General features: G+C 51.8%; 3 protein-coding genes across 6 annotated transcripts in view; 1 reads left to right on the forward strand and 2 right to left on the reverse strand.

Annotated features, from left to right (window-relative positions):
- Positions 1-20,873: 20,873 nt before the first annotated feature.
- On the reverse strand, positions 20,874-45,214 carry LOC128322013 (forkhead activin signal transducer 3-like). Of its 2 annotated transcripts, none has more exons than XM_053242677.1 (3): positions 44,779-45,214; positions 24,706-24,771; positions 20,874-22,861 (listed from the first exon to the last, which is right to left on the reverse strand). In XM_053242677.1, the coding sequence occupies exons 1-3, from the start codon at positions 45,157-45,159 to the stop codon at positions 21,905-21,907; spliced, it is 1,404 nt and encodes a 467-aa protein (XP_053098652.1). In that variant the 5' UTR covers positions 45,160-45,214; the 3' UTR covers positions 20,874-21,904. The 2 variants fall into 2 exon arrangements, with proteins under 2 accessions (XP_053098652.1, XP_053098651.1); XM_053242676.1 differs by having other exon boundaries at positions 24,706-24,810.
- A 5,886-nt stretch (positions 45,215-51,100) lies between these two features.
- On the reverse strand, positions 51,101-60,416 carry LOC128322012 (uncharacterized). Its single transcript, XM_053242675.1, has 3 exons — positions 59,945-60,416; positions 57,767-58,809; positions 51,101-52,268 (listed from the first exon to the last, which is right to left on the reverse strand). Exons 1-3 carry the CDS (start codon positions 60,156-60,158, stop codon positions 51,768-51,770), a joined length of 1,758 nt encoding a protein of 585 aa, XP_053098650.1. The 5' UTR covers positions 60,159-60,416; the 3' UTR covers positions 51,101-51,767.
- Positions 60,417-63,170: 2,754 nt separating this feature from the next.
- PPP1R16A (protein phosphatase 1 regulatory subunit 16A) overlaps positions 63,171-67,765 on the forward strand; it is a 58,378-nt gene continuing 53,783 nt past the window's right edge. For 2 of the 3 annotated variants that reach the window (XM_053248516.1, XM_053248519.1), the window contains exon 1: positions 63,171-63,326. The gene's annotated coding sequence lies outside the window, so the exon portion shown is untranslated. Of the gene's footprint in view, positions 63,430-67,765 lie in introns of all 3 variants that reach the window. The other variant, XM_053248517.1, reaches the window with a different exon arrangement.

Raw genomic sequence — 67,765 nt, forward strand, 5'->3', positions numbered from 1 at the left:
TGTTCTTCTAGGTGCTTTACAATTTTATCCTTGAGGATGCTTTCCATCAATTTGCCTGGAACGGATGTTAAGCTAACCGGCCTGTAATTTCCCGGATCGCCCCTGGATCCCTTTTTGAAAACTGGTGTTACATTGGCTACTTTCCAGTCCTCCGGTCCAGAGCCTGATTGCAGGGATAAATTATATATTTTAGCAAGGAGGTCGGCAATTTGACATTTGAGTTCTTTGAGGACTCTTGAATGGATGCTGTCCAGCCCTGGCGATTTGCTGATAAAATAGAGGAGGGGTGGAGAGACCATGTTGACTGCATTGAGCTTCTTGGAGGAAGGACAGGATGCAAATGGGATGAAATATAAGCAAAACCTGAGGCGGAGCCCCACTTGGTAACCAGCTAGATCATCATTTTCGGTTGCATGCCTCCCAGACCCACAGCCTGCTGTTTCTTTCTGTGCATGAAGCACTTCCCCTTCCAAGAGTTCTTGGGTGACCCGCCAGGACCCTGAGACCCCCACTACCCCCCAGCTTACCTTTCCAAGAGGCCTCTAAAAAACCCCACCCCTGCAACACCTGCCCATTTCTTTACATACATAAGTTTCCTAAAGCACTTTTCAGCTGCTGCCCCCAAAGGGTGGGAGAAACAATCAAATGACATGACTGATGAGACCTATTCACACGCTGTGTTCAACACTCGTACAATGAGTGCATAGTGTAGTGTACACAGCAACAGATCTGTACACAGGTACAGTCATTCACATGTTATGTTGAATGCAGGTACAGCAGTACACTTCCTAGCTGACCCATGCATTTGAAGGGCCTGGCTGGATCCCGGTTCAGTCACACAGGTACAGTCATTCACACAAACACATGTGTGAGTGTACAGACGTCTGCACACTTGTACAGCATAATGTCTGAAATGGACTAGAGTCACTATAAAGAATCAGATTGTAGTACAGAGAAAAACATGCACCCCTCAGCAAAACGGTTACTTTACTGCTCTGAATAGTTATATACTGCTTGACAGGCAAAGTTCTCAAAGCAGTTTGCATAGAAAAGTAATGAATAAATAAGATGCCCCCCCTCCCCAGAGGGCTCACCCCAGAACAAGGTTGCCTGCGCAACAGCCAGTGGCGAGGGCTGGAGAGGGCCAGTCGCTCTCCCCGGCTAGCTCAAGAGAAGGGGAGGAGGATGGCCACTTGAAAAGGTGCCTCTTTGCTCCGGCTTCCCAAACGCGAGAAGGGGCGGCATCTGGTGGGCCACTGTGCGAAACAGGATGCTGGACTAGATAAGCCTCCTTGGGCCTGATCCAGCAGGGCTGTTCTGATGTAAAGCCCCACCCTGCCCCACCCCATGGCTTTTTGCGGGGGAAGCAGAGCTCAGATTCGGGGGTGTGTGTGTGTGGCAGAGATGGGGCGCCCAGCCTTCGGGGCAGAACAGAAGTCCACCCGCCCGCACCCCCGGCGCCAAGCTCTCCCGACCCGCGAATGTCCCAGCCCCGGGGGCGATGTGCGGCGCGGCTGCCCGGGCGGGCGCTCCTCCGAGGCTTCCATGCCAGGAGCTGCTGCGGGCGGCGGGCAAGGAGGAGGGGAGCCCCCCCGCCGGCCGGGGCGCAGCAGCAAGCGGCGAGTCCCGTGTCGAGGGAGCCCTGTCGGTGGCGCGGGGAGCGGGTTCTCCGCGTGTTGGGGCCGGGGGCGGGGAGGCTTCTCTGGCGGCGGGGCTGTGGGTGTGTGCCCCCCCCCCACAAAAAAGAGACCTTTCGGTCCAGGCTGCTCCCAGCAATGCCCGAAGTGCCCCGCAGGAGGTGGGCGGTGATCGGGGACGTGTGCGCCGAGGGGCCTCCTCGCTCTTCTTCGCAGCCCACTGAGGAGCGGCGCCCCGGCGGAGGAGGCTGTCCTGCTGTTGCCGGACTCCAGCTGCTCCGTCGCCACCCTCCGCTGACTCCGCCGCTGGAGCGGCTCGCTCGGGTGAGCCTCCCCGGCGGATCCTGCGCTTTAGTTCGCCCAGAAGCCCGCCCGCCCGCCCCGCCAGTGCCGCTGCTGTTCCCGCATAGAGGCCACCACACTGCAAGTCCGACTGCGCTGTTCTCCTGCGGCACCGGTTTAAAAAACTCCTCCTGGGTTTCTTGCTCCTGCAGTTCTCAGAAGAACCCTAGAGCTGGGAGGGGGCTTGGGAGGTCATCTAGTCCAACCCCCTGCTGCTGGGTGCAGGGAATCCAGAGCAGCCCCAATTTCTGTCCGGCGGCCTGTGCTTCGAGCTCTCCAACGAGGAAGAGCCCCCTCCAGGTAACTGATTCCACTGCGGAGCTGCGCTTGCTTTTGAGAATGTTCTCCTAAAACGAACCAGGTAGATTAAGCCAGTTAGGTCTGGCCATGCTTTCTGGGGCAGCAGTGAACACCTCTCTGTTCTCAATCTCTTCTGCCTGACAGCCCTTCAGGTATGGGAAGAGTGTGACGGTCCCTCTCAGTCTTCTTTCTTGATCTTCTATTTTAACACTCTGATTCTTTGCTATTCCCAAGTTACTTATTGGTAACTTATCGTACACTATTTGTACTTCTTTTACAGTATCCAAGCTGGTGCAGTTTCCCCTGCCCGTGTTCCTTGTTTTTCTAGACGGCGAGCAAGAGCAGTCTTTCTGTTCCTGTACAGCACACAGTAGGTGCTTTACAGAGAATAGATTGTGAAGATTTATTCCCTGAGCCGTCTTTACAAGCAGCCCCACGAAGGGTTTGTTAGTGAAGTCTCATTTTGAGGTCAACCAGGCATGGACAGCTGTGACCAGGTTCTCCCCCCCCCCCCCCAGCTGAGGGCGGAGCGGGCACACCAGCCGAAGCCGAAGCTGACACCTGCATGCATCATCCGTTCTTTCGATTTCTAGACCGCCCTTCCAAAAATGGCTCAGGGCGGTTTACACAGAGAAATAATACATAAATAAGGTGGCTCCCTGTCCCCAAAGGGCTCACATTCTAAAAAGAAACACAAGATAGACACCAGCAACAGTCTCTGGAGGGATGCTATCCTGGGGGTGGAGAGGGCCAGTGACTCTCCCCCTGCTCAATAAAGAGAATCACCACCTTAAAAGGTGCCTTTGCCAAGTTAGCAGGGGCATGTCTGTACATGTGCATGTGTGTAGGCACTCACACTGCCGCCACAATCACCTGGGCATTCAGAAGCAAAGCTGATTTCCCCCATACACTGAGCTGCCCCCAGAGAGCAGTCCTCCCATCTAGAAGGAAACTCCCCCCTCCCAGCAAGTCCACAGTCTTCCCTGCTGTTGGGGCTTTAGGCCAGCAGCAGGAGACCCCACCCTCCTTTAACAAGTGCTCCCCACTTCTGCTGCAGACCTTCAGCGCAGGTACCCCTTGGAGATCTGGGGGGCGTGCGGGTGCAAAGGTGATAGAACAGAGTGCGGGTGACCCTGCATCCACTAAGGACTACTCCTTGGTGGATCTCTACTCACCACTCTTCAACAAAAGCGGAGGGAGAGGCGGGCACAGGGCGGAGGCGGCCCTGAAGAGGCAAGGAGCCTCCTTGAAGAGGAGCGGCCACGGCGGCAAGCAGGCATGATGCAGCGCGGGAGAGGAGGCGAGGAGGAAGGGGGGGGGTGGCTGGCAGAGGAGACACGGGCACGAGGAGCAGAGCAAGGAGGCTTGCAGAGAAGCAGCGGCCACCACATGCACGCACCGTAGGCGTAACTATAGGGGGGGCAGGGGGGGCACGCAACCCAGGCGCCACTTGGCAGGGGGCGCCAAAAAGTGCCCCCGCCGATTTGCCGGAAAATATTTTTTTTGATTTTTTTTTTTTTTTTTGCAGAGCAGTCCCCCTCCCCCAGTCCCGGCGCACCCCCCCCCATTGGCATTGCTCATCCAGCACTGGGCGCTGTGGCGTCTTCGTAGTCCAAGTCTCTGACTCTCACTCCCCGGCGCGCCCCGCCACCAGTCGCGCATGCGTCGAGAGGAGGACACGCACCAGAGCAAACTTCCTGAACAACTCCCTCTTCTGAACAACTTCCTGAACGCCCGAACCAGTTCCCCTTTTTGCTCATTCAAGTCCTTCCTCCCCTATAATCTAACCAAGTTTTAACTGAAAAGGTTCAGGGAGGGGGAGATGGGGGTGTGTGGAACCTTGGGTTCCACATCCCCCCATCTCTCCCTTCCTGGACTTTTTCACTATGTAATGCAAGCTAATTTAATTATATGTCATCATCAAAATGGATTAGCTGTTTCAGCCCATCAGGAAAGTCTAAACCTCCACCGATTTAATTAACCAGACTGAAAATCAGATGAACAGAGAATGTTTTAATGAAAGGTGGTATATAAATTTAACAATAAGTAAAACTATCATTAGGAGCAATTAGCGATTACTTAAACATTGGTGCTGCCAAGCAATTTGTAAATAAAACTTGAAGCCCTTTGAAAATAAGCTGGAATTAATTGTAGGTTGGGCAGGGGGTGAAAGTATATACTTCTAAACATTTATTGTTAAATTTATATACCACCTTTCATTAAAAACAACCCCAAAGTGGTTTGGTTTTAGTCATGGATTTTAATTTTAATTGCTCTTTTTGTCAATGTGATGAAGATTAGTTAAATCTGAGTGGTCTTAGGCAACCAATGTTGCATCTGAAATGCCATTTCATTTTTTATTGTCATAAATACTCTCCAACCAATTTAAATAGCAAAGGTGTATATTATCGCTTTATTCAATTGCAGGCAATCTCAAAAAAGCAGGATTTGCAACTAAGGCAGTGCATATCTTCTCTAAAATGGCCCTTTTATAGTTTTTCTAACTTTGAAATCGTAACATAAAACAAAGCATAAATGCATAAATGCTTCTCCCTCCATTTGAAACCTTTTCTGGTGTAAATAGCATGCGGTTTTGGAAAAGGGGAGTCTTTCTTTAACAGCGGGAGAATAAGGAGTCTTTAGCACTATCACCCTAGTCCCTCAAATTACTTTGGAGTCCTTGGTTTTCGTTTTGTTAAAATACAGTCACTCACAAGGGAAAGTCAGGAACAGAACCAGGGCGTGAGGGAGGGGCATCATAATCATAATAATCATCATTGCATCGTAATTCTGATGTTTGAGATACAAGCCAACTTCACAGGGTTGTTGTGAGGAAAAACCTAAGTATGTAGTGCATTTTGAAATTTTTGGTAATTTTTGTAATTTTTTAAATTTTTAAAATAAAAGTTTTCTGAAACATGTGTGTCAGTCAGATGTATGTTGGGGGGGGGCGGCGGGGGGGGCGCAATTTCAGTGCTTGCCCCGGGCGCCGTTTTCCCTAGTTACGCCTCTGGCACGCACGCACAGGTCAGGCACACGTGTGGGATGCTTCAGACCGCCGCCCTGCTCCCCCGCCAGCCTGCCCGCCCGCCCACTGCCCAGCACCCGAGAGCAAGCTGGCTGCGCATGCTGCTGACAAGAGCCTGCTGTTGGCCAAGCTCTGCCAGAAGGATTTGGGAGGACCAGAGGTGGGGGCGGGGTGGGGGCAGGGGGTTCCATCCAGTAAGCTGAGCCCCTGCTGAGTACCACTTGGGACTCTTCTTCAAAGTACCCCCAGTGGTACCCCTACCACTGGATGGGGACCCCTGCTCTAGACAGCAGCTAGCGGTGGTCTGAATCGCTTCTGACTGCAAGGCCCTTCCCAGTCACATGCATGCAGGATATTTTCTGTGCAGTGTGGAGAGGTTCTTTTACAAGGACGCTCTAATCCCTGCTAGGTTTCTTCCAAGTTCTTTGATGTTAGAAACGAGGGCGAGGGAATCATCTTACATTTAGGGTCCTTTACTTTTTGGTTAAATTGTACAATCTATATTTAACCCTTTAAAAAAAAGAGTCCTCTTAAATTCAGAGTCATCTTCTATTCAGGTAAATAGGGTAATTTTCTATAAGTGATCACAAAGGCAACAACAATTATATTGTGAACCGCCCTGAGCCATTTTTGGAAGGGCGGTATATAAATAAAATAAAATAAATAAATAAATAAATAAATAAGCGAATATGTACTTCAGTGTTTTGTATCTCTTAGTCACCTAATGGTGCAGCGGGGAAATGCTTGACTAACAAGCAGAAGGTTGCCGGTTTGAATCCCCGCTGGTAAGTTTCCCAACAGCAATATAGGAAGATGCTGAAAGGCATCATCATCTCATACTGTGCGGGAGGAGGAGGAGGCAATGGTCAACTCCTCCACTATTCTACCAAAGACAACCACAGGGCTCTGTGGGTACCAGGAGTTGACACCAACTTGACGGCACACTTTACACTTTAACACAACCGGGGTTTGCCAAAAAAATTACAGAGGCTTGGTCAGACTCATGTGTCCCAAACTGGGTTTTTTGTTGGTTTGGAGTGTCCTTTTTCTCATGAATGTCCAACCAGAATCTATTTTTGTGGTCCTTCTGGGCTGTTGTTGAGACACCATCATCTGTGGCTGTCCCCTCCCCTTCTGATCTGTCACCTGAAGTCATGAAGTCGAGGCTTTTCAAACCGGGATTCATGGCAGAGACCGTCTCCTTCAGGCCCTCTGGATCCCCTCCATATATCTTCATACACCCATAGTTGTATACATCCAGCGTTCACATAGTTATCAAGTGTATAACTTGGCTTAAATAACAAGCAGGTAGAAACCCCTCAGAGACCTGAAACCATCCAACACCTCCTCTCATGGGAGCTTTCTGGGCCGAGACCTTCTCCTTTCCCCCAAACTCAGCTTTGCAGCCCCTTCCTGGTCAAAGCTATAACACCTGGTATTTTGTGTAAGCCCTTCAGGAGCAGTGGTCACACATGCATCCAGGGGCACATGGTCCCTTCACCTGGATCAGATGAAAAGGAGAAACAAACCTGGGTGTCATCTGCATATGGATGCAACTGCATTCCAGGAGTCTAAATGACCTTTCCCCATAGTTTCACTATGGAGCATGATGGGAGACACCTGCGTCCCTGAGGCACGCTTCAGGATGATGCAAATGGTATTGCCTCCCGAGCCCCAACCGCTGGAGCCAGGCTTCCAAGAAGAGTGGGACCCCGAAGCAGGGCTGAGCGGCTGAGGACCCTAACCCGGAAGGGTGCCACAGTTAATTGTGCCTGTTCTGTCTTGGGACTGAAGCTCTTTCTGAAGTTCGGCTGCTCGGCTTCATTCACGTCTCCAGCAGTTTCTTCCTGACTCTCCAGACCGATCTAGTAGAGAAGATGAGAAATCTTGGATAGTTTTTCTCCTGAGGCAATAGATATGTGTGCGCAATTTCCTCCGCCTCCCCCCAAAAATGTCAAAGGGGAAAGAGCACAGCAGCACCCTGCCCTGCACCGCCTCTAGCTGGGTAAAGGTGCGTAAGCGAGCCAACCACTGCACTCCCAGCTCTGCTCTTGTTGCCAAACTCTTACCTGGATGCTGGCACACGGTATATCCACAGGTATGGCCCCTCACTAGTTATGATATCTATGTTAATAACAATATGGCATAGGGTAGAAAACTACTCCAAAGGGAATGGGCTCCTTATGGTGGGGTGTTTTCTATCCCTTTCCCATTATAAGTCAATTGGGAGAAATTAATGGACTTTTTGTGGTGGGGTGGTAAAGGTAAAGTGTGCCGTCAAGTCGATTCCGACTCCTGGCACCCTCAGAGCCCTGTGGTTGTCTTTGGTAGAATACAGGAGGGGTTGACCATGGCCTCCTCCCATGCAGTATGAGAAGATGCCTTTCAGCATCTTCCTAGATTGCTGCTGCCCAATATAGTAGCAGTGAGGATTTGAACTGGCATGGGGTGGTAGCTATCCCATTTTAAGCTCTTTGGAATGTGTGTGTGTGGGGGGGGGGCAGTCTGTTTCTCTATGGGAAATTCAGTTTTGTTTCCTCAGAGGATGATAGTGTCTCAAAACAAGCCTCAGGCACTGCATAGTTCTGTGCTCCCGATGAAACCACCCCTTCCCACAATGCCAGACCTAGTATTTGCACTAAGCAAAGCATTCAGGAGCATCTGACTTTGCAGAAGCAGGGATTTTAGCTTGCAGAGCAAAGCCAAAAGGATCACAACAGCCACAGCCACAACATGTCAGTGCCAGTAAGCCTGGCATCAGAGATTCAACCATTTGCAGGACATCTCTGGTCTTTCCCCATTTCTCCTACTGGGATACAGCCCGGAGTGGGGGGTGTTCCAGGTCGAGAGAGCAAGAAGATGTCCAGGTGGGATGTGTGGCACTGGGCAGGTTGCTGAACTTCACTCCCCTGCCTGTGAAGGGACCAAGATGATGATGGGGAACTTGATAAACAGACACAGCGAAAGGGGGTCTGCAGCCAGCCGTCGTCTTCTCCCTCTGAGTGCTGAGGTGGGGTCTGCATCCTCCGGTGAGGGGCCAGACCAAGAGAAGTGTAGTCTGGCAGGAGGAGGCAGTGAGTGAAGCAACTCCCTCCACTGCAATCTGGGAGGGAGGGGAGAGGGAGAGAGAGAAAGAAGCCTATCATGAACCCTGAGGGAGGAATCCAAATAATAAGCTGAGCTGATACGCCAGCTGCACCCGTTTCTTGAGATCAATGACCTCAAAACAGTGGTACATTTGTTGGTAACCTCCAGACTTGACTTCTGTAATGCGCTCTACGTGGGGCTGCCTTTGTACGTAGTCCGGAAACTTCAGTTGGTTCAGAATGCGGCAGCCAGGCTGGTCTCTGGGTCATCTCGGAGAGACCATGTTACTCCTTTACTGATGGAGTCACACTGGCTGCCAATAGGTTCCCAGACAAAATACAAAGTGCTAGTTATAACTTTCAAAGCCCTGGGTATCTAAGAGAGCATCTTCTTCATGATGAGCCCCACTGCACATTGAGATCATCTGAGGAGGTCCGTCTCCAGTTGCCACCAACTCACTTGGTGGCTACAGAGAGATGGGCCTTCTCGTCTGCTGCCCTGAGATTGTGGAATGCGCTCCCTGCTGGGATACGAGCCTCCCCATCTCTGGCAATTTTTAAAAAATTTCTGAAAACACACCTCTTTGACCAGGCTTTCTCAGCTTTTTAAAACTTGTTTTTAAATTGTTCTATTTAATTGTTGTTTTATGATGTTTTTAATTGTTAATCATTGTTTTATGCTTTTATAATTTTTGTTTTAATTATGAACTGATTTTAATGGTGTTTTAATGTAAACCACCCTGAGCCTTTTGGAAGGGCGGTATAAAAGTTTTAATAATAAATAAATAAATAAATAAATATTGCTTGGAGGGCCGCTGCCCGTCAGAGCAGACAGTGCTGTACTAGATGGACCAACAGTTTGACTCAGCAAGCAGCAGCTTCCTCTGTTCTGATGGAAGCCCTAACAGAACTGAAAGTGGAGCTTGGCCTGCTAGTCCTAGCTGGTGTGTTTCATGTCAGTCAGTCAGTGCTGCAGGGACTGTGGGCAGCACATTTCGGGCCTTCCTACTTCTGTGCCCCAACACAGCTGAGATGATTTGAGGACATTATGAATACTTTGTAGTGTGTGTGCCCAGGACAACTGATGAGGAACCAAGCAAAAAGTGTGATGATTGTGGGTGACTGGCCTGTAGGATGCACTTGACCAGCTCTCAGATTGCCTTCAGCTCAGTCACAGCCTGTCCTTTCAGCTGATATGCTGAGCTGTGTAAGTATGGACCTGCAGTCAGACAGGGTGTCGTGCTTGGGATGTGGGGGTCACCACTGCACTCCCCTGGAGTGGAATGTTAAATTAGTGTGGGTTCTATGGCCTGAAAAGGTTGGGGAGCATCCAACCTTTGCATGGTGTGGAGAAAGTGGATATAGAGAAATTCTCCCTCTCCCATAACACTAGAACCAGGGGTCATCCCATGAAATTGATTGCCAGAAAATTTAGGACCAGCAACAGAAGTATTTTCCCCACACAACGCATAATCCACTTGTGGAATTCTCTGCCACAGGATGTGGTGACAGCCAACAACCTGGATGGCTTTAAGAGGGGTTTGGATAACTTCATGGAGGAGAAGTCTATCAATGGCTACTAGTCGGAGGGCTGAAGGCCACCTCCAGCCTTAAAGGCAGGATGCCTCTGAGTACCAGTTGCAGAGGAGTAACAGCAGGAAGGAGGGCATGCCCTCAGCTCCTGCCTGTGGGCTTCCAGCGGCATCTGGTGGGCCACTGTGTGAAAAAGGTTGATGGACTAGAATCAGATGGACCTCCATGGGCCTGATCTAGCAGGGCTGTTTTTACAGGTGAAACTCGGAAAATTAGAATATCGTGCAAAAGTCCATTAATTTCAGTAATGCAAATTAAAAGGTGAAACTGATATATGAGACAGATACATTACATGCAAAGCGAGATAAGTCAAGCCTTATTTTGAATAGAACAATATCGGACCTCTGAAAAGTATAAGCATGCATATGTATTCAGTACTTGGTTTGGGCCCCTTTTGCAGCAATTACTGCCTCAGTGCGGCGTGGCATGGATGCTATCAGCCTGTGGCACTGATGAGGTGTTATGGAAGACCAGGATGCTTCATTAGCGGCCTTCAGCAATTCTGCATTGTTTGGTCTCATGTCTCTCCTCCTTCTCTTGGCAATGCCCCATAGATTCTCTATGGGGTCAGGTCAGGCGAGTTTGCTGGCCAATCAAGCACAGTACACTGTATACTTTTCAGAGGTCCGATATTGTTCTATTCTTCAATCCTTGTCTTCTTGGTTCCATGTAATATTCTAATTTTCTGGGATTGTGGATTTGGGGTTTTCATGAGCTGTACACCATGATCATCACAATTATAACAAATTAAGGCTTGACTTATCTCGCTTTGCATGTAATGCGTCTGTCTCATATATCAGTTTCACCTTTTAATTTGCATTACTGAAATTAATGGACTTTTGCACAATATTCTAATTTTCTGAGTTTCACCTGTATGTTCTTAATGTAACCAATGGGACTATTCAGGAATAGGAAGTTCAACTTGTATGTTAAAAATCATAACTCCGGAAGAAGGTTCATTCTGTGGGCTAGTAAAGGGCCATCCAAGCCAGCCCTGGGAGAGCCAGTTTTTTCCAACAAGCACAAAGAGGGTGCACCACCTGGAGTTGAAAAATGGCATCACATCTCCGGAAGGGGGCATGGAAGAGGACTCCTGATTGATTGATGAAGTGCCGTCAGGTCGGTGTCGATTCTTTGCTCTTTGCGACCTCATAGAGAGACTCTCTCCAGGATGATCTGTCTTCAACTTGGCCGTCAACGTCTCTCAGTGGTGAGTCATCGAGTCCATTTGGTTTCCTTCCAGATGGACAGGGAGAGGGCTCCGTCTTCCCAGGAGGGGTTTGGGGAACAATCATTGCCTGCATCAGTCACTCTGGCTGTGTGACCTGGTGAGGAGGGGAAGGACCTGGATCCCTACCACGCCATCATTGGTGCAGGGTGGGGGGCTGACCTCCATGTGGTGTGGCTGTTGGGTTGTCTGTGTGCATGTTTACTGGCCTGCCTCCACCTTGCATGGCCGGGATCTCCTGGAATGAGCAGACCACTGCATCCAAGGGTCCTCCCACATTGAGAGCCAAGTGCTGTGGTCACTGCTGGCCAGGGGGATTTCCTTATCAGGAGCCTGGCTTGGGAGCTGGGGGGTGATGGATCGTGCTTGTGCTGGTGTTAGGAAGCCTGGCCAGGATCAGGGTGCAGGCGCCACCTGTCCCCATTTCCTAGCGAATTCAGAAGTCCAGGTGCTCTCCATGACAGCCCCCATAGCCACACCCACCCTGATAACCATGCCCCGTGGCCACGCCCATCCCAATGCCCCCGCCCCCCCACATCATAGACTCTGGGGAATGTACTAGAATGACTGACAGGGAAGGCCCGCTGACTGGTTCTTTCCAAATGTCCACTCAGAAATTCAGTGCATCCCAAGGTCATTTGGAAGGAACCCGTGCATTTCAGCAGGCATCCCCTGTCATTTGCTTGAGGATGTCCTGCCACTAGTCCACCATAGGACTTGCATGCTGCCAGTCAGTGTAGACAATACTGAGCTAGATGGACCAATGGTCTGACTCAGTATAAGGCAGCTTCCTAGGTTCCTAAGGCAGGAAGAATGGAGATAAGTGGTTGGGATAACAAGAGAAGCACAATATTTCCGAGCAGAGAGCCACACCCGGGGGTGGGGGTGGGGAGTACTGGCACTGCAGCACTGCAGCCGAATGAATGGGTTCTTCCCCCTCCAGTGACTACTGCCGCCGTTGCTGGCGTGACAGGTTCCTATCTCTTGCTGGCTCCAAGCGAGCAAGAGAGAGAGAGAGAAGAGAACCCAGCCCAGCTGGCTAGAAGTGGCAACAGGCAGGAGGGGCAGTGATGCCAGGTGGTGCTGGTGGTGGGGAGCGGGACGCCCTGGGTGGCGTGGGTGCTTGAGCCTAGCCCTGAGTCGAGCTTCCCCTGGAACCCGAGAAGAGGCTTTGCACTTTGCTTTGCAGGGCAGTGACAGAAGGGGAGGTGCTTGCAGGCCGCAAAAAGTCCACAAGGAAAGAAGCCCCCCAAGAATGCCAAGTGTGGGGAAACATTTTTGCACACTGCTCAGCTTTTATAAACCACTAGAGAGTCCACCTAGGAGAAAAGCCTTTTACAATGTATTTGTTTATTGTTACGTATGTACAAGGCCTTTCATAACAAATTCATCTCAAGGCAGTTTATAGCAAATGTATCAAAAACAACCCTAAAACCCATTACAAATTCTTAGTATACCACCAGTAAAACCACAGAATCAGCCTCACCCAGAAAAAAAAGCACCTCTTAAAGGCCTGAGAGAACAGTTGGGTCTTTACCTGCCTCTTAAAGGCAGTGAAGGAAGCCACAGAGCAGGCGTCTGTTGGGAGAGCATCCTAAAGCCTGGGGGCAGTGACTGAGAAGGCCCTGTCCCATGTGCACAACTAGTGAGCCTCTTTCAGTGTTGGCCCACGAAGCAGAGCCCCCTCTGTTGACCTTCTCAAGTGGGCAGAAACATTCAGGAGCAGAGCTGGTCTTGTGGTAGCAAGCATGAATCGTTCCCTTTACTAAGCAGGGTCCACCCTGGTTGCATATGAATGGGAGACTTGATGTGTGAGCACGGTAAGATATTCCCCTCAGGGGATGAAGCCGCTCTGGGAAGAGCAAGAAGGTTTCAATTTCCCTCCCTGGCAGCATCTCCAGGATAGGGATAAGAGAGAGACTCCTGCCTGCAACCTTGGAGAAGCTGCTGCCAGTCTGTGTAGACAACGCTGAGCTAGATGGACCAAGGGTCTGACTCAGTATATGGCAGCTTCCTACATTCCTATGGACTTCCAGGTGATCCTTCAAATACCCAGGGCCTAAACTAACTAATTAATTAAATTTGTATACCACCCCAAACTTATGCCTCTGGGTGGTTTACAACAACATAAAACAAGACAAAAATTAAAACAATTCAATACTACAATGCTAGTTAAAAAGCTTGGGTGAACAAATGCATCTTTATGCATTTGCTCCCAGAGATGGGAGACTTATTTCAGCAGGGAGCGCATTCCAGAGTCTTGGGGCGGCAACAGAGAATGCCTGTCCCCATGTGGCCACCAGAGGAGCCGGTGGTAACTGCAGACAGACCTCTCTGGATGATCTCAATGGGTTATGGGGTTCATGGCAAAGAAGATGTTCTCTAAAATTTAAAGGTTATAGCCAGCACTTTGAATTGGACCGGAAACCAATTAACAGCCAGAGCGGCACGCTTGTTTTGCAACAGCTGCAGTTTCAGAATATTCTTCAAGCTGATACCCACAACATAAAATGGGTAACCGGAGCCAGATCTGCCTTCTCAAAAAAGGGGATTTTGCACACCATTCAAAATCCCTTGCAAGGCACCAAAGGGTATCTACAGGAGAGAAAAATCTATAGATCCTTGGAGCATGCAAACCGAAGAGAAAGCAGTGCATCTTTTAAAAAGAGTGTGGGACCTTTTTTTGTTGACAGCTCCTGAGACCCCAGAGAGAGCAGGCAGGAGAGACGCCACAGAAGTGCTTTGCAGGGGCGGAACCTTTTGCTGAGGAGTCCAGCATCCTGAGCTGCCCAAGAGTCCACACAGGAGAGAAACCCTACAGGCACCACATTGTGCTCCAGTCATGGGATCATGCTGCTGGGGAGAAATAAGAAAGGGCTGGTTAGGATGGGGGTGGGCTGCAATTCAGTGAGAGCATCTGCTTGCATGCAGGAAGTCCTGCTCCAATCCCTGGCAGCATCTCCAAGTAAGGCTGGGAAAGACTCCTGCCTGAATCCTCCGAGAGCTGCTGCCAGTCAGTGTAGACAATACTGAGCTAGATGGACCAAGGGTCTGACTCAGTATAAGGCAGCTTCCTCTGTTCTGACAGTGGTACTTTGGCACCCAAGTCCGCCCCATGTGATAAGGATGTGCATGCTCTCTGTGAGTGCACATGTCTCCGCCACCACCCAGTGGCCTCTCTCCCCCTTATCACCTGGGGTGTATGATTTGTCCAAACCATCCCTCTTACACATGTCAGAAACAGCAGAGCTTGGCCTGGGGGGGAAGGACGTGAGTGTTCACAAAACACAGAAATGCCATTCTTGATTTTGAGGGATTGCTCAAACAGAGAAAACGTAACCTGCATTTGGTTTAGCCATGAATGCTCCTGAGAAAAAGAAAGGGGACAGCTGGTCTTGTGGTAAGGTAAAGTGTGCCTTCAAGTCGATTTTGACTCCTGGCGCCCACAGAGCCCTGTGGTTGTCTTTGGTAGAATACAGGAGGGGCTGACCATGGCCTCCTCCCGCGCAGTATGAGATGATGCCTTTCAGCATCTTCCTAGATCGCTGCTGCCCGATATAGGTGTTTCTCATAGTCTGGGAGACATACCAGTGGGGATATGAACTGGCAACCTTCTGCTTGTTAGTCAAGTATTTCCCCAGTGTGCCACTTAAGGTGGAAGTGGTCTTGTGGTAGCCAGGCATGAATTGGCCCCTTTGCTAAGCTGGGTCCACCCTGGTTTGCATTTGAATGGGAAACAACATCTGTGAGCACTGTGAAATATTCCCCTTAGGGGTGGGGTTGCTCTGGGGAGAGTGTCAGCATGCTTGCATTCAGATGGTTCCAAGTTCCCTCCCTGGAATCTCCAAGATAAGGCTCAGAGAGACTCCTGCCTGCAGCCCTGGAGAAGCCGCTGCCAGTCTGGGTAGACAATACTGAACTAGATGGACCAATGGTCTGACTCGGTATATGGCAGCTTCCTATGTTTCTAAAAAGGGATCATAATCATGACTCCATATCTCGGTGGGATGAACAAAATTCCTCCTGGGTGTGGTCACTTTCGTTGGTGTCTTGGAAACTTTACAGTGGTGGATCCTGGCTTGAAGAAAGAACCTCAGTGGCCCATAATTGTTGCTTTTGCCTTAACTATAGAGTTGATCTATAAGTCGTCATATTGGTAGTGCTTATTTTTAGCCTGGTTTCTGAAGGGAAGTCTTAGGAGATTGCCAGGTCTGTCTGTGTCTCCACCTCTAAAGACTTTTGTGTTTATAATCCAATATAAAACAAATTTACAGCACGTGGGAGGAGGTCCTTGGGGACCCTGACAGGGCTATGTTTGTGCTTATCCGCCCTGTTGGCTCAAGATGGCAGCCATTCAGGGTGTAACGCATGTGCTGACCGTCAGATACAAACCACATCCACAGCACATGGGAGTGGATCCTAGATAGGAATCTGCCTAGTACCAAGTTCAGTGATGCAGCTGGTTTATTCCAGCCTGGACCTCGTGCCTTATGGGGCCTCCAGTACAGAGGTGTGAAGAAGAAGAAAGTGGAAGGAAGTAGAAGGAGGTGGAGGAGCCGGCATTGAGGAGAGCCGGTCTGGTGGTAGCAAGCATGACTTGTCCCCTTAGCTAAGCAGGGTCTGCCCTGGTTGCATTTGAATGGGAGACTAGAAGTGTGATCACCGTAAGATCTTCCCCTTAGGGGATGGAGCCGCTCTGGGAAGAGCATCTCGGTTCCAAGTTCCCTCCCCGGCAGCACCTCCAAGATAGGGCTGAGAGAGACTCCTGCCTGCAACCTTGGAGAAGCTGCTGCCAGTCTGTGTAGACAATCCTGAGCTAGATAGACCAATGGTCTGACTCAGTATATGGCAGCTTCCTCTGTTCCTATGTTCCATTAGCAAACCACCTAAATTAATCTAGGGCAACTTCCTTGCCAAGTATACATACATACATAAGGAAAGAAGGAGAAAGGGGGGGATATGGACAGGTGGAAGAAAAGTGGGTGAGAAAATAAAACAAAGGAGGGAGGGAGAGAAGTGGAAGGAGGAAGAAAGGAAAGGAAAAAGGAAAAAAAGACAAGTGGGAAGGTGGCAGGGAGGGAGCAGGGGCATACCCAGGTAATTTTGGAGCCTGGACCTGAAGGGCTGTGGAGCCCCCCCCCCACCAGTTGAGGGCTTGGGTGGGTTGCGGGCAAGCTACACACACACACACACACACACACACACACCCTTTTTCAGCTGCAGCTGCTGCTGCTGCGTGGTGGGGATGGATGTGTGTGTGCACAGAGAACCCCTAAATGGGCCAAAAATGGCCCAACCTGTCATTTGAGTGGCAGGCGGGCTCAGGGAAGGAGTCCTTGCTGCCATTTCTGCCTCCCGCACCTCAGTCTCCCCTCAAGTGCCTGCACACCTCTCTGTCCACCCCTAATCTCCACTACCATCCCCATAGCGCAACAGGCATGGGGCAGTGGGGGGGCCCTCTGGGGAAGCCCCCCCAACATTTGGAGCCCCCCCTGGAGACAGGCAGCCATGGACCAAATCCCCAAGGTCCGTGGCAAGGTGCCCCTCTGGGAGGGAGAGACAGAGGGGAGGAAGGAAGGAAGGAAGTGAATGAGAGAGAAGGAAAGAAGAGAGGAAGAGGAAATGTGGGAGGGAAAGGAAGAGGGAACGGAAGGAAAAGGAAAGAAGGAAGGGAAAGAGAAAGAAAGAGGGAAGGCAAGAGAAAGAAAGAAGAGGGAGGTAGAAAGGGGGGACGAGAGGAAGAGAGAGAGAATCTGCACATCTCTTGCTTGTATTGGAAGAAAAAGAGAGAGAAGAAAGAGCAAGAAGGGGGGGGAGGAGAGAGTGGAAGGAAGGCAGCAAGAGAGAAAGAAGGAGAAATGAAGAAAAAAAGGAGGGAGGCAGAAAGGAAGTGGAGAGGGAAAGAGAGAGAATCTGCACATGTAGATTGTATTGGAAGAAAGAGAAATGGAGAGTGGAAGGGAGGGAGGGAGAGAGAAAGAGAAATGAAGAAAAGAGGGAGGCAGAAGGAAAACGAAGAGGGAAAGAGAGAGGGCATCTACACACCTAAGGCTTGTATTGAAAGAAAGAACAAAAAGTTCTGGTAAGAACTAATCTGCCTACTTTCCTTTCACTATATTCTTAATTGATGATTTCCATTCTCACAAGTTAGCCCACTTCAGCCTTAAACATTCACAGGTCTGCCACCCTAAATTGGGCTGGATGACATCATCACAAACTATGCCATTGAGCTCTCCCTATGTGTCCCTACACCCATAGCCAATTTGGTTCAAATCAGGCGGTTCACAAGTCAGCCCCCTTGCGCCTCAAACATTAATGTGTCCACCATCTTGAATCAGGGTGTATGACCTCATTACTGACGACACCCTTGATCCATCCCTATGTGCCCCTACACTGGTAGCCAATTTGGTTCAAATCAGTTAGGCAGTCCACAAGCTAGCCCACTTCCGCCTCAAACGTTGATGTGCCTCTCATCTTAGATTGGATGACATTATCACAAACTACGCCATTGAGGTGTCCCTACATGTCACTCACTACAACTGTACCAAACGTGGTTCAACTCTTATTAGACGGTCCAGAGGTTAGTCCACTTGCACCTCAAATGTTTACACATCCACCATCTTGAATTGGGGTGGGTGGGTGACATAATCACAAACTGTGCTGTTTGTGTCCCTATGTGTCACCACAATATATCCAATTTAATTCATATTGGTTCAGGCATTAAGAACATAAGAACAGCCCTGCTGGATCAGGCACAAGGCCCATCTAGTCCAACATCCTGTTTCACACAGTCGCCCATCAGAAGCCTCTGGGAAGCCCACAGGTAGGAGGTATGTGCATGCCCTCTCTCCTGCTGTTGCTCCCCTGCAACTGGTACTCAGAGGCATCATGCCTCTGAGGCTGGAGATGGTCCGCAGTCCTCAGACGAGTAGCCATGGATAGACCTGTCCTCCATGAATCTGTCTAAACCCCTTTTAAAGCCATTCAAGCTCGTGGCCCTCACCACATCCCATGGCAAGGAATTCCATAGATTAATTATGCGCTGTGTGAAAAGTACTTCCTCTTTTCCATCCTTCAGTTTCACGGGGTGATTTGTGGTTCTAGTGCTGTGAGAGAGGGAGAAAATTTTCTCTCTGCCCACCCTCTCCACTCCATGCATAATTTCATACACTTTGATCATGCCTCCCCTTAGTTGCCTCTTTTCCAAGGTAAAGAGCCCCAGATGCTGTAGCCTAGCCTCATAAGGAAGGTGCTCCAGGCCCCTGGTCATCTTGGTTGCCCTCTTCGGCACCTTTCCCAGTTCTACAATATTTTGATACTAACTTAACCCACGCAGAGAATCTGCGTGCTAGTACTTGATTGCTCCGCTCACCCTCTGCCACACCTCAGTGATCTCTCCACCCTCACCTGAGCTGCACCCCTGCTCCTCCTCCTCCTCCATCCCGTTGCTTCCACCCTCCTCACCCCTCTTGGTCGCGGCTGCAGCGTTGCTGCTGCCTATTGGCCAAGCTGCAGCCCCCTGTCCTGAGACCTCCCCACCCTCACCTGAGCCCCGCTCCTGCTCCTCCCCCACAGGATCATCATCAGCAGTGGTTGACTGGGCCCTTCCTCACTGTCCCCACGGCCGCTCAATCCACTCAGGTTGCTAACAGGCCCAGGCCCATCCCTTGCCTGCCTGCCGCCCTCCACCAATGGCCGCGGTAGCCCCAAACTGCAGCCGTGGTTGACTGGGCCCTACCTTGCTGTTGCCGGTGCCGGCATGGCCGCTCGTTCCCCTCAGGCCACTAATAGGCTCGGGCCCATCCCTTGCCCTCCCTTCTTTCTCTCTTCCTTCCTGAGTTAACAGATCTTGTTCATCTTGTTTCCTCATCTAATTCACACAACGGCAGCCTCCTTCTCCTCAAGGGGCTCTTTCCTCCCTCACGACCCCTCTCTTCGCAGACCTCTGCCCATTATCCTTTATAGATTCTTCTTCTCTACAATCAAGATAGAACATCTTCCGACCAGTAATTGTTGCATTCCGACTGACCTTAACCATCACAGGCTCCTCCTCCCTATCTGCATATGGAATCCCCTCTGCCCAATCAGGTGCTTCTGCTTGCAAACTCTCACAAGCTACGCATGGAATTAGCCATGGGTATGCCTTAGAGAATCTATATATTAAGGCATACCCGTGGCTAATCCCGTGTGTGGCAGCTCTCGCGAGACTTCATGAGCAAAACCACCTGATTGGGCAGTGGGGATTCCATATGCAGATAGGGAGGAGGAGCCTGTGATGGTGAAGGTCAGTTGGAATGAATCTGTTAGTGGGCAGGGGTCTGCAAAAAGAGGGGTGGTGAGGGAGGAAAGAGCCCCTTCAGGAGAAGGAGGCTGCTGTTGTGTGAATCAGATGAGGAAACAAAGGTGAACAAGATCTGTTAACTCAGGAAGGGAAAGAGAGAAAGAAAGAAAAAAGAAGGGAGGGGAAGACAGACAGACAGACAGAGGGGGAAAGTGAGTGGAGAGAGAAAGAAAGAGAAAGGGAGGGGAAGAGAGAAAGAAGGAAGGGTGAGGGATGTCAGCGGCCTGAGGGGAACGAGCGGCCATGCGGTGGCAGCAGCGAGGAAGGGCCCAGTCAGCCACTGCTGCTGTTTGGGCCATTGGCAGAGGGAGGCAGACAGGCAAGGGATGGGCCCAGGCCTGTCAGCAGCCTGAGGGGAATGAGTGGCCATGGTGGTGGCGGCAGCGAGGCAGGGCCTGGTCAACTGCTGCTGCTACTCCTATGGGGAGGAGCAGGAGTGGGGCTCAGGTGAGGGTGGGGAGGTCTCTGGAATAGGGGGCTGCTGCTTGGCCAATAGTGCCAGCAACGCTGCAGCAGTGACCAAGAGGGGTGAGGGGGATGGAGGAAGGGGATGGAGTAAGGGGATCGAGGAGGAGGAGGAGGGCGGCTCAGGTGAGGGTGGAGAGATCTCTGAGGTGAGCGGGGCTGTGACGGGGGGTGAGGGGAGCAATCAAGTACTAGCGCACAGATGCTAGTTATATAGATAGATAGAAGATTGTAGACAACATTGCAAAGTTGATCATTGTGGTGGGACATACAGACACACGTCGAGATTTGAGAAGGAGCTGTGTGAAAATGACGAAAAATTAGTTTCCAAAATGTATAAGCTCTTGCTTTTGGAGGAGACAAGAGATGAAGTGGTTAAAACGACTATGGTAAAATGGGCTCAAGATGTGGGCTATAATATAGAAATGGCAGCCTGGGAAAAATTATGGAAAACTGATTTAAAGTTCACTGCATGTTATCTTTTAAAAGAAAATTATTATAAAATGATGTATAGGTGGTATTTGACGCCTAAAAAACTGGCATTAATGTATAAAAATGTTTCAAACAAATGCTGGAAATGTGGACACCCATGGCTAAGGCCTTTTGGGACATGATATATAATGAGTTAAAGAAAATTTTCAAAATGACATTTCCTAAGAAGCCAGAATCCTTCCTGCTGGGAATAACGCAAGGAGTGTTTTCTGCAACCTCTTTATGTATGCTACTACGGCAGCCAGAATAATATATGAACAGAAATGGTAGATCAAAATCGAGTTTGTAAGGTTTAGATATATGTTTTGAATTATTATTATAGCAAGGGTTAATTCTATAGTTGGTGATTCACGAGGAGGTGTGAGCGGGAAGTCAATATTTGTTTAATGTGATGTGAATGTTTAGATACTGTTAAAATCAATAAAAATTTAAACATGAAAAAAAAAGGGAAGTAGGTAAGGTGTTCTGCCGCCCCTTTCTTTCTGCCTCCCTCTTTCCCTTTCTTCCTTTTCCTCTTTCTTCCCCTTTCTCTCTCTCACGCCCCCCCATCTCCCCCAGTCCAGGAGGGGCAGCCTTTCCTCTGGGTCTGCTGCCTCAATGCGGCTGGGCTCAGTTCCGCTTAGAAGTACCTGTTCTCTGTTTGGGCTACTCCTCAGAATCAGGACCAGGCAAAGAGAAGAAGCCAAGAGAGACATATTGGCGTTGACTGTATGTAGCTTGCGTTGGTTTAGCTGCCCCCTGAATGAGGCAGAGGCGTCTCCCATATTAGGTGGAAGCACACCTGCAAGAAAAAGACGCCTTCTTCCCCTCTCCCAAACACTCATGCTTTTCAGAGACCACTGCTGCGTCCCTGGCAAAATACCACCCCTTGGTTGCCCAAATCCATGGCAGGAAAACCTCTGAGCTAAATGGGCCCATTTCCCAAAGCAGGCCATGGCTGGAAGGGGACCGGAAGGGGCTGACCCCATGGGCTCTTTGCTCACCCCATGGGCTTCTCAGAACCCGGCGCTGAGAGATTCCAGCCATGGAGCTGCCACGGGGGATTCTGTCCAGTGGGAAGACAGGTCTGGGCAGGATGGATTCCCTGGGGATATAGACAAGCCGTTGCCTTGGGCATCCCTCCAAGACAGAGTCAAAGGAGGCCGTTTGGGCAGGTTTGCAGCTACAGGAGCCTTGCCTGGTGGGACTTTGGGGAGGCTGAAGGGGGTTCTGGCACCGCATGGAAGGATTTGTGGAGTCAGAGGTTTGGGGGGCTCCTCTCTGGCCCCAAAGCACAGCCCCCACCCCGCTGAGCCTACAGCAAGAGACGGGCTGTTGCCCTGATGGAGACAGCACCTTTAGGACTGGTTGAAGTGGGAGAGCACTGCACTCCTGGGGAAAGTTCTAGGCCTGTCAAAGGCTGGAGGCAGCACCTCTTGAGGGCTGGGGCCACAGAGATGATGCTGTGGCCCTAGAGATGTCGTGCACGGACTTGTTGGGAGGCATGGTTTGGTCCAGGTCTAGGGAGAGCTGCGAGGAGGGGAGGAGGGGCCCCATGGAAGGCCCCGGGAGCAGTTCCCAGTGCATGGGGCTCCCATAGGGGGTGGGGCGATAGAAGGGCAGGCCGGGGACAGCAGGGAGGGGGGAGAAGGCGGGCGAGTGGCTGGGCGGAATGACCACATTGGGGGCCACACACTTGGTGTAGGAGGTGGGGAGCTGTGGCAGTGGGGGTGGTGTGCAGCCCCCAGAGGCCGGGTCGCTGCTCTCAGGGGCCTGGAGAGCTCTGGGGCGCTTGGCCTGCATGGGGGGGTCATGGTCTTCCTTAGGCCTCTGCCCTGCTGCCCCCCCTTCATTGAAGAAGAGGGGGCCCAGGGAAGAGAGGCTGCTGCATGAGGAGGAGGAGGAGGAGGGGGAGGAACAGAAGGGCGGGAGAACTGGCAGGTGGTACGAGGGGCGCCAGGGACGAGAGGGGCCCCCTGAGGAGACACAGTAGATGGGGACGGGACCCCAGACATCCAGGCCAGCTGCAGGGCCCTGCGTGGCCTCAGCCCCCACCCTGGGCTTCCCACCCAAACCCACATCCTGGGTGCTAAGCAAGGAGTCGATGTGGAAGCTGCTGCTCTGTGGGGCTCCTTCTTCCCCACTCAGGCACAGGCTTCTCCCCTCGGAGGCCGTGAGGTTCTCAGGAGGCCACAAGCTGCCGAGAGGCCAGCCGTGGTACACATACGGGGTGAGATCAAAGGCAAACGTCGTCTCCCCCTGGCGGGAAACGGGTGTGTTTTGCAACTTGAGGGCCTCGGGGGGAATGCGGTCGACATCGACGGTCCAGAAATTGCCCTTGGCCTTGGGCTTGGTGGGGTCCTTCAGCACCTGTGGGAGAGGGGACGGACCGAGTATGTGGGTCCTCCTGAGACAGAAGCCCTCTTCTCAAGACCTACCTGGGGTGAGTGAACCCACGTGGAGGGGGCAGCAGGGTCATGGTGGCAGGCCCCACCCTCTGACCCACGCATGTCCATGGGAATGGCAACATGGAGTCAACACTGGTCGTCTTGGGTGTGTGAAGGGTTTCCTCCATATGACCCAAAACCATGGAAGAACTGGATACCCAACTGTGGTACCTTTGTAGAGTTGTGCGCTGACTCCATGCAGCCATTCAAGTGAAGGTGTGGAGTTCTCCCCTCGATGTGTGGGTGCTCATCCTAGCTACGTTGGGAGAATGGGGCTCATGTCACAGCCCCCATTCTTGTGGATGAAGGAAAGACCCCCACACAAAGCCTCCTCCCCAACTCAACTCTTGACCGGTGTGTTGTGAAACAAGGAATCCCAGACATAGTTGACTACAACTCCCATCATCTCCACCCAAAGATATTCCAGCTGGGGATGCTGGGAGTTGTAGTCAATGACCCCCTGCTACAAGGAACGCCACTCCTGGCCTTCCAAATACTCTCACTCCTGGCCTGCTGCTTTTACCCAGGTCTTCTCGGCCTTCCTGCACTTGGGGTTTGGCGTGGAAACTCATCATGGGGGCCAATCCTTCCTCCAAGATGGCAGTTCCACCTTGTGCCCGGTTTTCTAGCTCAGCTCCACAGAGCCTTAATCGGGTTCAATAACTAGAGCAGGCGGGGCAAACTTGGTCTTCCAGCTGTTGCTGAACTACAACTCCCATCATAGGAACAGAGGAGGCTGCCATAGACCGAGTCAGACTCTTGGTCCATCTCAGTATTGTCTGCACAGACTGGCAGCAGCAGCTTCTCCAGAGTTGCAGGCCGGAGAGGGAGAGGGAATGCTGCCAGGGAGGGAACTTGGAACCTTCTGCTCTTCCCAGAGCGGCCCCATCATCCCCTAAGGGGAAGATCTTCCAGTGCTCACACATGTTGTCTCCCATTCAAATGCAATCCAGGGCAGACCCTGCTTAGGAAAGGGGACAATTCATGCTTGCTACCACAAGACCAGCTCTCCTCCTATAATTACAATAAATTGGGGCTGGGGGTGATGGGAGTGATAGTTCAAAAACAGCAGGAGGGCCAAGTTGGCCCAGCCCTCCTCCAGAGGCTCCAGCCCATGGAATATCTAATTAAACACGGTGCAGAATCCCAGTCTCAAGCGAGGGGAGGATTGGTGCGTTAAGAGGGAGCATCATGACCAGTGTTGCCTCTAACAGGGATTTCCAAATGTGGTTGACTACAACTCCCATCATCCCCAGCCCAAGGCCACTGCAGCTGGGGGTGATGGGAGTTGTAGTCAATAACATCTGGGAACCCTGGCCATGACCGAGTCGCCCTGTGATTGCCTCTGGCTGCGTGTTCTAGGAACTGGACCTAGCTCAACAGGGGATTTGAGGGATGGCCAGCGGGGTCAGGGGGCGGCTGCTGCCTCTCCAGAGCAGGGGTTCTCAACCTTGGGTTCCCAGCTGGTGTTGGACTACAACTCCCTTGGTCCCCTGTCACGATGGTTGAATGGATGATGGAGGCTGTAGTGTGGCTTCAACATCTGGGGACCAGTGTTGCCTGTAACAGGAAATCCCAGACGTGGTTCACGGCCCCTTCCCCGCCAAAGGCCATTGCAGCGGGGGTTGCTGGGTGCTGTGATCAGAAACCTCTGGTCACCCCTGTTACAGGGGACACTGCTGGGGCCCCAAGTCTGAGACCCTCTGCTCGGCAGGAAACACAGGAGCTGTGGGACCCCTCCTGGCTCTTCACCAGCCTCCCTCTTACCTTGTGGAAGCAGTCGTTGGCGGAGAGGTTGTGGCGGATGGAGTCCTTCCAGCCTTGGTAGCCCTCCTGGAAGAAAGGGAAGCAGGCACTGACTTCCTTGATGATCTGCAAGGACAAGTCACACACGTGAAAGGATCCCCTCCTTGTGCTAGGACAGGGACCCCAACCTCGGCCCCCCAGGGGTCCTTGGACTCCCATTGAGCCCATCCAATGGCCAAAGCTGAAGGGCATTGTCTGTGTACCTCTGGAGACCCAAGGCTGGACCCCTGGGCTGGGGCGAGGCAGGTGAGGGGGTCCTAGCACTGCCCTTGGTGGGAGGCCCATCAACCATGGGTGTGGTTCGCATCCCATGGATCTGAATGGCAAATCTCCCAGAGTGGAGCTGCAAAGCCTTTATGATCGATACAACTCAATTAGATCCCCTCACCTTTCCCATCCCACGTATTTCTTTCCCCACTCCCTCCTCTGTCTCTAAAGCACACTTGGCTTCCTGGTGCAGGCACAGCGGCACAGCGACCACACCTAAAGACTAAAAGACAGACTAAAGAGGGATTGGGGGCTCCCAGGGGGAGTGGAGGCCCCCACCCGGAACTCCAGGGGTAAGAGCACCTCTGGACTAAGCCCAGAGTGTACTTGGTGGTCGTGGCGGTTAAACTGGTAAATTCTCAGGGAGATCCATGTCTTCTGTTAGCAGCAGGGCAGATCCTCCACAGGTGGGGGCCGTGGTGGGATACGTCATTCAGTGGAGGCAAATCGATTGTTGGAAATTGGGATTTTTTTGGGGAAAAGAAAATCATTTTTCTTCCAATGGAGCAGAAAGGGTTAATATAGTTTATCGGGTCTACAGAGCAGGGACCAGATTGGTTAGTAAAAATGGAGTCTATGGAGGAGGCAGCTCTGACTGAAGAACGCCAAGTTAAAGGACTGCCCCGTGAAAGCAAAGAGGTGCTGGAGATGAGATTGACGCTCATCCCAACTGATATTTGTGAGGAGTGGAAGAGATGAGGCTACCTGCAGTGAAAGGAAAAAGAACTGGGGTTGACAAGAGATGGAGATCCAAGATCTGGAGGAGCAACATCGGCATGAGACGGGAGGAGGAGGAGGCTTGAGGGTTGGGCTGTCCTCCCCCCCGCCCGCCGTCCTCTCCCCTCCCCTGCTTGGACTTTACTTCTGGCCCCTCTGGGTTTCCTTTTCCATCGGAGGAGCTGCCTGCCAGCCTGCTGCCTTCAGGAAAGCCTTGACACCTAACACCTGTGTTGTGTGTCAGCCAGCAGTCCTTGGTGGCAGGAGGGGCTGCTGGGAAATTAGAGGCCCATTAATTACTGAAGACCTGCCGGTGCCCTGGCTGGAGGCTTGCCTGTAGGGGGCCGGCCTTTGCGGGTGGGACTGAGGGCTGGTTGTATCGTGGGTGGGTGGATTTTTGGGTCAAAGAGCTGTTTTTATTGCCCTGAGTTGTGCCAGGCCTAGTTGATGAGATGTGTTTGGGCTCTCCTGAGGGGGATGATGTAGGGGGTGCACCCAGCAGCCTTGGGGCAGCTACTGCTGTAGTGGTGGGGAATAGAAGAACTGGCGCTGGCAGAACAGCTGGCCATTACAGGGGAAGAGAAATCAGTAATCTAGTAACTATTTCTACTTCCAAGTGTTCTGACAACTCTCAGGCCTTGGGGAGCAGCACCAGCTACCCACAGAGCCTGGCCTTGCTCCTCTGCAATGCCAGGTCAGTTCAGAATAAGACCGAAATTGTCCATGATTTTATCATGGACGAGGGAGCTGACCTGGCATGTATAACTGAGACCTGGTTGGGGGAGGCGAGTGGCCCAGTGTGGGCTCAGCTTCTCCCTCCAGGTTACTCTGTCGTGGAGTAGGCCAAGGGAAGTGGGTGGGTGTGTGGGGTGTGTGTGGAGTGGCTGTGATCCATAAGAATACCATTTCCCTTACCAGGGCCCCTGTGAGACAGTTGATTTATCTTGAGTGCATATTTTTGAGGCTGGGAACTAGGGATAGATTGGGGATTCTGTTGGTGTACTGTCCACCCCGCTGCCCAACTGACTCCCTAACTGAGCTGATGGAGCTGGTCGCAGAGTTGGTGTTGGAGTCTCCTAGACTTTTGGTACTGGGGCCTTCAATGTCCACTTTGGGGCTGGCTTGTCTGGTGCGGCTCAGGAGTTCATAGCGGTCATGACAACTATGGGCCTATCCCAATTAATTTTTGAACCAACTCATGTTGCTGGTCATGTACTCGATTTGGTCTTCTCTTCGGATCAGGGGGGTGTTCCGTGGGTGGGGGATCCAGTGGTTACCCCACTGTCAGACGGACCACTACCTGGTTAAGGTTAGTACCACGGTCACAACCCACCCCTGCAGGGGTGATGGACCTATTAGGATGGTCCACCCCAAAAGGCTGCTGGACCCAGCAGGTTTCCAAAAGGCCTTGGAGGATTTTGATGTTGGTGCGGCCGGTGATTCTGTCGATGCCCTGGTGGGAACTTGGAATAGAGAACTCACCAGGGCAGTAGATATTATTGCTCCTAAGCGTTCCTCCAGGCCTGCTTCTAAGATGGCCCCCTGGGACACCGAGGAGTTGTGGGGGATGAAGCGTCTTGGTAGGCGACTGGAATGCAAGTGGAGAACTCGGCTCGAATCTGACAGGATGCAGCATAGAACCCATTTGAAGACTTATGTGATGGCGGTGCTTGTGGCTAAAAAGAGTTTTTGGTCAGTGCTCATTGCGCCTGTGGGTTCATGTAAGGCAGAGTTATCCTGGGTTGTGAGGAGTATAATCGCTGCTCCTTCTGTCTCAAATCAGCTCCCGGAGATACTCTGCTGTGACGCCTTTAGTGGGTTCTTTGCGGATAAAGTCTCCTGTATTCGGGCTGACTTGGACTCCACTATTTCTGCAGGGTCTGTGAGGGAGGTATCCAGTGATCCCTCTTGTAGTGTTAGGTTGGATCAGTTTCAATCTGTGACTCCTGATGACGTGGACAAGCTGCTTGGAGCGGTACGGCCTACCACTTGTTCTCTGGATCCTTGCCCGACCTGGCTGCTTTGATCTAGCGGAGAGATTGTTGGAGATGGCCTAGTTAATATCATAAATGCATCGCTGGGGGAGGGTAGGGTGCCTCCCTGTTTGAAGGAAGCAATAGTTACACCGCTTCTTAAGAAGCCTTCCCTGGATCCCTCAGTGATGGATAGTTATAGGCCAATCTCCAATCCCCCCCTGGCTGGGCAAGGTAATCGAGAGGGTGGTGGCTAACCAGATCCAGGCGGTTTTGGAGGAATCTGATTATTTAGACCCATTTCAAACTGGCTTTAGAGCTGGCTATGGGGTTGAGACAGCCTTGGTCGGCCTGATGGATGACCTTTACCGGGGAATCGACAGAGGGAGTATGACTCTGTAGGTCCTCTTGGATCTCTCGAAGGCGTTCAATACCATCGACCATGGTATCCTTCTGGATCGCCTGGGGGAGATGGAAATAGGAGGCACTGCTTTGCAGTGGTTCAGTTCCTATCTCTCGGGTAGATTCCAGATGGTGGAGCTTGGTGACAGTTGCGCCTCAAAACAGGAGTTCCTCAGGGCTCCATTCTGTCAGCAATGCTTTTCAATATCTACATGAAACCGCTGGGTGAGGTCATCAGTTGATTTGGTCCTGGGTGTTATCAGTATGCTGATGACACCCAAATCTACTTCTCCCTTTCTTCCTCAGGAAATGGCACTCATTCTCTAAATGCCTGCCTACAGGCAGTAATGGGCTGGATGAGGGATAACAAATTGAAGCTGAATCCAAGCAAGACGGAGCTTCTCATTGTGGGGGCTCAGAATCTGAGGGGTGAGTTAGATCTTCCTGTGCTGGATGGGGTTACACTCCTCCAGAAGGAGCAGGTGCACAGCTTGGGAGTGCTCCTGGACCCAGGCCTCACCCTGGTATCTCAGGTGGAGGCCATGGCCACGAGTGCTTTCTATCAGCTTCGGCTGATTCGACAGCTGCACCCATTCCTTGAAGAGGATGACCTCAAAACAGTGGTGCACCAGTTGGTAACCTCCTGGCTTGACTACTGCAATGTGCTCTACATGGGGCTGCCTTTGTATGTAGTTTGGAAACTTCAGTTAGTTCAGAATGCGGCAGCCAGATTGGTCTCTGGAATAACCCAGTGTCATGGCCCAGACCTCTGAGTCAGAAGAGGAGCAGGAGGACTTGGTTATGAGAACAGACTCTGAAGCTGAGATGGAACGGCAGCAGACAGGGGAATCTGAACAGCTGGCAGAGATGAGGGCTGGGGAGACTGATCAGGATAAAGCTGGAATTTCACCTGTGTTAAGAAGATGTCTCAAGAGAAAGGCTCAGTGGGAGACACACAGGTGCAAGATCTCGCGGGAGAGGGAATAGAAATGCTGAGTCAGGACAGCCTGATTGGCTGCTGGTTATCTCAAGCCCTATATCGAGCAAACGCTGTTCCTGAGACAGTACTGTCAGTAACGTTGCCTTCTGCAGACAGTGTTCCTCATACTTATATTGTTCAATCTTTCTTATTTCAGCCTGTCCTTGTTCTGTTCCTTCCTTGCTGCTTTATTTCAGTTATTACTCAGTTATCATGGGGGGGGGTACCTAGTTCAGTTTCAAGGGACTTTATTTTGTTTATACGATTTTGTCTTTGAGAGTCATTCTTCGCTTTCATTCATGCAGCTAAGCTGCTACTCTTATCTACAGAATTTTTATTTTGACTCACAGAAGTAGAGCTGGAGGGATCGTAAATCCTGTTAGGTTAGCCATGCCAACAGATTTACGATACCCAGAGAGATCATATTACGCCTGTTTTGAAACAATTGCACTGGCTGCCGATATGTTCCCGGGCAAAACACAAAGTGCTGGTTATTACCTTTAAATCCCTGAACAGCTTAGGCCTGAGTTACCTCAGAGAGCACCTTCTTCTGCATAATCCCCACCATACATTAAGGTCATCTGAGGAGGTCCATCTCCAGTTACCACCAATTTATCTACCACCTTGCTTATTCCAGATTGTCTTAAATTAGTTAATGTGGTAAGGATTGCAATACAGTTATCCCTTGCCAACCACAGTCTCACCAACCACAGTTTAAAGTATCCACGAGTGGGAAATTGTGACTGGTCTTGCCAACCATGATCCGAGTATCCACATTTGGCAAGGCATTTTAGTGATTTTGTGGGGTTCAGAGGTTCAATCTGCTCATTCCTCTTGGTGATATTAAGGGATTTGGGGTTATTTTTAGTGATTTTTTGGAGTATTTTTTCCTATATTTTGAAGTGTTTTTGCAATCGCAGTTCCCCTAATTCTGTTTCCCATTAATTCCTATGTCTCGCCAACCATGAATTTTCCAAGCATGGGGTTTTGCGGGAATGTAACCCTAGCGGTTGGCGAGGGATGGCTGTATCCCAAATACAGTTACACTAATTAGTGAAGGAACGTTAATGAAGGAACATGAGGCTTCCAGGAAAAGGAAATGCAAAGCCCTGCAGTGGACAATAAAGAAAATCTCAATCAATCAATCAATCAATAAACTAGGTGGTTTTAAAGACAGACTTCTATTAGGCAGAATTCTCTTTTAATTGGGAAGGGGCTCAGTCACAGAGAACCTGCTCGGCATGCTCATTCCCGGCATTATCTCCAGGAGGGTCTGGAAGAGACCCTTGCTGAAAATAAGGGAGAGCCACCAGGCTAGATGGACCAGGAGGTGGCAACTTCAAATACGTCTCCAAAGCAGTGACCTGCTAGCTTGGATGGCTTTGGAAGGGGCTTGGACAAATTCGCAGAGGACAGGTCTATCAGTGGTACTAGTCCGGTGGCTATGGGCCACCTCCAGACTCAGAGGCAGAACGCCTCTGAATACCGCTTGCAGCAGGAGAGCAGCAGCAGCAGCAGCAGGAGAGAGGGCCTGCCCTCACTTCTTGCCTGTGAGCTTCTTGAGGGCATCTGGTGGGTCAGAGTGTGAAACAGGATGCTGGACTAGATGGGCCTTCTTGGGCCTGATCCAGCAGGGCTGTCCTGATGTTCTTATTAAGTGGGGACAATGAGAGAAACAGGGGCATCATTAGGGGGTGACCATGGGGCACAGGCCCCCAATGAATTGCTTAGAGCAGGGTATCCAGATGCTGCTGAACTACAACTCCCATCATCCCTAGCCATGTCAAATTGTAGCAGTTGCTTCTGCATCATTTGTGGGACCATCTCAGCTGTCACGGATCCTTTTATTTCATTCTGGAAACCAGTTCCTGCTTGGCCTTCCTAGGGTCACAGGCCTCACTTCCAGAATTTACCGTTGAAAAACCCGCATGTTGCTGAACTACAACTCCCATCATCTCCAACTTTGGCCCTTATAGCTGGGGATGAGGGGAGTTGTAATCCAGCACTAGCTGGGGACTCAGGATTGGGAACCCCAATCTTAAAGGTCCCAGTCAGTGTTCCCTCTAACTGGGATTCCCAGATGTTGTTGACTATAACTCCCATAATCCCCAAGCCATTGCAGTTGGGGATTCTGGGAGTTGTAGTCAACAACATCTGGGAATCCCAGTTAGAAGGAACACTGGTCCCAGTCCCTGTAGATTTGCAAGCTGAAGAGGTCTACTACTTTTTTAGTTCACCGATTTAAAATTTGCTCTATTATCTTTAATATTCAATAACTTCAAGTTCATGTAATTAAAAATGTGTAGCTATGTCCTGCTATGTTGCCTCATCATAGCAGGGGGGTGTTCCTGGGAGAGATGAGCGAAGTACGCTGGGAGGTATACTCCCAGTAGGGTCACCCAAAGCGCAGAGGTCATCCCAGCTGCCCAGCTAAAACAAGCAGGCACCTCTATTGGGCAGCAGCAATATAGGAAAGTGCTGGAGGCGGACGATCACTTCAGTGACAACGACAAAGGCATGATTTCATACTGCGCGGGAGAGGGCAATGGTAAACCACTCCTGTATTTTACCAAGAAAACCACATGGATAGACAACATAGAATGATTGTTGATGTAGTGCCGGATGATGGGCCCCTCAGGTCGGATGGTACTCAACATGCTACTGAGGAAGAGCTGAGGATCTCTCAGAGTACCGATGGTGTTTATGACACGGTTAGACTAAAGCCTTTTGGATGTCTAGCAGCTGATGTTGCCGACCGTACGGGAAAAGAAAATCCGAAGCTGCAAAGACCGAATTACAATGGGAACGTAAGAAGCAGGAATATGGGAAAGCTTGACACAGTGAAAGATGAAATGAATCGACTACAGATTGACATCTTGGGCATCAGTGAATTAAAATGGACTGGAATGGAACACTTTCAGTCAGAAAACCATACCGTTGACTACTCAGGACACGAAAACCAAAGGAAGAAGCGTGTTGCTTTCATAGTCAGGAAGGATATAGCAATGGCAGTACTTGGGTACAATGCAGTCAGTAACCAACTAATATCAATTAGATTTCATGGACAACCCTTTAACATGGCAGTTCTTTAAGTCTATGCCCCAATGACTGATGCAGAAGAAGAGGAAGTTGATGGGTTTTATGCTCAAGTTCAGTCTGAAATTGACAGAACATGCAAGCAAGATGTGATGCTGGTGGTTGAAGACTGGAATGCTGAAATTGGAAATGGTAAGGGGGAAAACATGGTCGGACTGTATGGCCTAGGAAACAGAAATGAAGCAGGAGAACGACTTCTTAGTTTCTGCCAAGCCAATGATCTCTTCATAGCTAACACATTCTTCAAACCACCAAAGCGGCGCCTATACACATGGACATCACCAGATGGAGTACACAGGAATCAAATTGATTACATTATTGGTGCAAGGAGGTGGAAGAGCTCAGTTATAACAGCAAAGACATGGCCGGGGGCTGATTGTGGAACAGATCACGAACTGCTCATGTGCAAGTTCCAAGTCAAGCTAAAGCAGAAAATCAAAGCTATCCAGCTCCCATGATATGATCTTGAGAATGTACCCACCATCAAACAGAGATGGAAGGAGTATACTGAAAATCTGTACAGCAGAGATGTCAACGTCCAAGATACTCTGACAGTGTTTCTCAACCTTTTTGGAGTCAAGGACCGCTAAATTCGTCATGCAGAGTTTCAAGGACCACTACATTTTTCGTGTGCAGTTTCTAGTCCCAGACCAGCAGTTAGCAAAGGGGTTTCAAGTTTATCTATTAGTACAGGCGTTCACAGGTGTTCACCACTCAAATGTCCTGATGGGCCAAAACTGACCGTGACTTGGCTCATGGTGGCCGAGGTCAATTTTTAGGGTGCTGATTATTAAAATAACACTTAATCAATCAATTAAATCAAAGTGAAATTAATGAAAATGAATTTAATCAATATTTAACTTTTGAAGTTCTGGCTCAAAAGGGGGAGGGAGGAAAGGATGAGACATCATGGCTCCCTGGCACCTGAGATTTGTCCAGTCCAGATTTAACATTACCATATTTTAAAAATAGGTTTCAACCTTACACTCCATTCTTCCAATTCTGTCTTTTCTTACTCCTCATCTATCTATTTTGCATATAAACATGCAGGCAGGAACTTGTGTCAAGTTCCTGTATACATAATATCTTGCTTCTTAAATGCATAAGAATAGTAATTTAATATTGCTTTTAAAATAGTACTCTCTCTTACACACACAGTACTCCCCCTCCAGCTTTCCTCCTCTCTTCATTTGGTAATCACTGCCCTTGCTCTCCTTAGCAAATGGGACAACGCATGTTTGCTACCATAAAACCAGCTTATCAATTTAATTGATAGGAAGCTTAAAACATGACATCTCATATCATACTGGAAGTCTGTAACCAAACATCATCCAAAAAACCTCCAAGCAGTACACTCAGAACTAAAACACTCATTACCTTGAAAAGGTAATGTTATGGTAATGAACTTTACACATCAATATGGCATCCACATTAGGAAAGTAAACCACAAGGAATGGGGTGGGAGATTTAACCTTTCATACCACACATTCACATATATCCAGGTTTTTACAACTGTAATGATTTTTAGGCAGAGGTTTAAGGGGGAGGGGAGTACTATGTACTCACACATGAGTGGGAAGACTTTTAGTGGGTCTCTTCTTCATCCTTCTTTCCCTCCTTCTCTCTCCTCTATTCACCATTTCATACCTTGCTACACCTAGCCCCCACTCCATCCCCTTTCTCGTGATCTCTTTTTTCCACTGGTTTTCTCAGTTCACACACATGTTAGCTTCATCCCCTTTTTGGTAAGTCAGTAGCTCACCCTAGCCACCCCTTTCTTCATCTCCCCCATCCCCTCCCCACATTTTATTTCTCAGTTCACACAGATTGTACTTGTTCTCTCCTGTATGCTTGCTTTTTAAAATCCCATTTTATTTGATCTTCATCCCCTTTTGTTGAGTCAGTACATGATCAGCCCGTCCCTCACCCCCACCCCTTTCATTCTTCTTATCTTTCCCTTCTTTTTTCATTTGATCAGCACTGTTGCTTACTTTTGTTTGTTTTCTTATCTTTTGCCTGCCTGCCTTCCTCTGTTCCTCCTCTGTAGTAGTTCAGAACAGAGTTTATGCATGCAGAAGTTCAGAACAGAGTTTATGCATGCAGCACTCCAGCCAAGCCAAGCACTCCCTCTCACTTGCCCTGCTAACTGCCTCCTGTGTGTTTCACCGGCTGCATACCAGTGACGTCACTCGCTCTCGCTATCTCCTCTCATCAAAGAGACTGGAGAGGGAGAGAGCTAATCTCCAGGGTGTTAAAGGACTGGCATGCTTGAAAAAGCGGGGGTGTTAAAGGACTTGCACGGACCGGCACTCAAGCCCCTGGGGACTGGCAGCGGTCCAGGGACTGGCGGTTGAGAAACTGTGCTCTAGAAGATATTCCTTACTTGCAAGAACCTCTAGTATGGGAAGATGAAGTTAGATCAGCACTCTGGTCATGACCAAGTTGGAAGGCTACAGAAATATGGCAGGCAACAGAAGAAGCATCAGTCAAAGCTCAAACCAAATTATGTCAGCAAATCTGGAGAACGACACAGTGGCCAACAGATTGGAAGAGGTCAGTCTACCTACCCATACGAAAGAAAGGAGACTCAACAGATTAGGCAAACAATCGCACAATATCCTTAATTTCACATCCTAGAAAAATAATGCTCAGGATCATTCAAAATAGATTAGAGTCCTATGTGGAAAGGGAAATGCCGGATGTTCAAGCTGGTTTCATAAAAGGACGAGGAACAAGACACATCATTGCTGATGCATGCTGGATAATTGAGAAAGCCAAAGAATACCAGAAAGAAGTCAATATGTGCTTTGACTACAGAAAAGCCTTTGACTGTGTGGACCATGTCAAGTTGTGGAATATCCTTAGGAAAATGGGCATCCCAGAACACCTCATTATTCTCATGAGAAACCTATACACAGGACAGGAAGCCACAGTACAGATGGAACATGGTGAAACAGAATGGTTCCAGATAGTCAAAGGAGTAAGACAAGGCTGTATACTTTCTCCTTCTTTATTCAATTTATATGCTGAACATATACTGAGAGAATAAGGGGTATAAGGGGTAGGTCTTAGGTCTGTTATTTGCTAGGGTTAAAATTTCCCAGGGCTGGATTTGCTAGGGCTACCAAACTCCAGTGTTTTACTTTGTCCCTGCCTGGAGGGGGTGGAGTCAGCTAGGGCTGGGAGAGGCTCCACATTCCTTTGACTCACATCCTGTGTCTCAGCTGGAAGGCTACTCTACATAAGATGCGAAGGCCCGAGAGCATAAGGAACAGAGCATAGCGAACAGGGATAGCAAACAGGATGTAGGAGTTTTGCAGAGCAAACAGGATGTCGGAGTTTAGCAGGAGTTTAGCGGGGGAGTTTGGAACAAACCCCTGTGATCACAAGGAGCTTGGTCGAGAAGAGAACTTAAGTACAAATCCCTTCCTCATATCCCTGATATTCTTGAGAAAGGCTGTTTGGACAGATAAATAGCTGACCATTACAGCTGAGACCTATCCTTCTAATAAACTATCTAATAAACAGATAATAAGCTATCTCTAAATACTGTAAACAGCCAACAAAAGCAGTATGAAGATAGAAAGTCAGCAGGGGAAGGGGCACTTCCCAGTGTATTGCACAGAGTGCCACATGTATGACTATTTGCCCCATGGGCAGAAGTCATGGGTGTGTGCTCGGTGCAAGGAGCTCCTGGCCCTCCAAGAACAAATTCATTCCCTTGAGACCAAAGTGGCGGATCTGGAGAAGCTCAGAGAGACAGAGAGGCATGTGGACGAGACCTTCAGGGATGTGATAGAGGCATCTCACTCCAGGGCTGGTAGCTCCTCTGCTGTCAGGGAGAATGAAGGTCTCCGGCAAGGAGGACATTGGTCTGAGGAAGAGGGAAATGCTCCTTTAGAATGGACCCCTTCCATGGATGATGAGCCCATATCCTCTCGCACGGGGGATACTCCTCTGGGGGGTGGGGGCCTCTTTGTAGTGGGTGATTTGATCACTAGAGGGATAGAGAGATGGGTTTGTGACCCGCGTGTTGACTGCATGGTGACTTGCCTGCCTGGTGCAAATGTTGCAGATATCACATGGCGTCTAGACAAGCTCTTGGGCAGTGCTGGGGAGGAGACAGCTGTCATGGTGCACGTCGGCACCAATGATGTGGGGAAATATAGTTGGGAGGTCCTGGAAGCCAAATTTAGGCTGATAGGTAGCACTTTGAAGTCCAGGACCCCCAAGGTACCATTCTCAGAAATGCTACCTGTTCCACCTGCAGATATAGTGAGACAGGCAGAGCTGAGGGGTTTCAATGTGTGGATGAAACATTGGGCCGGGAGGAGGGATTTAGAGTTGTTAGGCACTGGGATACATTTTGGGGCAAGCAAGGCCTGTACAAAAGGGACAGGCTGCACTTGAACCAAGATGGAACCAGACTGCTGGTGCTTAAAATAAAAAAGGTTGCAGAGCAGCTTTTAAAATGACACCTGGGGAACAGCCAATGGGAGCTGGGCAGTATCCCGTTTGTCAAAAGCCATCCTTTAAAATGTGAGGGTGCAAAGGATTCAGATAAAACAGAAGGGGAAAGAGCAGTACCGCATAAAGAGCAGACGGGAGCCTGTGCCAGCAGGTCAAAGAGTCAAAAGAAAGATAGCACACATCAGGTGAGAGATTCAGCATCTAGGTGCTTATATGCCAGTGCCAGAAGCCTCCGAGCCAAGATGAGTGAGTTGGAGTGCTTGGTTGCTAACGCAGAAATAGATATAGTGGGCATAACAGAAACATGGTAGAACAGTGAGAACCAGTGGGACACTGTTATCCCTGGGTATAAACTCTATAGAAGGAACATGGAGGGGCGCCTTGGAGGAGGGGTAGCACTGTATGTTAAAGAAGGGATAGAATCTAACAAGGTAGAAAACCTAGGTGGACTGGAGTCCTCCACAGAAACCCTGTGGGTGACAATACAAGGCCGGAAAGGGAACGTGATACTGGGAACGTGCTATCGCTCTCCTGATCAAAACGCTGACAGTGACTGGGAGTTGCAGCAGGAAATCAGGGAGGCGTCAAGGATAGGCAGGGCTGTAATCATGGGTGACTTCAATTACCCACACATAGACTGGGTATATTCACAGTCAGGTCATGACAAAGAGGTCAAATTTCTAGATACGCTAAATGACTGTGCCCTAGAACAGTTGGTCTTGGAACCAACCAGAAAGAAGGCGATCTTCGACTTCATTCTGAGTGGCACCCAAGACCTGGTGCTTAATATTTTTATTGTCATTTTATTGTATGTTTTTTAACTTTTGTAAACCGCCTTGAGATTGTTTTTAATGATAGGCGGTATCTAAATTCAACAATAAAATAATAAATAAGTATATAAATACATAAATAAAATAAACAGGGTAGGTGTAAATGGAGAGTTTTCACAATGGAGGGGAGTAAGAAGTGGGGTCCCCCAGGGATCTATATTGGGACCGGTGCTTTTTTAATTTATTCATAAATGAACTAGAAGCAGGGGTAAGCAGCGAGGTGGCCAAATTTGCAGATGATACCAAACTCTTTCAGGTAGTGAAATCCAAAATGGATTGTGAGCAGCTCCAAAAGGATCTCTCCAAACTGGGTGAGTGGGTGATAAAGTGGCAAATGCGGTTCAATGTTGGCAAGTGTAAAGTGATGCACATTGGGACGAAAAACCCCAAGTATACGCTGATGGGATCTGAGTTGCTGGTGAATGACAAGGAGAGGGATGTTGGGGTCGTGGTGGACAGCTCGTTGAAAGAGTCAATTCAATGTGCGGCAGCTGTGAAAAAGGCCAATTCCATGCTAGGGATCATTAGGAAGGGGATTTAAAGTAAAACGGCGAATATTATCATGCCCTTATACAAAACTATGGTGCGGCCACACCTGGAGTAACGCATACAATTCTGGTCACCACATCTAAAGGAGGACATTGTAGAACTGGAGAAGGTGCAGAAGAGGGCAACCAAGATGATCAGGAGCTTGGAGCACTTTCCTTTTGAGGCAAGGCTACAACACCTGGGGCTTTTTAGTTTAGAAAAAAGATGACTGCAGGGAGACAAGACAGAGGTCTATAAGATCATGCATGGTGTAGAGAAAGTGGATAGAGAGAAATTCTTCTCCCTCTCCCATAACACTAGAACCAGGGGTCATCCCATGAAATTGATTGCTGGGAAATTTAGCACCAGCATGCGGAAGTACTTTTTCACACAAGGCATAATCAACTTGTGGAATTCTCTGCCACAAGCTGTGGTGACAGCCAACAACCTGGATGGCTTTAAGAGGGGTTAGGGTAACTTCATGGAGGAGCAGTCCAGAGTGTGTGCCAGTGCCAGGGTCCACCCCCCCGCATTTCTGGCTTGCTCCAGTGGGCTTGGCCCCCTGACTCCCTACCCCCACCAAGGGACAGGTCTTTGGAGCCATCTACTTAGGGGAGGTGTCAGTGTTGACCTTGCTTATCTTTCCCAAGTGAGCGATTCCAAGACTCAAGGCAGGAACCTTGTAGTTTGGAAGCCCCAGTCCTGGTTTCAGAAGCTGGGAGGGAGCACTACTTCTTGGAAAGTCACTCTGCACATTCTCAAAGGCACTGCTTATTATAACTACACACATCCCTCTAAGGCTCTGCCCTTGCTGGTAGGAGCTGGTTCCAGGGCGAGGGTGGCCAACCTGAGGGTCTTGGGCCAACAAAGGTCTAGGAGGTCTAGGACCAACAAACAAAAGTACTTTTTCACACAACAAGTGATCCATTTGTGGAACTCTCTGCCACAGGATATGGTGACAGCCAACAACCTGGAAGGCTTTAAGAGGGGTTTGGATAACTTCATGGAGGTCTATCAATGGCTACCCGTTGGAGGATGCCTCTGAGTATCAGTTGCAGGGGAGTAACAGCAGGAGAGGAGGCATGCCCTCAACTCCTGCCTGTGGCTTCCCGCGGCATCTGGTGGGCTACTGTGTGAAACAGGATGCTGGACTAGATGGGCCTGGGGCCTGATCCAGCAGGGCTGTTCTTATGTTCTTAAATGGATCACAGAACAAATCAATCCAGAATTTTCACTTGAGGCACAAATGACCAGGCTCAAACTATCATACTTTGGACACATGATGCGAAGACCCAGTTCCCTTGAGAAATCCATAATGCTGGGAAAAGCTGAAGGAAAGAGGAGAAAAGGATGACCAGCAGCAAGGTGGATCATGCTCGATCATAACAGCAATGAAGGCACTACTGAGAGACCTTAAAGGCCAAGTGGAAGCCAGATCATCCTGGAGAGAATCTATCTATGTGGTCCCTAAGGGTGGACACCGACTTGAGGGCACTTAATCAATCAATCAATCAATCAATCAATCAATCAATTTTCTCCAAACAATCTAACATGGAGTAAGCCTCTGCAACCCATCTGCAAAGCTATTTTTGCTAACCTGTCCAGCTGAAGGTAATTTCTGGGTCAAATTCCTGCTCTTTGGCTCACACAGTCCCACATCTGGGGGTCAGATGGCCTGATTAACAGCTGCAAAGCAGGTGAGATCTAAGCCTCCAGATAAAATGAAAGGTGGGACTTCTTGGGTAGATTTAGGTGGGTTGGCCCTTTTATGATGCTAATTTCTGATGAAATCCACTAGGAGGCCCCCAGGCTTTGTTACTGTGGCTGGAGATGAGGACTATTGTCCTCCAAAATATCTGGGGACCCAAAGTTGGGAAGGGAACACTCAACTTGGAAGAAATTGGAAATCGCCCACCTGTATCATAAGAACAGCCCTGCTGGATCAGGCCCGAGGCCCATCTAGTCCAGCATCCTGTTTCGCACAGTGGCCCACCAGATGCCGCTGGAAGCCACAGAAAGGAGTTGAGGGCGTGCCCTCTCTCCTGCCATTACTCCCCTGCAACTGGTACTCAGAGGCACCCTGCCCTTGATGCTGGAGGTGGCCCACAGCCCTCTGACTAGTAGCCCTTGATAGACCTCTCCTCCATGAAGTCATCCAAACCCCTCTTAAAGCCATCCAGGTTGTTGGCTGTCACCACGTCCTGTGGCAGAGAGTTCCACAAATGGATCACGCGTTGTGTGAAAAAGTACTTCCGTTTGTTGGTCCTAGACCTCCTGGCAATCAATTTCATGGAGTGACCCCTGGTTCTAGTGTTGTGTGAGAGGGAAAATAATCTCTCTCTCTCTCCACTTTCTCCACACCATGCATGATTTTATAGACCTCTATCATGTCTCCCCGCAGTAGTCTTTTTTCTAAACTAAAAAGCCCCAGGTGTTGTAGTCTTGACTCATAAGAAAGGTGCTCTAGGCCTTGACGGTATCATGATCACAACTCCAGTGGTTATCTAACCCTATCTGTACAGGATCTCTGGTGACAAGCTTACTTCTCTTGGATGATGGGCTTTTTAGTGAGGGCCCACCCGTGAGATAATTTATTTATTTACATTTTTATTTTTTACATTTTACACCCCATTCTTCCTCCAAGGAGCCCAGAGCGGTGTACTACATACTTAGGTTTCTCCTCACAACAACCCTGTGAAGTAGGTGAGGCTGAGAGAGAAGTGACTGGCCCAGAGTCACCCAGCTAGTTTCATGGCTGAATGGGGATTTGAACTCGGCTCTCCTCAGTCCTAGTCCAGCACTCTGGCCACGACACCACGGGGGCTCATCAGACGGACTAGGAGGTCTGCTTTCCTAGGGGCCCCAGGCATCCTCCCTGTTCATCATTCCAAGCTCATGGCGGCTGAGGAGGATCATCCCACATCATCCCACAACCTCTGGGAACCCCTCTTGCTTTGGTCACCCTGGATGACTCAGAAAAGTGGGGAAATCAAGACTGAGATGGGAGCTGTTGTGGTTGGGGATGATGGGAGTTGTAGTCCCAGGACCCAAGGTGGAAAACAGGAAGGAGAGCTGGTCTTGTGGTAAGGTAAAGTGTGCCGTCAGGAGTCGGTGTCAACTCCTGGCAACCACAGAGCCCTGCGGTTTTAATTTGGTAGAATACAGGAGGGGTTTACCATTGCCATCTGAGGCAGTGTGGCGTAGTGGTTAGAGTGCTGGACTAGGACCAGGGAGACCCGAGTTCAAATCCCCATTCAGCCATGATCCTTGCTGGATGACTCTAGGCCAGTCACTTCTCTCTCTCAGCCTAATTTACTTCACAGGGTTGTTGTGAGGAGAAACCTAAGTATGTAGTACACTGCTCTGGGGTCCTTGGAGGAAGAGCGGGATATAAAATGTAAAAAATAAAATAAATAAATAAATCTCCCATGCAGTATGAGATGGTGATGCCTTTCAGCATCTTCCTATATCGCTGCTGCCCGACAGAGGTGTTTCCCATGGCAAGCCCGAATTGTCCCCTTTGCTAAGTAGGGGTGTGTTTTTCTTTTTCATTTGAATGGGAGTCTACATGTGTGAGCACTGTAAGGTATTTCCCTTAAGGGAGGCTCGCATGCAGAAGGTTCCCAGTTCCCTCCCTGGCAGCAGCATCTCCCAGACAGGGCTGGGAGAGACTCCTGCCTGCAACCTGGGAGAAGCTGCTGCCAGCCTGTGTAGGCAATGCTGAGCTAGATGGACCAGTGGCCTGATTCAGTACATGGCAGCTTCCTGTGTTCTCCTATTCTCTCTCAGACAAGTAGAGAGACAATAGGAGCCCTGGCCTCTTTCATTTCCACAGGCTTTGGGCAGGATCAAAAAGAAGCAGGATCAAAAAGGGTCCCTCCATGCTCACTGCCCAGCCCCCTTCTTCTTTCCTTCCACCAAAGTAATTTGCACCCTGCTGTTTCTAATCCTCAAGTTGCTTGACTGACCCCCTGACCCGGTGGAGATATTTACACTAGAAATCGTGGCTCCCAGCCAGATACAGAGCGAGCCCTTATCACCCTGGCATCCAGGCCTCCCTCTGCGTAGCTCTTGCTCTCTCTCTTGTGCCCCCCCCCCACATCTGGAAATGGAGCAGCAGTGGGGGCCGGGTGGTTTGGGCGCTCTTGTGCTGAGAATGCCATGGGGTCCTTCGCAGCACCAATGGACATGCAAGCCACCCAAGAGGGACAGGTGCTCTGGGCTGGGTCTGAGCCAGGGCTCTCCAAAACACTGCCCCAGCTGGGGCTGTCCAGCTGTTGCTGGACTACAACTCCCATCACCCCTGCTGAAGTGTGTTCTGGCTGTGGGTGATGGGAGCTGTAGTCCAACCACAGCTGGAGACCCTCAGGTTGGCCACCCTCGCCCTGGAACCAGCTCCTACCAGCAAGGGCAGAGCCTTAGAGGGATGCGCGCAGTTATAATAAGCCCACTGGAGCAAGTCAGAAAGGGGGGGGTTTACACAAGCTGGACCTCCCCTCCGCTTTGTGGTTTGCTCCAGTGGGCGTGGCCCCCTGACTCCCCACCCCCACCGAGGGACGGGTCTTTGGAGCCATCTACTTAGGGGAGGTGTCAGTGTTGACCTTGCTTATCTTTCCCAAGTGAGCGATTCCAAGATTCCAAGACTCAAGGCACGCACCCTGTAGTTTGGAAACCCCAGTCCTGGTTTCAGAAGCTGGGAGGGAGCACTGCTTCTTGGAAAGACACTCTGCACATTCTCAAAGGCACTGTTTATTACAACTGCACACATCCCTCTAAGGCTCTGCCCTTGCTGGTAGGAGCTGGTTCCAGGGCAAGGTTGGCCAACCTGAGGGTCTCCAGCTGCAGTCAGACTACAGATCCCATCATCCACAGCCAGAATACACTGCAGCAGGGGATGATGGTAGTCCAGAAACAGCTGGACAGCCCCAGCTGGGGCAGTGTTTCGGGGAGCCCTGGCTTAGACTTAGCCCAGAGCACCTGTCCCTCTTGGGTGGCTTGCATGTCCATTGGTGCTGCGATTAGGGGTGTGCAGGGAACCACGGAGCTGCGGTCTGGCACTGGGGTGGGTGGGTGGTTCCATTAAGGGTGGGGGGAGGGCTTTACTTACCCCTCCCGCGTTTTCCCAACTCCGGCGCCGTAATTACTTGAGAAATCGGGCAGCAGGATACCTCCCTGCCGCCCCCTTCAATCCCTGCTTGGCCACCCCCTTCAATCCCCCTTCAAGCCCGTTTTGTCCTTAGAAAACGGGCAGCAGGATCCCTCCCTGCCGCCCCTTTCCCTGCTTGGCTGCAAAAGGTTTTAAGAAAACAAAAAAGGCTTTCAGGAATCGAAAGGCTTTTAGAAATCCTGCCGCCTCTTTCCCTGCTTTTGCCAAGGGCTTGGCTCCTTTTAGAAATCGGGCGGCAGGATACCTCCCTGCCGCCCCTTTCTGCCTTCTTAAAGCCTCATTTTGAATACGGGCATTATAATATTAGCAGTTTTACTTTAAATCTCCTTCCTAATGATCCCTAGCATGGATTTGGCCTTTTTCACAACTGCCACACATTGAGTTGACACTTTCAATGAGCTGACCCCAAGATCTCTCTCCTGGTCATTCACCAGCAGCTCAGATCCCATCAGCGTATACTTGAAGTTGGGTTTTTTTTGTCCCAATGTGCATCACTTTACACTTGCCAACACTGAACCGCTTTTGCCACTTTGTCACCCACTGACCCAGTTTGTTGAGATCCCTTTGGAGCTCCTCACCAACAGTTTTGGATTTCACTACCGGAATTTGGTAGTCTCCCTTTCATATCCAACCAGGGTGGACCCTGCTTAGCTAAGGGGACAAGTCATGCTTGCTACCACAAGACCAGCAATCCTCTCTTATAAATATGAAGAAGTCCATATTGCTTGTTCCTAGTCAATCTCTGTCCCCATTTTTACCTTTGGAGGATGCTTTGTTAAACCTTTGTTTGCATGAGCAGCAAGAGTGGATGTTCTTTGGGTCCTTGTTTTTTGGCCTTGGGTTTGCCTTCGGGTTTACCTCCCCAAGAGTCATCAGAAGCTAAAACCCTGAATGTGCACCTGGAGTGGGAGGGAGGGAGAGCGCCTCTAGCGCCCAGGTTCCAAACTGTGGTTCCCCCAGATGCTGTTGGACTACAAATCCCATCACTCCCAGCACAATGCCTAGGGATGATGCCTCTTTTAAAGCCGTGCAATCTGGTGGCCCTCTCCACATCTTGTGGCGGTGAACCCCACAGGCTAGTGATGTGCTGGGTGAAGGAGGGCTTCCTCAACGTCCGGGCAACCAGCTGCCCTGGATGAGCGGCCGGAGGCCGTGAGAGAAAGAGGAAGCCCCCCCGCCCCCTCCACTCCACGCATCCCTCGGTGAGCCTCCGCCGGGACCCCTTTCCCCCAGCCCGGCAGCAGCCCCACGCCCGATGGGGAGGACCAGCCCCCTGGCGGGCGGTGGTCCGGGCCGTCCGTGGCTGCCCCTTCCCGGTGGTTCGAGAGGCCCCCCCCCTTGGCGAGCAGAACTGCTGCAGGCAGAGAGTGGCCGACTCCCGGGTCTCCCTTCGAGCCCTTCCCCGCGAGGAGCCCCTAAACGCTCAGCCCGACGGGGCCCACCAGCCTCCCGCGCCTCACGGAGGGCGCCGAAGCCGGGCGCTGCTGCAGCTGGGCGAGCGAGGGAGCAGCGAGGGGGTCCCCGACGCCCGGGAGGTGTGGAAGCCGCCCCCGCCGGGCAGGTCCCGGCTCCCCGCAAGGCGCGGCTGCTGCTGCTGCTGCTCACCTGCGACAGCTTCAGCCTCTTCTGCGGGGAGTTCTGGATGACCAGCGCGATCATGGCCAGGTAGCTGTAGGGCGGCTTGGCGTGCCGGTGGTAGCGCTTCTTCTTCTCCCTACTCCGGGCCCCGCTGCGGCGGCGGCGGCTGCTGCTGCCCGGCTCCGCCGCCTCCAGCTCCTCCGCGGGGCCCTCGCTGCGGGCATCTGCCTCGGGAGCCCCTTCCTGGTCTTGGGGCAGGGCGAGGGCCAAGGAGTCCCCGCCGCCGCCGCCCCTGGGCTGGGGAGGAGGACAGCCCCCCTCTCGGCCAGCGCGGGCCCCATTCCAGGACGCTGCTGGGCCCCTGCAAAGGTGGGGCGCAGCCATGGAGCGGGGAGGCTGAGGGGCCATTCATGCCTTTCTCATGCTGATGCTGCCTGCCCTGGCTGGAGCCCGGGAGCTCGACTTCTTCTGGCCCCCGGCTGTGGGAGGGGGAGGAGGAAGAAGGGCACATTACAAAGGCAGGATGGAGGGTGGGGGCGGGGGCCTGGCAGTGAATAATTAGCGCCAGCCTGTTAATCACTGAGCCTGGCAGGGCGGAGCAGGCTCTCCCTGGGTTGGGGGGCGGCCCTCCAAGCCCAGCACCGTGCCTGCATGATCCAGCTAGGCCGCTTGGGAGGCACTGTAAGATATTCTGCCCAAGGCCCCCTGCCCAGGGGGGCTCCCTTGATGACCCCTTTCCCCCAAGCCGCCAGCACTGGGGGAGCCTGGCTCAAGCCCTGCCTGCCCAAGGCCTCCCCCAAGGGGCTTCTCTGAGAGAGAGAGATCCAGAGCCGGCCCAGCCCTCTGCCTTTGAGGAAGGCTGGCTGGTGGTGTTCGTGAACCCCCCAGTGCTGCAAGGCCAGCCTGCCTTCCTCCTGCAGCGCCTGCGGTGGTGGACTCGTAAAAGATTGAGGCCAAGGGCGAGGATTCCGTGGCAAAAGCAGCACTCCCCCTAAGGCGGCTTGGGGGTCACACACCTGTTGCCCACACAGCATTTTCTGCATTTCGGAGTTCTGAAAGCCAGGCACGGAGTCAGTGAAGTCCATGCCCTGCCTTCTCTGAGGCAGCAGGAGCCCCGCCTGGGGTCTCCAGAGGTCATTGGACAGTGAGTCCCTCCCCTCTGGATGGTGGGAGCTGCTGCCAGGAGCCAAGGCCCGGAAAAAGCGCTTCCCAAGAAAGCAGGCCCCTCCTCCTGCATCCAGACGCAGCACCACACCAGGCGGGGTAAGGAGAGACCACGTAGCGTTGGCCCCATTCAGCTGGGGTGGCTTCTGTCCAAGCAAGCAGCTCCTGGGCTTGTTAGGAACATAGGGACAGAGGAAGCTGCCACATATTGAGTCAGACCCTTGGTCCATCTAGCTCAGTATTGTCTTCACAGACTGGCAGCGGCTTCTCCCAGGTTGCAGGCAGGAGTCTCTCTCTCAGCCCTATCTTGGAGATGCTGCCAGGGAGGGAACTTGGAACTGAGATGTGGAACCTAGAACTTGAATCCCAGAGCAGCTCCATCCCCTGAGGGGAATGTCTTACAGTGCTGCTCACATTTCTAGTCTCCCATGCATATGCAACCAGGGCGGACTCTGCTTAGTTAAGGGGACAAGTCTTGCTTGCTGCCATCAGACCAGCTCTCCTCTCCTTGTTGGGGTGGCCGTGATTTCAGGGGGGCCACCATGAAGCAGGGTGTTGCAGGAGCTCCTTGGGTCTCACCTGGATGCCTGATGCAGCCCCACACCAGTAGCCCCCTCGGCCAGTAGCCCCACATCAGTAGCCCCCTCGGCCAGGCTGCGAGGGTCCTTCCTTTTGGGCTGGCCTTGCCTTGCCACACCATTGCAATCCTACAACGAGGCAGCACCTTTGTCATTTTCAGTCAATGGCTGGAGTGAGGAGGAAAACTACTCAAATTCGGAATCAAATGGACAAGTTAGGCAATGCCTAACCTGCCCTTTTGCTTCCAATGGAACTCCTTTGGGTGATTTTCCTCATCATGGATTGACAGGTTGGTATTTTGAGAGGGGGAATTCCCCATCCTCTTTCCACACTGAGCTTGATTTTTGTGCCTGTCGCATCTCCAGATTTGACTGGATTTTTGTCTGTGCTTTCCTTTATTGTCATTCCGGCAATCCCACCCCCCCAGACCTTGAACGAGGGTGCTTTGCAGAGAAAGAGGCCTGAAGTGCCTACAGTCTGGAAACAGACACAGGGAGAAAGCAAAAAGAGAGGCGAAGAACAGAGGCGGGCCTAGATGTGCATTTATTTCAGGCTCACCCCTTCGGTTTAGGGGAGTCAGGGGACTAGCCTGGCAGTTGTGCCAAAGGCTTTTGGGGAGAGGTGAGTTTGAGGAGGGACCTGAAGGGAGAGAGATCGCATCATGCAGGTATGCTGGGAAAGCGATATTGGAGTTTGGTGGGTTTTATGGTGAGCAGAGAAGCCGTCTTGAGTGCATAGTTGTTAAAAACAGGGTTTAATTGTTGTTTTAAAATGTTTTTAAATTGTTGTTATATTGTTTTTAATTTTGTTTTAGCTCTTTACTGTTTTAATGGTTTGTTTTAATTGTAAAACGCCCTGAGCCATTTTGGAAGGGCGGTATAAAAATAAAATTAAAATTAAAAAAAAACTGAGCAGAAAGAACATTCCTCAAAAGAAGAAAGAATACATTCCCGGCCCTCAGTCATCTGTGCTTTTTACTCTTCCTAAAGCTAAAGGGCCCCAACCCCCCATGGTGCCTTTTCCGGGAGAGGCTTGCCCCCCTCCCCCCCCAGTATTTTGCAGTATTTTGCCTTCTGGCCCTTTCCTTCCCTTGGCCCAAGTGACTGTGAGCTGGTGCCCTTTTGTCAGGGAGGGGATTCCACTGGAGGAGGCATCTCAATCCACATAAGAACACTTTCAAAAGATTGTCTGGCTTGCAGGAGGCCTGAGACAGCGGTCTTGCCCCTGGCTGGCTGCACTGAATACCCAGGAGAAGCCGGGGATGATGAGAGGGCAGCTGCCCCCCTGCTCAGTACACCTGGGTGATGCCACCTGTCTGTCTTCCTTCCTTCCTTCCTTCCTTCCGAAGGAACATAGGAAGCTCCCATATATTGAGTCAGACCTTTGGCCCATCTAGCTCAGTACTGTCTACTCTACACAGTCAGGCAGCGGCTCCTCCAAGGTTGCAGGCAGGAGTCTCTCTTAGCTAGGCAAGACATTCAGGGAAACCCACTCACATTTCTTAAAAGAGTGTGTGGTAGCCAAAAGAGTGTGGCAGGGAGGAAGCAAGTTGTTAAGAGTGGCCTGATTTGGAAAAACAGACTTGGGAAGAACTAACCTCAGGTTTGAGCGATAGAACCTCTTTTCAAGGTCCCAGAAAGAAACCTTCAAGGAAATGGGATGGAACGGGTGCCCCCATACTAGGGAATTGGAACGTTCCCCTTCTCATAACCAGGTTAGTAAACCTGTATGTCATTTATGCAATGCTGCTGCATAGGAACAGGGAGGGAAGACGCGACCAAGAGGTTTATGTGGATGAGACAGTAAATCTCTTCTGGAAAAGTTTGTATGGTTATGTGCAAAAAGACAAGAGTATCTCTTCTAAACAGCAATGGGACAAATTGTGGAAATGGACGTCGGACGTAACCCCCCCCCACCTTTAACCTGATGTGCCTTGTAATCCCCCATCCCCGAGTTACAGTACTGCCTGCAGATACTTTATAATCCTGTGGGTTTCCTTGTGTGTAAATCTTGTGTGTAAATCCTTGTGTGTAAATCTTTGTAGATATATGATGTACAAACAACCACTTCGTATATAATTGTGCTTTGGCAACATACTGTGCTTTGGTAGTTTGTTGGTTCAATAAAAAAATCTTGTCCTATTAAAAAAAAAAACTTGTCCTATCTTGTAATTGCTGACAGGGAGGGAACTTGGAACCTTCTGCTCTTCCCAGAGCGGCTTCATCCCCTGAGGGGAATATCTTGCATTGCTCACACCTCTAGTCTCCCATTCATATGCAACCAGGGCAGACCCTGCTTAGCTAAGGGGACAAGTCCTGCTTGCAACCACAAGACCAGCTCTCCTCCTTCCTAGCCTTCCTCAAAACTCCCCCTTTCCATGCAGCCTTTGTTCTTTTTCCTGGCTTAGTCCTAAGCCTGAGTGCATATGATTAAACCAGCTGTGGCCAGATTTGCAGATGACACCAAACTATTTAGGGCAGTGAAATCCAAAACAGGTTGTGAGGAGGTCCAAAAAGATCTCTCCAAACTGGGGGAGTGGGCGACAAAATGGCAAATGTGGTTCAATGTAAGCAAGTGTTAAGTGATGCAGGGCAGTGAAGAGGGCAACCCAGATGATCAGGGACCTAGAGAACCTTTCTTATGAGGCAAGGCTAGGACACCTGGGGCTATTTAGTTTAGGAAAAAGATGACTGCAGGGGGACATGATAGAGGTCTATAAAATCATGCATGGTGTGGAGGAAGTGGAGCGAGAAAAATTCTTCTCCCTTTCCCACAACGCTAGAACCAGGGGTCATCCCATGAAATTGATTGCCGGGAAATCTAGGACCAACAAATGGAAGTACTTTTTCACACAATGCATAATCCACTTGTGGAATCCTCTACCACAAGCTGTGGTGACAGCCAACAACCTGGATGGCTTTAAGAGGGGTCTGGATAACTTCATGGAGGAGAGGCCTATCAACGGCTACTAGTCGAAGGGCTATAGGCCACCTGCAGCCTCAAAGGCAGGATGCCTCTGAGTACCAGTTTCAGGAGAGTAACAGCAGGAGGGAGGGCATGCCCTCAACTCCTGCCTGTGGCTTCCAGAGGCATCTGGTGGGCCAGTGTGTGAAACAGGATGCTGGACTAGATGGGCCTCTTTGGGCCTGATCCAGCAGGGCTGTTCTTATGTACCCCACAACTTCACATATCCTTTGATGGGGCCTGAGATGTCAGTGACTGACCAAGAGGGAGACCTTGGGGCCATGATGGACAGCTCATTCAAAATGTCAACTCAATGTGCAGTAGCTGTGGGAAAAGGCCAAATCCATGCTCGGGATCATCAGGAAGAGGATTGAAAATAAAAAATGCTAATATTATAATGTTTATACTGATCCATGGTGCGGCAACATTTGGACTACTGTGTTCAGTTTTATCACCATATCTTAAGAAGGATATTGTAGAACTGGAAAAGGTGCAGAAGAGGGCAACCCAGATTACCAGGGGCCTGGAGCACCTTCCTTATGAGGCTAGGCTACAGCATCTGGGGCTCTTTACCTTGGAAAAGAGGCGACTAGAGGGAGACATGATCAAGATGTATAAAATTATGCATGGTGTGCAGAAAGTGGATAGAGATAATTTTTTCTCCTTCTCCCACAACACTATAACCAGGGTTCATACCATGAAACTGAAGGTTGGGACATTTAGGACCGACAAAAGGAAGTACTTCTCCACACAGCACATGATCTATGGAATCTGCCATGGGATGTGGTGATGGCCACCAGCTTGGATGGCTTTAAAAGGGGGTTAGACAAATTCGTGGAGGACAGGCCTATCAATGGCTACTAGCTGGTGCCTATAAGCCACCTCTAGCCTCAGATGCAGGATGCTGCTAAATCCCAGTTGCATGGGAGCAAAAGCAGGAGAGAGGGCATGCATGCACATACCCCTTGCCTGTGGGCTCCCCAGAGGCATCTGGTGGGCCACAGTGGGAAACAGGATGCTAGACTGGATGGGCCTTGGGCCTGATCCAGCAGTACTGTTCTTATGGAAATGGATGCAAAGCTTTTGACAAGGCGAGAGAATGAGATTGGACTAATGGCTAAAACTGTCTGCTGATGCCAGGCCGGTCTTGGCCAGCTGAGAACTGGGGTTGAGCCCGGGAGATCCAGGTCAGACACCCCCATTGTGCAGCCTCAGGAAGTTTACATGTGGGAAATGGGGCTCTATGAACTTGCCTTGCTGGATGATGATAAATAAAGCCCTTTCCAAATTCAAACACTCTGTGGCCTGGTTCAGACAGTGGTTCAAATCTAGGCTTAATGAGGGTTATCAACATTCGTGCAATTATGTGATTCCATGCCAAGATGGGAAAACTCAGATTCATCTCAGGCCAGAAACCACCTTGGCATGGGTTCACACAATCGTGCTAATGCTGTCGGTAACCCACATTAGACCTAGATTCACACGACTGCGTGAATTTGGCCTGCAAGGTATTTGTAGGCATAAAGTCAGGTGGGATTTGTCCACCTCTCACTGGGGCTGTGCTCTTCCTCCTTGTCTTAGAGGCCACCGAGAAATCCACTGGGAATGACAAAGCACCATTTTGTGGCAGACATCTGGATCATAGCCAACGTTTATTCCAATTCACACCCCAGCCTGGCTGAGAAGCCATTTCTCTCTCTTTGGAGGAGAGCTGCTGGGTGGCCTTGATCCGGCAAAGCCAGCGACTCCTCTCAGCCTGGTGCGATCTTTCTGTGGAAGAGGCCATCCTGAAGCCCTCTCGCCCCATGCCAAATCCTCGGGGGGGGGGGGCGGGCGTCCTGTGCTCAGGAGGCAGCCAGCCACCAGCGGAGGGCATAGGCGGCATTCCTGCCAGCGGGGCATCACTGCTGTGCCCCATCTAGAGTGACGGCTCTTCCCGAGCACACTCAGGGGCCCCACAGACTTGCCTGCCTGGCTTGCAGAGACTCAGCCCCCAGTGCCAAAGGGCTGACAGGCAGAGAGTGCTGGGACTCCCTGCCCTTCCGTTAGTCCCCCTCCCTGCCCCGGTCCCTTCAGGCCCTGCAGGCCCCGCAGTGGGGGGTTGGCTGGGGTCTGGGGATGCCCCTGTCTCCTGTGGCGGCTCCGTGCCTGGCTTCTGCCCTCCTCCTGCAGAGGGCCAGAGGGCCACTTCCCTTCGGGGCTCCCAGGCCGCCCCCATCCCCTGAAGCCCCCTTCTGTGCGGCTCCAAGGGCCACGGCACGTCTCCACAAAGGCCTCCTGCCTAGCTCCTTCCGGGGCGGCCCCCTGTGCTAGAAGAACCCCCGGAGTCTGTCCATGAAGCTGGGCCGCTTCCCCGCCGGCAGCCCCGCCTCTCCCTCCTTCCTCCGGCGGTGCGTCTCCCGCCTTCCTCCGGCTCCCTTGGACACCGTCCTCGGCCTGGGCCGCTCCCTCAGCTCTTCCGGGGAGGGGGGCTTCCGGGCCCTGCCGCTGCTCGCCGGAGGGTGATCTGGCCGTGCGTCCCTGGGGACCTTGGCCGCCCGGGCTTTCCTCTCCGGCTCCCTCTGCCTGGCAGACTGGAAGGCCCTCTCCCGCTCGGCCCGCTTGGCTTCCCGCAGGGACCGCCGCTCGAAAGCCTCCACGATCCGGGGCACTCGGTTCTCCGCCTGGAGCTGGACTGCCACTTCCTCTGGCGAGGGGTCCGGCCCTTGCTTGCCCGGCTGGGCGCAGGGCCTCTGATGCTCGCAGTACAGGCAGGAGCATGTGGCAGGGGAAGTGCTCGTGTCGTCGCAGGCCAGGATCCGTGCCACGGGCTAAAGAGGACAGGGAGGAGGGGAAACGTGAGACACTTGAGGTTGCCAAGCCCCGTCCCCATGTGTCAGTGGGAAGGAACACCCGAGGTGGCCAACTTCTTGCCCAGTGAGGGTTCCTGTGTCTCTTATCAGCTACAAGACCTGAAGGAATTCAGCAGGTGAAGATTCAGGGAGAGGGAATGCTTCACCGGTTGAATCTCCTATTTCTGAGTTCCTTATTTCTGTGCAGTAGGAGAAAAGCCTCTGCCAGGGACTGCTAGCCCTGGCCAGAGGGGCTTCCGGCTGCCGCCTGGGCAACCCAACCACAGCCCGGCTGTTCCAGGGGCTGTCAACCCCGTTCAGGTGCTGCACTGTTGGAGTGCTCCTCTATGTAAGAGGAGCTACCCTGATTTCGGGGGCTGTAGCTCAGTAGAAGAGCATCTGCTTTGCATGCAGAAGGTCCCAGGTGAAAATCTCTAGGCAGGGCTGGGAGAGACTCCTGCCTGAAACTCTGGAGAGCGGCTGCCAGTCAGTGTCAACAATGCTGAGCTCGATGGACCAAGGGTCTGACTCAGCAGAAGGCAGTCTCCTGTGTTCCTTGAGAAAGAACAGGCGAACACAGGGACATAGGAAGCTGCCTTCTACCATTGGCCAGACCACTGGTCCATCTCGCTCTGTATTGTCTAGACTGGCAGCAGCGGCTTCTCCAGGTTTGCAAGCAGGAGACTCTCTCAGATGCCAGGGAAGGTGCTTGGAGCCTTCTGCATGCAGATGCTCTTCCCAGAGCGGCCCCATCCCCTGGGGGGGGGGTATCTGACAGTGCTCACACATAGTCTCCCATGCAAATGCAAAATGCAAATCACCCATGTTATTCTTTATTGCCAGTTTTATAAGGACGCTCGCTCCAAAGGTATTGCTCCTATTTTAGCCATTTATCCTGGTCACACAGACCAATTTTATTTGGAAATTATGCTGGCCAATTTCAAACCTGTAATTTCAGATAATGTGGCAAAGTTCTGTTTTGTGGTGTCGAAGCTCCGTAAAGACTGTATTAGTAATTTGAACAGTTTGTGGTTTTGTAAACTTTTGAAATTCTTGAATTTTCTGATAAATGCTATTAATTGTTATTGTTTGATAATCTGGCCTGTGACCACAATAAGCATACTACTACTACTACTACTACTACTACTACTACTGCTACTAAATCAGGGTGGACCCTGCTTAGCAAAGGGGACAATTCAGGCTTGCTACCGCAGCAGCAGCAATATAGGAAGATATATTGGATATATAGGAAGACATCATCTCAGACTCTGCGGGAGATGGCGATGGAAAACCTTCCAAAGACAACCACAGGGCTCTCTGGGTGCCAGGAGTTGACACTGACTCAACGGCACACTTTACAAGACCTCTCCTGGACTCCCTCAGTCTGCTCAATGCAAGCCGAGTACCTCTGCCGTTATTACTTGCTGTTTGCATAGTCCTTAAAAAACAAGTCGCCACCCTGGACCGGTCCCCTTGCGCACAGCAGGATAGATGGCAGAAGGCTGCTGCTTCCAAACAGGCTGCTCTGCATGGAAGGCCAGCCAGTCTCCGAATTGTCTGCTCCTCCGCCCCTCACATTCTTGCACCTCAGAACGTTTGGGAGGCCTGTGGGATTTCCCCGGCGTAGCCCACAGCCCAGTTCCCAAGATCTGCAGGGGCAAAAGGGGAGCGGCCAGCTCTGGCCCCGCTCGCTGGGGGCCTGGCTCTGCCTTGAGAAAAGGCGTGCGCAGCCAGGGTGCCCGTGGGATTCCGTGGCAAGGTTGAATTAGGCTGGGTGATTCATTCAAGAGGGCCACTTCTGGATCCTGACTTCAAAAGCGCCAAGCTCAGAATGGCAGGCAGGCTCCTCCCTCCTCCCCATCTTTATTCACACTCCTCGGTGGACCGATTCGCCTACAGAAAGCCCTTGGGGCCAGGAAGGAGAGGGTGCTCCCCCCGAGGTCTAACAATGCCCTGCTAACCCTATAAGCCCTGTCAGAACTTGGAGTCCTGCACGGTCCCCCCTGCTCCCCCCCCCCCAGGCACCCTCCCCTGCAGTCACCTGCAGGGCACACATACATTCCCACTGTTGGGAAGTCCTCGTAAAGACATGGGTAGTGGCTCAGAAACTAACAGAAAGGAAACATGCACAAAACACGATTTCTTGCCACTGTTGGAATCCCCCACTCTCTCCTTTCCCCTGGCCATCCCCCAGGGAGTGCAGATGGCTTCAGGGATGGAGCTGTCCTTTTGAGAAAGAACACAAATGCCCTGCATGAAGTGGGTTCCAGGTTCAGACCCTCTGGCATCTCCGGCGAGGGCTGCCTGGGACCCTGGGAACTGCTGCCAGTCAGTGTGGGTGGCCTGGAGTGGGAGGGACCCATGGCCTGACTCAGTGGAAAGCAGCTTCATCTGCTTCCCCTCCATTTATACTCACAACGACCCTGTGAAGTAGGTTGGGCTGAGAAAAAGCAAGTGGCCCAAGGCCATGCTGTGAGCTCAAGGGGGAGAGGATGTGGTGGTGGTGGTGGTGGGGTGAGCCAGAGAGAGCGTCCTGGGACTCCAAGAGGGGATCTGTTGCTTCTGTTAGGGTCTGTTTTTGGGGTGCTTTTGTGTGGGGGGGGGCAGTGGCTAATAGTACTCAGTCCCAGCTTCTTTTCAAACTTCTTCCCATCAAACAGAGAAACAGAAATAGACGCGGGGGGGGGGGGAGAGGATGTCTCAGTCCTCAACAGTGATTTGGGAAATTAAAAAAACGGATCCATTTTTTGCAAGACACCTCCTTTAACCCACAGTACACCAAGAGACTAGAGGAAAGGACCAGGGACTGGGAGGTGCAGTACAGAGTTCTTCTGTTGTTCTGGGGGTCGGGGTCTTGGAGTGAGAGAGCAAGTGTGTGCGTGATGGGACTCAAGGAGGGATCTGTTGCTTGCGTCAAGAACTGTTAAAAATGGCTGACTGGGTGCCTTTGTAGGGGCTGGGTGGCCGTGGCCGTGGCGGTGGCTTGTTCTCATTCCCTGCTTCTGTTCACGCCAAACCCCTGCCCCACCAAATAGAGAAACAGAAGTAAACTAGCTGGGCCAGGCGCAGAGCCTTTGCACCTCTGCTTCTCCCCCACCACCCTCACCGCCTGCCTGCCCGCCCACTGCCGTTTTCTCCCCTGCCTGCCTGTCTGCCTGCCGTCTTCTTTGCCAGCCCATGCCCGCCACCACCATTTCCTCCCCCCACCCCTGCTCCTGGCCAGCTACCCACCCGCCAGCCACCGCTGTTTTCTTCCCACCGGCCAGCAAGCCTGTCTGGCACTGCTGCTTTCCTCTCCCCCTGCCAGCAGCTTGCTTGCAACCTCTTGTGAGAGCTGCCACACATGGGCTTAGCTATGGGCATGCCTTAGAGAGAGATACAGATAGATGTGGGAGACAGTCTCAGTCCTCAACTATGGTTTGGGAAAGAAAATACTCTCTGTTTTGTGCAAGGCACTTTCTTTCTCCTCCTCTTATTTGCCTATCCTTCCTTCCCTCCTTCCTCTTTAGCTCTTTATCTTAAATTCTCTATCCATTCTCATTTCCCCTTCCCTGCCCCCCCCCCGCACCAATTAGAAGTAGTTTGGAAGATGCTACCAGGTTGGAGACAGTGGCAGCAGTGTGTGTGTGTGTGTGTGTGTGTGTGTGTGTGTGTGAGTGTGCTCCAACAGCCTTTTTGTGATGATGCTTAACTTGTATGCTGGTCAATGACCAAAATAAAGTATCTGGCTATCTACCTTAAAGTGGGCTGGGTTGCGGGGTGGGGCTCCACAGGCCTTTAGGTCCAGGCTCCAAACTTACCTAGGTGCACCTGCACTACTGTCTGCACGCTATTAATAAATGGACATTTGAAATGGGGCCTCCTCCTGGGTTTCATAGCAAAGGGCTGGATGCTGGAAATAGTGTTGCGTGATCACATCTTTCCATTGATAGCATTACTTGCCAAAGTAATTTTGTTAGGAACAACTCGAGTTACACCATTCAGCCCCTCATTATCGTCTTATTTATGACCAGTAGTCAAACGAGGACTACTGAGGCTCAATGGCTGACATCTGTTCTCAGTTACTCAGTAGTCCTACTCAGGAGTTACTCCCAAGGAGGGCTGCCTTTCAGTGGGCCTCCCTCTGGTCAATTTGGTCAGGAGGATGTGAGCCAATGATTGGAAAGCAAATGGCCTTCTTGGCTTACATATGCTAAGTCCCGATGAGAAGTTCTGGGCAGCCCCTCCCATCATGCGTCTGGATCTAGCATTTCCTAGGAGAGCTGTCAAGCGGGCAGAGGCTCCCTCCTCTGCATTTCTGATGCTGCCTGCATTTTTTATGCCTGCCCAGGGGGAAGGCTCCTCCAGGGCAGGGAGCAGCAAATTCCTCTCCCCTTCTTGGACTGCCTCTCCTAGCTGCAAACCGAGGCCATTCCACAGAGGACAGGTGGGTCTCTCCGTGGCTACTAGTCATGGTGGCTACCTGGGACCTCCATGCTCAGAGGCGGCCAGGGCCTGGCTTGCCCTCCACGGGGACTGACACAACCCCCCCCTGCTCCGCCCCACCCACTGTGGCAGCCTTTAAAGAGAGGCAAGCCCTGGAAGGCTTGTGGCCCTTTGGCCCAGAGGTGTGAGCAGCATCTTCTTCCCGCCTCTTGGGGAGGGGTTGGGCTCAGCGGCCGCCAGGCAGGAGGCCCCCTTCGGTCTCCAGGCCAGGTCGCCAGGGAGGGGCATGGGGGGAGGAGAACCAGGGCGGGCCAGGAAGCAGGCAGTGCTGGCCATGCCCTCCAGCTCACTTGGGGGCCCCTTCCGAGGCCCCTCTCCTTCGCTAGCAATGAAGCTCTGCAGACAGGAGGCCTTGGGAGAGCAGCTGCGGGGGACCAGCGCTGGGGCGGCCGTAGAACCCGGCGGCCCCAATTCACGCTTTTGTGTCGAGCAGGAAAAGGGATCCTGGAGCAGCCGGCCAGCCAGCCAGGCGGGGCCAGCGGCAGAGGCAGCACAAGCCATGGTGGGGGGGGGGCCTCCAGGGTGGCAGGGCAGCAGTGGGGGTCACAGAGGGGTGGCCCCGGATGGCTCCTCAGGCCGGGCCCCCTTGGGCCCCCTGTGGGTGCTGCAGTTTGGGGGAACAACGTGGCTCAGGCTGGGCGCCCGGGACTCCTCGGTTTCCTAGGAGGGTCCTCTTCTGCTGGAGGCACCCGAGAGGCGCGCTTCCTTGAGGCACCGTGCCCCTGGTCTGGGAAGTGTCCGCCCACTGCTAAAACACAGGAAGCGCTGAGTCCAGCCCTCTCAGTCTGCTCTGCTCTGACTGGCAGCAGCTCTCCAAGCTTCCGTGTCCCTCAGCCCGACTTGGAGATGCTGCCAGGGACTCTGCTGCTGAGCCACAGCCAACCCTGGCAAAGACCTCTGTGTGTGTGTGTGTGAGCCCCCGCTGCCGTCAGCCCCCCAGCCCACCCCTGAGGCCTGCCCTGTGACCAGGGCTCCCCCCTCGGCCCCCTCACCTGCTGGTTGGGATTCCTCCCTCTGTGGGTCTTCCGGGTGTGTCTGGCCTCTGCCGGGGGCTCCAGACTGTCCCAGGCGTCCCCTTCCTTCGGGTGCAGCCGGCCATACGCAGCACCCCTTCCAGGCCTGTCCGAGGCGGCCAAGCGGGTGCCTTCGAGCTTCTGGGGCGGGGTCAGGCCTGCAGGCCGCTCCACTGGGGTCTGCTCTAGCCACTGCTGGACCTTGGAGAGACGGTCTGGGAGTGGCCGTTGGGAGGAAGCCCCCGTCCGGCCCTTCCGGCGGGCAGCGGGCAGGCCATCTCTGCCGCCTTCTTGCCGTGGGGGTGGGCCCCCGCCGGAGGAGTCCTCGTAGCAGAGGGCCTCTTCCCTGCCTGCTGGAGGGTCCTGGTTGAACACCTGGCAGGCCCTGCAGCTCTGGACGTGGGCGATCCGGCACTGGGGCAGGATCCTGGCCGAGCTGCTCACAGAAGTGGAGGGCCTGCTGCCCTCCGGCCTCCGAGGCAGGGCTGCCGGCGAGGCCTCCCCTTTGCCAACGAGGCCCGGGCCCAGGCACTGGCCGCAGCACGCTCCGGGAGGAGGACCGGACTGCTCTCGAGAGCGGGAGGGACGCCCGGCCACCTCTCCTCGGGCTTGCGGGCCCCGGCTGTGACTCGGCTTCCGGCCCGTCCGCCCAGCCCCCCCGGCCTGCGCCTTGCCAGCCCCTCTCGGGGGCGTGCTGTGGCCGGGCGGCTCTTCCTGCAGAGCCTCCATGTTCTCGTAGCCGTCAGAGAGCTGGGCCGTGTCACTGGCCCAGGCTTTGAGCTTCCCAGAGAAGAAGTTGTCCAGCGTCTCCACAGCGTTGCGGTTGAACACGGAGCACCTCTCGATGCCGAGGCCGGGGGAAGAGCGGGCCTGCTGCCGGTGGCGCTCCCGTGGGGGTTTTTTCGCCCAGCTCTGCCCAGCATCTTGGCAGCCCGGAAGGGGGCTTTGGTGGCCAGCAGGCTCCTTCTTGCTTTGGGGGCTGGAGGTGGCCAGGCTGCAGTCACGGATGGCCCTCGAGAGATCTGGAAAACCACAGCAAGACTCAGGGAAACAACGAGCCACAACTCCGCCATCAGGCCTAGAGCTTGGGATGGGGCGCCTCCCTTTGAGGAAAGGCACCGACTGAGGGGGTGTCAGAGATGAGAGTCCACACCTCGGATCAGGCCCAGGAAGGGCTGCTTGCTTGGCCGGCTGCAGGGGAGCCTCCCGGTGAAAGGGTGCGTCCATCCCGCCAGGAACCTGGAAGCGGGGGCAGGACCTGGGCACTGCTCCCCTCCCCAGTCCATATTTAAGAAGAAGGATGTTGCATGTTTTAGAGGAAGGGGCTGCCAAAGCTAGAGGGGGCGGCATACCTGCAGCAGCAGGAGGAGGAGGTAGGTAGCCAGGCGGCTCTGGGGACGACCGGCCAAACCAACCTCCAGCCCAGAAAGAGAGTGAAGACTGTCCATCCAGGTGGGGAGTTCCCAGCCTTTTTGGACAAGTGCATTCCTGGTCTGTCACCAACAACAGTCCAGCTCAGGTACTCCATAGAGCTCTTTCGTGTGTGTGTCTGCACACACACATTCAAGCCTTCTAGTTATGAGACAGGCTGTTCCAGTCATTGGCTTACACCCACACAAACCTACCCCCATTGGAATTAACAGGAGAAGTACACTTGTCCCTTTAATTGCAATAAGACTGCTTGACTCACTCATACGTTTTATTGAAACCAATGGGACATGTTAGTGTCCACTGCCCTGAGCCACTTGAGGAAGGGCGGTATATTTAATTAATTTAATTTATTTAACATATTTTTATACCGCCAAAAACTTACGTCTTTGGGTGGTTTACAACACATCAAATCAAATCAAATCAAACCAAATTTTAAAAAGAATCAAATTATGGATGTCTCATAACCGTAACATTTGCGTCTGTGCCTGTGAGTACACATATATACATGCAATGGCCAGCCACCGTGTCTGGGATGATGGGAGTTGTAGTCCAACAACATCTGGGGACCCACGCCGGGGAGCCCCTTCCCATGCCCCCCTAAAGCTCCCACTCATCCAGAGTGACCCAACGCCAGCCATGGGGGCTCCAACTTTCTCCCCCTCCCCGCATGCTTCCAGCCCACCTCTCTCTGCCTAGAATCTTGGCTGCATCCGTTTCTGTGCCTACCAGAAATGATCGAGGTTGTCGAGATCTCGCGCGCTGCCCGCTGGTGGCCTCCTGGCCTGCTGGCATCGTGGACATAGTCTGGGTCGGTCTCCCAGTCATCATCCTCTGCAGCATCCCGAGGCAGCGGCTTGGCCCGGCCCGGTCTCCGGTGGTCTCCCCTGTCCCTGCAAGTGTTTGGAGACCCGCTGCCCCGGAGACAGCCAGAGTGGGCCATGCTGGAGGACCCCGAAGCCCTGGTGCTGGGCCCAGAGGCCAAGGTGAATTCTCAGAGAGCTGATGCTGGAGGACATTCCCTGGGTCCCCAGCGGGGTCTGTGGAGCCTGGTGGCCACTGTGATGTCAGCACAGCATCATGCGTGGTTCCTTCCTGCAGACAACCATCTCCTGGCCTTGCATTCCTCGGTCGGAAGGGAGGGGTGCGCGTGAGACACAGGTCGGCTGGGCTCACCAATGTCTCCTCGCCAGGCCTGCCAATTCTGGGAGGCAAGAGCAGAAGGACTGTAAATGGGGGAGAGGTGGGAAAATGCTTTGAAAAAGGAACAGAGGAAGCTGCCTTATCCTGAGTCAGACCACTGGTCCATCTAGCTCAGTACTGTCTGCACTGACTGGCAGCAGCTTCTCCAAGGTGACCAGCGGGAATCTTTCTCAGCCCTCCCAGGAGATACTGCCAGGACTGAGCCTGGGATCTCCTGCTTGCAAGCGTTGAGCTCCGATGTACTATGAAGCCCTGTTTGGACATGGGGCTGTCCCTGCGTCCAGATGTCTTCACCCTCATGTGTGTTTTGGAGGGAATGGCTGTACCTGAGTTCATTTAAAAAGGGATCCTGGGTGCTGCCCCCCGCCCTCTGCAATGCAGGATCCAACTAGGAAGGGGGCCGTTGTTCCTGCACCCAGCAGAACATAAGACTCACTCTGTTTGTGTCTACATCTGCACCTGGGTACACTGTATGAATGTTGAACAGAATGTGTGAATAGGGCTGGGAATAGTGGCCTTGGGAAGTTCATAGGAGAAAGTGCAGGTTGCTGCCTGGCTGGATCACACAAGAGTGCCTGCTAGTCCAGCAACCTGTTTCCAACAGTGCACAGCCAGATGCCTCCAGGAAGCCTACAAGCTGGGCATGGAAGAGATAACCTTTCCTAGTTGCTTACCCCAGCACTTGATCCTGAGAGGTATACTGCCTCTGGAATGGAGGTTCTATTTAGTACTGGAGTTCCATTTAGCAGCTCTTGGTGATGAAAGCGATGAGGATTTAATGGGAATAGAAATGCCTACTTCGATGGAAGGGGGGATGTTATCCAAGCACACCTAAGAGGCGAACCTGAGGCTCTCCAGCTCTTCTTGGACCACAACTCCCGTCACCCCCAGCTGCAACAAATTGCCTCTTGGTTGACCACTCCCTGCCCTTGAAGAAGAAGAAAGTTTCCCTAGCTAGAGCAATGTGAGGGTGTTTTGTGGATAGCGGCAAGGCACCCCTGTGGTCTGCGGTAGGCATGAGATACAGTTCTAGGCAGATCCCGGAACACAGGATATTTGCAGGAATCTGGGAACACGCCATTGGCAGGGAGGGAGGTCTGAGAAGCGTTTGGTTTCCCTTGTGGTGGGCAAGGGGTGTCTTCCGCCAGGAAGAAGGGAAGCTGTCTGGGGAGCCTGTCTCTGTCCCAGAAAATGTTTGCACATTTTGGAAAACAGAGGTGGAAAACCCCTCACCTTTTTATTTTCCCATAGCGGAAGATTTTGCAGGGGTGTTTGGAAACCTGTGACAGAAGAAGCTCAATTCATTGTGCAAAGGAACACACAGGACCCTCCCGCCCTCTCTCTCTATATATATACACATTAGAGAGAGAGATGTTTGTATAGTGCAGTATAGACAGGCTGCCCCTGGGTTGGTGTTTCTGGTGCTAAGCTACCTCTGTTATTATGAGCCAAGTGCCTTCAGTGAGATTCACTCCAGCCCAAACTTCAATCTTTTCAGACAGAAGAGATTGACAGAAGTACTGCCAAATATTTTCTATTTTGATTGGTTTGCCATGACTGGTATTCAGTAGTTTCTGATCAGGCTGATTTGTACTTGAAGTATGTATTTTATTGTTATTGGTATTTCATTTGGAATACTGTAGGCCAACCTGGAAGACATGCCCGTTAAAAAAAACAGCTCAGAGGAACCCCTGATGTGTAGAAACCAGGCAGCCTACAGCCAACATGGGGGTTGGGGTGGGGGGAGGAAGGACTCCACCAGTGAGTGACCAGACCCCACAGGCTACTGCTATTTTCCATTTGGTTTTGATTTCTACCTGGATTGTTTTGTGCGTTGTTGTTGGTTTGATTCAATTTTATTGTAAACTGCTTTGACTTACCAAAAAAAAAAAAAAAAAAAAAGCAAATAAACCAACGAAATTAACCTCTGCAAGGGGTGTCTGCTGAGGCTCAGATCCAGCTGGGAAAGGAAATAAACTCCTAGTCCAGGGTGGCCAGCCTGAGGCTTCTAGCTGTTGTTGGACTCCAACTCCCATCACCCCCCAGCTGCCATTTATTGATGATGGGAGCTGTAGTCCAACAACAGCTGGAGAGCCTTAGGTTGGCCAGTCCGGCTCTGTCCATCAAAACACTGGATGAAAAGTGTCAAAACTGGGGTCACCTGTGTCCCGTCCCCCCCGCTTCTCAAGGGCCATATGCGGAATGCCTGCCTGATTCCTGCAGCCGCAGCTCCCCCTGGTCCTCTCCGTGGTCTCCATCTTTCCCTCTGCTTGCAGCCCGTAGCCTGGTGTTTGGAGGAGGCGCTGAATGTAGCTTCTCAGGCGCGGGCACTCAGGAACTCTGTGCATGCCCAGAGGTATTGATTTTAAGCCGCGGCAGGAGGCTGCCATATGGCTTCACTTGCTCCAGGCTGGCCTGGGTCAGGCGCTCCTACCCCCCAGGCAGCCACCTTCCCCCACCCCCCCTCCTCTCAGTGGTTGCCAGTCTCAACCGGTGGTACTCCAGCTGTTGATGAACTACAACTCTCATCACCCCCAGCAACAATAAACGGCAGCTAGGGATGATGGGAGTTGTAGTCCATCACCATCTGGAGTACCACCGGATGCGAACCCCCCCATGGGGTAGCAGGCCAAGATAGGCCCATGGGCGCCACCCACTGGCCGTCGGCTAGCCTGCACGAGCTGCTGTCCTTTATAGAGGCCGGCAGGAACTCCGGCAGCGCTCAGTCGCCTTTGCTTTTCGGCCTTCTTTTGGACACGCTCAAGATGGCGGCGGCAGGGTGCCCTCCCGCTTCCGGCCCGGGGCGGAAGTGTGGCCGGTTGCCATGGCGGCGACGCTGGGCCGAGTGGGACGAGCGAGCCCAGAGCGGAGGCCCGGACGACCCGGCGAGGGCAGGAGGAGCGAGCGAGTGAGTGGCCCGTGGGGGAGGGAGGCCGCGGCGGCGGCCGGGAGGAAGGGGTCCCACGCCCCCCACCCTTCCGCCCGGCGGAGCGCGTGGGCCGCCCCATGGGGTACGTGACCCGGCCTTGGCGGAGGGGGAGGGGGCGGGGGCGGGGGGCTGCAGCCTGCAAAAGGGGGGGGGGGCGCAGCAGTGGCTGCTCCTCACGAGGAGGGGGCTGGGTTGGCCAAAGGGAGCAGCTCCTCCCGCTCTTCCCACCCCCGCCCGAGAGCCCTGCTGTCTGCAGGCTGGCCATGTGTCGGGTAGAGCTGCGTGGTGACGACGAGCGGTGCAGCTCCACCTGGCGAGTGGCCGGCCTGTTGGCCCTGGGGCTCTTGGGTAGGGCAGGGAGAGAGAGAGAGGACCAGCCCAGGAGGAGTCTGCGGTGGTGGGGGGCCAGGGAAAGGGGGGCTGGGGGGCATCCACATCATCAGGTGAGAGGCAGGAGTGGGGGGGTGGTTTAGATGTAAAGTGGGTTGTGGGGCGAGAGGGGGGTTCTCCCTCTCCCCCACCCAGAGTAGAAGGTGGGGGTCACCCCGTGCAGCTGGTGTGCAGGAGATCCAGCTAGGACCTTCATCGCACGGGCTGGAATCGATCTGTGGAACTCACTGCCATAAGATGTGGTGACGGCCCCTGGCTCAGGTGGTTTTCAAATTGGAGTGGACGTATTCACGGGGGAGGAGAGCAGGGTCCTCTCTCATTTTATTTCTCTCTGTGCAGAATGAGTTTTGTTGTGGGCGGGAGTATCCAGGCAGTGTGCTCGTGCATGTGAATTCAGAGTGGGGCCCTTCCTGATTCAGCCTGAGCGGGATCTAAAATTGAGCGGATGTCACAAAAATGTGCGAATGCGCGTGCCTTAGAGAGAACACTGGAGGAGAGACCTGCTGGTGGCTGCAAAGAAAGCCGATGCCAGAGGCAGGGCATTGCTGAATATAAGTTGTTGGGGAGCACGGTAGGGAGGGTTCACCCTAGCCCTTCGTCCCCGGCTCGTGGGGCTTCTCAGAGGCATCTAGTTTCCTCCCTCTAAGGATCCATTGGAGAAGCAAGCTGGTCTTGTGGTAGCAAGCAAGGGCAAGCATGAATCGTCCCTTTTGCTAAGCAGGGATCACCCTGGTTTGCATTTGGATGGGAGACTACACGTGAGCACTAAGAGATGGAAGAACATTTATCTATCTATTTATTTAACATATTTGTATACCGCCCAAAATGCAAGTCTCTAGGTGGTTCACAACAAAACAATCAAAACAACAAATGAAAAGGTTAAAACATTACAACAATTTAAGATTTAAAAGGTTAAAACTATTAAAAATCAAACAGCTTAAATAATTTAGCTCCCAGGTTCACTTCCTGGCATCTCTGGGTAGGGCTGGGAGGGACTCCTGCCTGTAACCTTGACTGGAGCTGCTGCCAGTCAGTGTAGACAATACTGAGTGAGAGAGACCAGCGGGCTGACTGGGTATAAGGCAACTTTCTATGTTCTTGTCTGGCTAGGCTCTTTTTATTAGGCTGCTGCGGCGATCGAGGACTGTGTGTGTCTTCTGCTTGGGAATGAGCGTGGTCAGGGCCAGCCTGACTGCATGAGCAGGCTAAGCGGCGATATTTTGGTAACAACAGCTGGAGAGCCTTAGGTTGGCCATGTGAGGTCTGACTGGCCTGCTCCAGTCTTGATGCTGGGTCAGAGCAATGGTTTGGAATGAGAAGATGGTGAACCAGGGTTGCACCACTTTGGCCCTCCTTCTGTTTTGGACTACAACTCCCATAACCCCCAGCCATAGTAGCCACTAGTCAGGGATTATGAGAGTTGTAGTTCAACATCTGCAGGAGGGCTGAAGTTTTGCCGCCCTGGTGTAGAAAATACCCTCGGCTCATGGTGTGCTGATGAGATGGTGAAGAAGCCATGGCTGTGTTTTGCCTGGGGAAGATGGGAGTTGTAGTCCAACAACACCTGGAGATCCAAGGTTGAGAACCCCTGATGTGAGAAGGCTGTGAGACCCCTCTAGCCAGTTTCTGCTGCATATATGGGGCACAGGAGCATCTGGAGTGCTCACTTGAAGAACAGCCACTAATAGCTGTTTTGCTATAAAGCTATTAAAAACAATCCAACCAAACGGGTATTGCCTCTTGCCAGTTAGCAGAAGTGGGCAGTGCTGCCATACTGGTCCTACAGAGTGAACTATTCAAAAGTAGCTGCGCTGATTAGTTTTATCTGACCCCCCCCCTTTTTTTTTTTGGCTAGTGAGAGAAAGTGTAGTTTCTTGGCTTTATGCAGAATTCTGTGCTTAAGGAACCTTGTGTAAGTCAAAAGCAAGACTGCACTGTCTTCAAGTGGAAGTTGACTCTCACTGTGGCTGTTTTGTACCCTTGAAGAAATAAAGCATCTTCTGTTTATTGCATTTTATTTTTTTTTTCACCCAAGCGTAGCTCTCCAAACAGCTTACAACAATTAAACGCACTGCACTGCAATGATACAACTTACTCCGGGCTACATGAGGGTGTGTGTGTGTCGCAGTCTTTTCCTAGCTGGGTGCTGCACCTTAGGGTAAAGTGGCTGTATCGGTCTCATCCCAGCCTAAGAACAAAGAGTTGAGTCTGAAAGTCTGCTTCTTGCTCGTTGGGTAACTCTTTTGAGTGCTGATGCTGGAAATGCCAGGTTTCTGACACGGACCACGGGCTCTTTTAATAGTGGATGCTGGATCCAACAACATGCCCGTTCATATGATAAGCCACTTCCAAGGAAGAGCCTCCTTAATATTCTTCTCCCTCTCTTGCTGCGTTCCTCATCCCCTTGGCACATCTTGGTAGGGTGAGGCAACCAGGCTGCTTCTGCTTCCAACTTGGCAGTACACCTGTCCCCTAATGAACAGGAAGATCATTATACCTGTGGTTTTGCAAGGAAAGTTGAAGGGCATAACTTGATTTAGACACAGCCCTCTGGCATAGGACCTCTGGTGGGGCAGGCTTGGGCATTCAGGGTTGGGGGTAAAGCAAAACCCAAGTACAGTAGCTATATGTGGCCTTGCCCCTTAGAAGTGGAGCCAGTTGGCTCATTAAGATACAGAGGAGCAGAGGATCCCAGGTTATGTTTGTGACTGATGTGTGGATTTGTGCATTTCCAGAGCACCTAGGCTCAGGGGCTTGGGGTGCTGAGGAATGTTGCAACCAGTTCCTTCCATTTCACTGGAGATTAGGACTAGATTTCTTCACCTCCCTTGCTGTTATCACCTGGAGGAGGCTGTGCTAAGAAGTTACCTCAGTGCTAAATTTCACAGTGATTTTCAGAAACAACATATGGCTCAGCATTTCTTCTGCCTTTGAAGATCCCTTCCCCCCACCCCCACCTGCTGTTCATCAGATTTGCTGGCATGCATGGTGAGAATAAAGTGGGTAGTGTGTGTCTCTCCCCCCCCCGCACCGCCCCCCCCACTATAATGTTAGAATTTTAGGCATTGTGCTTTCGTCCTCCTTCATACGCTTGATCCCATCAGCCACTGCCTTAGTGCAGCATCATGCAGGGTTGAGCATAAGTTGTGGTCAGTTCTTAAGTCTGAACAAGCCTGACCAAGTGGCAGGTCCCACATTTTCACTGGGCAGGATTAAGGTTTTCAGATGGTCCCTTAAATTGTACCATTCCTTCTGCCCCTTGCCAAGTACTGCTGAGGACTGCAATGTCTTTATTTATTTTTAAGTTTTTATTTTTATTTAAAAAGCAGTTCTGTTTTGACTGATTTGCTTTAGAGAGCATCCTTGATGCCTTTGGCTTAAATGGTTGCCTCAGCCTTTCTGCCCCCAGGGTGGAAAGGGGCCTCCCCCTTAGCAAACCACCTCCTTGTCAATAATCACAGGCTTTTGAGCGTTTAAAAGAGAGATGTAGTATTTTTATATTTAAACTTAATATGTGTATTTTTAATTGTGCATTTTAACTCTACTGTAAATTGCCTTGGGCTTATTTTTAATGAAAAGTGTGTGTGTGTGTGTGTGTATAATATATATATATAAAGCCCAGCTTGGTAGCATTGCTGGATGTTGAGCTGAGCGGCTTTCTGCAGCGCTTCTCTCCATCCCGTGTAAATGTTTCATATTGTCAGTGGCCTGTCCTCTCCGTCCTAGTTCTTCCGATAAGTTTCCAGGTGCATTTGGCATTGCTGGATCTGGGCTGCTGCCCCCAGCTTGCCCTGCTTAGCTGGGAATCGTCCACCTGTTGATGGGAAAAGAGAGAGCCCGGTTGGTCTGCTCAGACTGCTCCCGCCGGTAAAAGGCATGAAAGAAAGGCGATCTGTTGGAGCTGGTCAGAGAGGGCCTCTTCCCACCTCTGCTGCTGGGAGCAGGTCAGACTGGCCTTCTAGCCCTGGCAGTCCTTGGTCTGTTGGTCCTGGGGATGGAGGTGAGAAGTAGTCTGGGTTCTCTGGGTT

Source organism: Hemicordylus capensis, chromosome 4 (genome assembly GCF_027244095.1).
Source record: "Hemicordylus capensis ecotype Gifberg chromosome 4, rHemCap1.1.pri, whole genome shotgun sequence".
Lineage (NCBI taxonomy): Eukaryota > Metazoa > Chordata > Lepidosauria > Squamata > Cordylidae > Hemicordylus > Hemicordylus capensis.

What these genes read in the sequence shown, in the direction of transcription:
- LOC128322013 (XM_053242676.1), bottom strand. Translation starts at nt 45,159, where the DNA reads ATGGCCCCTCAGCCTCCCCGCTCCATGGCTGCGCCCCACCTTTGCAGG. An exon ending in AGAGGCTGAAGCTGTCGCAG is followed by an intron (nt 24,811 to 44,778) that starts GTGAGCAGCAGC and finishes TTGTCCTTGCAG; the next exon opens with ATCATCAAGGAAGTCAGTGC. An exon ending in CCAACGACTGCTTCCACAAG is followed by an intron (nt 22,862 to 24,705) that starts GTAAGAGGGAGG and finishes CCTCTCCCACAG; the next exon opens with GTGCTGAAGGACCCCACCAA.
- LOC128322012 (XM_053242675.1), bottom strand. Translation starts at nt 60,158, where the DNA reads ATGGCCCACTCTGGCTGTCTCCGGGGCAGCGGGTCTCCAAACACTTGC. An exon ending in GACAACCTCGATCATTTCTG is followed by an intron (nt 58,810 to 59,944) that starts GTAGGCACAGAA and finishes GTGGTTTTCCAG; the next exon opens with ATCTCTCGAGGGCCATCCGT. An exon ending in GGAGGAATCCCAACCAGCAG is followed by an intron (nt 52,269 to 57,766) that starts GTGAGGGGGCCG and finishes TGTCCTCTTTAG; the next exon opens with CCCGTGGCACGGATCCTGGC.